Source organism: Alligator mississippiensis, chromosome 3 (genome assembly GCF_030867095.1).
Source record: "Alligator mississippiensis isolate rAllMis1 chromosome 3, rAllMis1, whole genome shotgun sequence".
NCBI lineage: Eukaryota > Metazoa > Chordata > Crocodylia > Alligatoridae > Alligator > Alligator mississippiensis.
Window position 1 is genome coordinate 245,723,010 of NC_081826.1, and position 72,089 is coordinate 245,795,098.

Here is a 72,089-nt window from a genome sequence, read left to right on the forward strand (position 1 = left end):
TTTGGTGAACAAATCTAGGGAACAATCCTGGATACTCTACAGATTTCTAGAGTCAAAGGTGGTCTACCCAATTTCCAGTTCTGGTTAGCCTAGCCATCCAGGATGATTTTGGGAACAGGCTAATGAAGCTGGATGCAGGACTGCTGGTATGCAGTTCTACTGCTTCTGATATATTAGAGCAGAGCTATCTAATTGCTGGCATTTGGGCCTCTTTAGTTGCCTCTCCTGCAGCCTTGGGGGAGGTGGTAGATAGGGTGCTGCTGGCCCTGTCCTTGTGGTGTTAAGTGATACTTTCATGTACCGCACACACCTTTTTACCAAATAAATCTGCTTCTCCAAAGATGCAGTAGGAATCTTCCTGATGTAGTAGGAATGTTTTGGAGGAGAGAAGTCCACCATTCAGAAGCAGTCCAATTTTCCACTGAAAAAATAATTAAGTTCTACTTCAGGGGCTCTTTGAGGACATTGGGATTCAACCCTGAAATGTGGGAGTGTCCTAAAAAATTTAGAATGGCAAGTCAGTATCTCACAAGATGTATTCTTCCTTTAAAATTACTGGAAGTTTGTATGAGACATAAGACCCTTCCATTATTTATGGACCTATGCAATTCCTGTATGCTAAGAGCTAGTTCACATGTAAAAAGCATTTTGGGGAACATCATACCTTCCTCACAAAGTGCTTGGGAGAACAGATCAGCTTTGCAGAATGAGCTGAAGGTCACCAAGTCTGGGAAATAGCCAACCAAAAGAAAAGTATTTCAATGGTCTAGACTTGACAACTCCTTACTCAGAAGTATCCAAGATCAGCCTCTTCATATTTAAAGGTGTGGGGAATAGTATTTATCTAGGTACCTCAGCTGAATGCAATTTGTGGGAATATGCACTCTCTATGGGAGCCAAGATTTTAGGTCTCCTAAGTTTAAAAAAAAACCCTCAAAAACTTAAAAATCTGTCAATAGCTGGAATAAGCTGAAAAAAAAATAGAAATCCTGTTCAAGACTTGAATAACATACACCAGACATTCTTTCCTTGATCCTTTCCAACATTACCTTATTATTTTCAAGCTAGCTGTCGCTTGTACTCCAGTTTCTGATAAGCAGTGATTAACTCGTAATACCATATCAGGTGGATTGGAGCTGTTATCCAGATGCTAAAGATACCATAGCTCAGACCTTCACACTCGCTTTCTAATGGACTCTGCATATTGAACAGCAAAGAATGAAGTCTTGACAAACACAAATGAGTGAGTCCTCAGGGCAGAAGAATGATTGCATAGAATTATCCTTTGTAATGTCTCAGAAAGAAGAGAATAGAGATGGTCAAAGCACTTTCTAACCTGCTTTTGTCTGCCTCAGCATTAAATATCATCAATTTTGGTCAACAGCATTAAAGCCAGCAAACAAATTTACACAGACACCTGAACTTTATTTATTGCCAGTGACTGATCATGATCTAATAAAACCAATGCAGTTATCATATTTCCTTTTTATGTTTATGTCTAAAATACAATTCGGTGGGGTCAAAGAGATGGAACTGGCATAGATGAAGTTCCTTATTGATATTCTTATCCAAGCAATACTAAGGATTTGGCAATAACTGGAGAGTCTGGCTGTACCAAGAAATGGCTTCTTGCAAAAGGGGGTTAACAAACAGTTGACATCACTGGGAGACATGAAGTCTACTGTAGGGCTGTCCAACTTCTCAGCAGGCAGGGGCTGCATGCAGTATGGGATGCAGATCCAGGGGCAACCTCAACTGTAACTGCCCCCTCACCCGTACACACAGCCTGGCTCCTCCCTCTCACCGTGTGCTGCTCAGATCCCCCTTGACATACACATCCCAGCTCTCCATCCTGGGCACGTACACCATAGCAACACAGAGCCCAGCTCTGCAGTCATGTCCACACCCAGCCTCCTCTGGGCCACACACATTGCACAGGCAGCTCACCTGTACCATGCAGCATGAGCAGCCTGGCTTCCTTCTTTTCTGAGCATGCAGCACACACAGTCTAGCATGCATCCCCACCATAAGTGCAGTATGGACAGCCTGGCTCCCTCTTGCTGTGACACCTTACCCCCAGGATCAGAGGCAAGAACAAGAAACTGCAGGAGGGAGGGGGAGCTCAGAGATGCCAACCACCATTGCAAGAGCAATGGGTGGATTGGTGGCTGGGTGGCACCCATGAAGTACATTTTAACACCTCATGAGCCACATGTGACCTGTGGGCTCCTAGTTGGACAGACCTGGTCTACTCCAATAATGGCCTAGCATTTTCTTTCCAATTTTTACCATCCAAGAGGTTCACATAGCTTGCATGCCACAATCTAAAAATCTTGTAGCCCCTCAATAGTCTCATCAACTCAACTAAAACTCAGGCTGGAAAGAATCAGAGGGCAAGGAGAATCTATCCAAAGTACAGAATTGGTGAGGGAAGCAACATGAAAAGCATTCTTCAAATATTTTTATTCAATTGATTTTATATCAGGCTCCAAAAAATTACTGCAGATTTCCACATATTTTGGGGCCTAGTTTTCTTGCAATTTATATAGTATAAAAAGCTTACACACAGGAGGGATTTAACATTCCTTCTTTTTGATCAGCTAAATTTCCAAAATATATGTTTTGCATGACTATTGTGTAAGTGGACATAGCATTCCTGATCCTGATATAGCAGGAATACAATGAGGTACACAAGCAGGATTGAAATAAGACTTTGCTTCTTTGATTTCTAGATCCATTGTAACTATTATAGGTATTTTATAACTTTATTTGACAGCACAGGAACACCCCCCCCCCCCCCCCACATCCCCTCATCCCCAAATAACATAACCCTGAACATTCTGGTAAGAAGAAACCTCCCTCTTCTGACTTCAATTTGGAGAAAGATTTCTGCTTCAGAAAATTTAGCATGTGATAGCTAAGACTGAAAAAGTGAGTAGGAGGCACTGAGGTGCAATATCTTACATGCCTAATGTTGTGCTGTCAAATGTATATTATCAAGTACAACCCTTCAGCCATTTACAAGGAGAGGAAATGCTGCAAAGACAGGCTAATGGCAAACAGGCTGTGTACAATATTAGTCAGAATATGAAATTACTGAAGTAATAATAGTATTACTTACTAGCATGTGAACACAGTAACTTTCTTCAATAAGCCAGAGAATGAATTATGTTCCCTCCTTCTCACAACCACAGTAAATGACAATGTGCGTGAATACCGAAAGCTGCTTTCTTGAAAGTAATTCACGCTCCAAATGCATTCTGTATAGTCAGATCCGACAGGTGAATGTGGATTTGATAGACTATATTTATTATAAGATGTATAATTTTTTTTCAGGTCAGCAGTTTTACCTGCGCCAGTGCAGCTGTCAGGAAAAGCTGCACAATCAGGAAGATTGATTAGTTGTACGACAGAGTAGCACATCTATTGAATTCTCTTCTTTCAGCTTCAGCTGATGTGAGCAAGAAAAGCACTTTAATTTCAGGAATAATCTAGGTTTAATTGAGAATGGTAAACTTGTTGCACAGTTAATTTTTTATTCTTACCTTCACTTTACTTCCTTTTCATATTCTAGTCCCATTACTCTCACATTCTATAATTTATAAGGCTCTTGGATGTCTCTCTCTGACAATGCTACCCATCACTAGTAGTTTAGCAGGAGATGGCAGTGTCATCAGATAGGTCATGATAAAGTTAGGACTGGAAATCCAATGTTTGAAGTCAGACAAGTATGAAGGGGGGCTGGGAGCAGAGGGAAAGGAGTAGTTAAGACTCAATATAAAAATAAAGCAAAGATTCCAATTACAATTGGCTGCTGACAGTGGTATTACTTGCTCCACTCCTTTCCTCAGCTACTATTAATGTGGAAAAGCTAGCAATGATTGGCTCTTTAATTACCTGAACACAGTACTTCTCTACTTCTCCAGATATTTTGCTCTTGCTTTCTAACTGTGTGTTCAACTAGAATATATTTCTTTCTGTTAATGGATGAATAGTTAAACCACTGTAGAGTAGCAATCAAGATCAGGTGTTCCCAGCCGCAAATTCTTAACACTGTATGGTCAGTGGGGTATCCTTCTGGAAAAGCAACAAAGGAATTGCAGGCACTGGTGGATGCCTGGTGGGATGATGAAGATTACTACAATGTCTAAAAGCTCCAGTCATGGTCTATTTCTTCTTTGTGCTTGGCATTGTGATAACTCAATGTAAAAACGTAGGAATATGGTTTCTCTCCCAAATAGTCTGCAATCTAAGACAAGACAAAAACAGCAGATGGAGACAGACAGATAGGGTACTAGAAGTAAACAAGGGGACAATATTGATTAAATAATTAGTGATCTCAACCCAGCAGCTTTGCAAAAGGCAAATGGAGTTGGAAATACGGTAATGAGGTAGTTCTGTAAATTTTTCTGAAAGCTCCTTCCAAGTGAAAAAAATGACTTTGAGGGAAACACTGAGCTGCTTTTTCATGGCATCATGGGCCTCTGAGAGGCAGGAGTCAACATCTCATTAAAGAGTCACAGGTCTATGCTGGCTCAGGGTTGATGGTAGTTTTATGTAGAGCTTAGGTTATGGTTTGTATGGGATGTTTGGAGAGCGATGATCCTGCTTTAGGCAGGACGTTGGATTAGATGACCTCTGGAGGTCCCTTCCAACCCTGCTTCTCTATGATATGATTCTATGTGCAGGCTATGAATAGCTGACTAGGGGCATGCCTCAATGGGAAGATCCAGATAGTGGCAGTAGCCAGGGCAAGTGCGTCTTCCTGGTGCTTGTGAAAAATAAAGAACACTTGTGAATGCCTCTTACCTGCAAGGAAGCTGTCTGTCAGAGTGCTTAAGGAATGAAATTTCATTATGATAATAATTTCCAATAAGTTATATAGATGATTGGTTAAGATGTTTTCTTTTTTTTAAAGATTTTCCCTACCCTCCCATTTCTCACTGAAATTTAATTTAGACAGACATTTTCTGAATAGCTTTACTAAGGCAGGATATTCTCCTACTTCACTCCTACTGTGAGAACCAGTAGTTAGGCATAGTTAAGAAGCAAATGTCCAGAGGATCAGAATCAATTTTAGCTGGTCTGTAAAGTATCAGTGAGTCCATTTTCCTAGATTCATCATTAGAAAGACTGAATGGATGTGGGCCAAACACTGACCAGGCAGACGTGTGTGCACAAGGAAGATCACAAAGAGGCTGATGTACCTGAGAACAGAGCCCTGAAGCAGAAGAAACTCCTTTAGATGCCTATTGCTGTCAGACTTTATGTGGAAAAAATGTATCTGTGACAAATGTCATGGATTCCACAAAGGAGCACTTGAATGGGGCCCCAAATCATACACAGTTTCTTGGAGTATCCCCTGAAGCTAGCTTAAGCACCCTTGGATTCTGAGACCTGGCCTTTTGGACCCTGAATGCCCTGCTTATCTGTGGCCATCCCAGGGGGCTACCTTTTGGCTTAGCTCAGCAGTGACAGATTCTACCTCTTTAAGCAGTCAAAGTGCACCTGAAGTCACAGACAGCAGGCAGAGTCCTTGAGCCCTGAAGCCCAAGTAGCCTCTGTCAAGAAAATGGCCCTGATTGTTCTCTTTCCAGCCTCTTCTTTTGCTGTCTATTTCTCTCCCTCTTGCCTCTGGGTGTCTCTCTTTCCAATGGCTTTGTCGCACAGGACATTTAGCCTTTGTTTTATCTGAGATCATAGTAAGCATTACCATCCCACATTAAAAGTTTGAACAAGTTCTGGGCAGTTTCACAATAATGCTTATTACAATCTTAGCCTGCTCTGGACAGGGCTGGAGCCGGCTGTACCACTTCCTGACACCTGGGACCAGGTGCTGGAGCTCACCTGTCTGCCTGTGAGGATGTGCAACCCCCATGCCCAGAGCCTGTGCATTTCCTTCCATGTTCCCATTGCTGCCCAGCCTGGGACTCCTGCCCTGGCTCACCGTGGTGTATCAGGGTATCAGCTATTGATGGTGGGCAGAGGGAGGCATGGGGAGCTGAGCCCAGAGAGGGGTACCACTCTGGCCCTGGATCTGCAAAGCAAGCCAGATCTTTGTCATTGGCAGTCTTAAATTGACTCTGATGCAGTTCTGGGGCTGGGATAAGTAAACAGCTGAGTATTGATCCCAGCCCTGGCACCACACCAGTCTTGAACGCATGCAAACTTCATGGAGCAGTCAGATGATAGCTGAGCATATGCTATTTAAAATGAAACAGAGATACGCCGCCAACGAAAATTTGTTACTGCTACAATACAATCACACTTAACATGTGTTTTACTGCTTGACATGTGGGCATTTGGGTTTTAAATGCAGTTAATGGGCACGTTCAGATGAACATGGACTTTTGGTTCCCCAGGGACAGGCAGCAGCGCACCTTGCACTACCACTACTTGTCTCTGGGGAATGTCTGAGCCTAGCGTGCTTTGGCGCATGACAAGTTACCCCAGGTGGGGTAGGGGAGGCTGAAGCCAGCACTAGGCTGGCCCCAGGAGCCTCACCTAGGGTCCTGGGGGCCTCCTGGGGCAGCAGCAATGGTGATTCTGCTGCATAGAGCTTGGCTGGCAGCCACAGCGCGGCTCTGGGTGGCCCAGCTCTGCATGTGCTTCTTTGCTTTTTTTTCCCATGGATTTTTTTGATCCCTGGATATCTAGAGGTCAAAAAAATCTGTGGAACAATAAAAAGTGGAGCAGTGTATGCATGGGCAGCGCTCCCTTGCAGCATGAAGAATATCTAAATGTGCGGTATGTGGCACCTAGACAAACCAGGCACTAGGCACACCAGGGAGACTCTTCAGGTGCTGGGGTCAACATAAGCCTGATGTATCAACATAAGTGAATTAGTACATAGTTTCCTGATGGCCTACCACCCATTCACAGAGCTCTGAGGGAGTTCTCCGCACTTCTGGTTTCAAACACAATTAACCTTTTTTTCTCAGTGCACAACTGAGGGAAACTGAGAGAAAATTGAAGCATGCAAGGATATTATAACATGAGCATATTTAAACCAGAAATACTGTGACAAAATTATAGTCCATCACAGAGGGAGGTAAGGTTTGTCTAGAATAAAATCACTGGATCTATGGCATAAAGATCTGCCTGTTTAAAGACAAGGTGAGCAAAACATCCCTAGAAGGTTCATAATTTGATGTTATTCTCTTTGGGGTAATGCAGAGTTGGGGGTGGGGGAACCTTGTTGCAGCTTAAATACATTTGCATTTGATTTAGGATCTAGAAGACAGTCTCACTTTCCAATTTGAAGCTGATGAGGGAAAAGGAGATAGAAAACTTTAAATGAATTTGATGATATCCTCCAGTACCTTCATGTTCTGTTTGGCTGTTTCAGGGCAAACATGAAGGTCATGTTTAATAAAGAACAGCTTTTCTATTGAATGTCAACTTCTTCTTTTAAGGGGGGAAGTTGCTAAACTCAATAAAGTTGATCTTTCCCATCTCCTTTCCCTGACCTTCCTCTTGGACTTCTAAATGGCCATCTATATCAGACAACGCACACAAAACAAATACACACTGTCTATAGACTGGATGGCTTTTGGGACTGGTAACAGACTACAGATCCTGCACAGATCAATAGTATGATTCCAGTGCAAATAAGTAGTAAATTATAACTTTATAGTGAACTATTCTACTTCAAGTGCGTTGATGGAATTAGTACATTTCTTAGTAGTCAACATCACAAAAGAAAGAAAGAAAGAAACACTCTTGCACATAACACTAATTGGTATCCTTATTAGCAGATAAAACAAAATAGAAAAGTCAAGGCTTGGATAAACTTTGAGACTGATTAATCCTTATTCTTCAAAAAGGTCCCTCCAGCTCAGGATTACTCCTCACTGGCTTAACAGCATAGGAGAAAATTCCTTTGTTGCTACCTATGCTATATTTGCAATAAGAAGTGGATAGCAAGTGCCCAATTCTGTCAGCAGAATACCTTCCAGAAGCATGACATTAACCAAATATTAACCTAAATACTCAGTATCATTTTATGAAGGGGAAAAAAAAAATCATTTTTTTTTGCAAACTGTTAAAATCAGATCCATGTACATTTTGATTTTAAAACAAGATTGTTTTCTTTTTTTGGGGGGTGGGGAGGGATGCCTATTTTTTTACCTATTCATTTTTTGCCTATTCATGTGAAACCTATCAATAATAAAGCTTTGAAACGGCTTTGCAGATTGAACTCATTTCTTCTGCTGCTGCTTTTATTAAACAACACACACAAAACTAGCTTGATTTACCAAAAAAAAAGGGAAAAAAAATTATACCTACAAACCAGGAAAAAGCCTTTTCTTATGCCACTGGGCTTGGACAGGCATTCAAGTTTCTCTAGGGAGAGTCCCTGCTCTCTCAGAAGAAACCATGAGCATACCAAAGTTCATAATTTTTTCCACAGAGTAAAAGTAGGCATTCTGGGAGAAAAATAACTCATGAATGACCTGAATGAAGTGGTTCCCTAGATAATGTTTCAGGGGACAGAACTTCTGTACAGGAAGGAGACTCGGAGCCAGTCTCTGCAATCCCAGTAAGCTTTGCTTCTCCTTCTTCTTCCCTTCCCAGAGGGGTGGGGAGGCACAGGGATAATGTGTGTCAGTCTCAGCTAAGCAGGGAGTCAAACATGCCCCCTGAGTGCTTTGGGCTGAAGAAGCCCAACACTGAAGCACTTGGGGGGGAGGGGGTGTTCTGCTCCTCCAGAGCAGTTCTCTTGTTACTTGGATTCCTTGATTGGGTATCACGTCAGCCATTCGTATATAGCCCATTTGCAGATCAACTTTATGTAGAGAGTTATCTCCAAGTATCTAAAAAAAGGTCTTCAAATGGTTTGAAATTAAAACCACTTCATGCTCCTTTTTGAATTTCATTTTACTTGTGACGTCATGGAAACATGCTGCCATAAAAAAAATATTTTTTTCTTAAAGGCCATTCTGAATGAGGAAGTCATGAGGACCGTTAGGACATTCCATTAGTAATTAGTGGATGATACAATGTGCTGTTTACACATCACCAGGAGCAATTTCTTGTATTTTACTGTCACAACAGTTTTTTTTGCCTGAAATGGAGCAGCTGCATCATTGCTGACACTGACAACAAGTTCCCAGTCCAGATTGTTTTTTGTTACATAATTACCAAACAGGCTTAATTATCAAAGACGCAAAAATCTCTGCGCTTCTTGTTTTAGTTGGTATGCTTGAAACTTTCAAGCTTTTCAATCCCAAGCAAATAATACATGAAAGCAACCAGAACTTGTGCACTGAAATGTCTGTGGAGTCATCCACCTGCACTAAAAAACGCTTTGATTTGACCAGCTCTTTCCAAGAATTGAGATTTAACATCATTGGACAAATCTATGCAGCAAGCCACAGCATTGTTAGACAGAAGGCTGCTGGTTTCATTCCTGGATGCTTCCTCATTAAGAACCTGTTCATCTTCATCAGTGATCCACGGATTAGAAATTCTTCACCAATTATGAATGGTTTTATCTTCTTCTTACTCAGGGGGATATCAAGAAAAAGATACATAAAGCTGCATCACTGATGGTGATTGCAGAAAATATATGCTTTTCTTGTGTCTTCATTTAGCATCATGTACCTCCAAATGACTAACCATCTTGTCCTTCAAAGATACCTATTTAGTTTCCAGATAACACTTCAGCTTAATTGGTTTCATTGCTGAGTTTCACTACAGACAGCTCACAGCAACGGTGATACTTCATAACTAACACTTTTTGTGATACTACATTTTAAGTAAACAGTTCATATGCCTCCAGTTCATATGCCTCCAGTTCTCAGTCACTTTCACTTCTAGAGTCTATTTGTCTTAAAGATGATGCACTTTCTTCTGACTCCTTTACTCTAGTTTTTGTGAAGCCATATCTGTAGAATCCTTGTTTTCTTGAAGTCCTGTAAATTAAGAATAGTTACCTGGATGTGAAACGTGTTGGGGGAGCTGGAGTTGATATGTAACTGGCCTTTGCAATATGCATGGGATTAATGGGGGGGTCTGAAACAATACTTAGGACCCACATTCAACCATCTGTACCATGGCCATGTTTCCATTTAAAGCTGCCTTGACACCTACCTTCCATTTCCATACAGTTTCACAGCCAACATTTAGCCCCCCACATGGCCCCTAAAAACCCATTTCTACAAGGTTTATACATAGTCCCACAGCCCATTGCCAGGCCCACAGACCACCATAGATCACCTACTAGCTCAAGACACTTCCTGCCACCTATTTACACAGTTCTCTAGCCTACTAACTCCTCCAACCCTGCATGCATTCTTAAGCCAGTTCTCAACATGGTCTACAGATCGTTTATCCCCTAGTCCCAAACACAACTGCACAGCCAAACCCCTTGCCACTTCCAGGAAGTATCTCATAGCCTACCTCTCATGTTCCCTTTTTCAGGAATGTTGTAGAGGCACCTGAGATAACACTGGGCATGGTAGCTCTGAAGTAGAACCAGCAGCTAGACTAGTTCACTTTGCCTCAGCATGGATCATTAGTTTGCCCACAGTGCTGTATTAAGCAGGTTCTACTGCTTCCCATTTGGGAGGTAGTATGCATACAGAGCAGCACAGCATCTCAACAAGATTTTGCTCAGCACTGTGGGAATGTGTGGGAGTTTGGGGGCAGGGGAGTGGGAGTCAGCTGTTCCTTATCAACCTTCCTCATATCTGCCCTTTTCACCTAGAAATAGCAAGTCCAAGGATTGCTATCTGATAAATACTAGTCTTGGTGTCAGGAGACTTGAGCTTTATTTATACTGTTATCATTGATCTGCTGCCTGATCTTAGGCACACCACTGGTTTCCTTTGTCCTGCCTTGTATATTTAGACTGTAAACTCTTGATGGCAGGTGCCTGTCTTTCATTAAACTATGTACAGTCCAGTGGTTGTCACAATGGAGCCAAGATATCTTTTAGTGCCATTAGAAAAAGCTTATTATTTATATAAAAGTTATCTAAGTCTTCATCTGAGAGCTAATCAAACTCATACCAGTTTTGAAGTTCTTCTGGTTTTTTTCAGAAACGTGTAGCCATTTCAAAGGCAATGTTTCAGTTATATTTTCTAGGGTGTACAGAATATTACTTGGGTAAAGCTCTTCGGAATTGTTCTTATTGAAGTTCTCACTGAAATCTCAGGTCTTGTGTTTGCTTTCAGGTGTTAGAGAGTTCCTAATTTTGAGGACTTTTCTCAGCAAAAATGGGGGGACTGAGAACTTAGCTTAAACATTTTAAAAAGCAAACAAAAACCCCAAGAATTTTCATGTCGTCATAGGACTTCAACATTTGAGCTTAAAAGAAAAGAAAACAAAAATAAGATTGCAACAATTTGCAATGCTACGCTAAATTCCTTGGTTAGGTAGAGAAACTCCAGGGTTGGCAATTCTCCCCTAATACATGTGCTTTAATACTGATAAAGGCTTAACTTCTGGAAGGGGATATTTATTTTTTGACCTTTTATTTCTTGTTGAAAAAAAATGATTCTCAAACTCTCATAAGATTTATAGGTTGTATTCTGTCAGCCTGAAAGCAATTTAACTCCCTGTTCCTGAAAAGCTATTGTTTCAAGTATTCTTTGACAGTATATATGCCATTATATCAGAGGCCATACTGCAAAGTTGTCTTTCTCTGACCTCTGCAGTTATCCATTTGGCCTTATTAATTCTGAGAATTCTAGCAGGATCTTGAGGATGAAGTGAAATCAGTCTGGCTGGCTAGCAAATTAAGATCTGAAAATAAAACACAAAGGAGGAAGAAATGAAGACCTAAGAGCATTAAGATCTATCACACAGGGTGTCCAGATGAGCATACGTGTACTTTGTGGCACCTCAATGGCTTTTGAGGTACAGCAAAACACATGTGGCACACTTAAAAGTTTCTCTGTGCTGCATATTTGCAGTGCAGAGCCAAAATTTAGATACTGGAAAATCCTGGTACCTATAAAAAGATGTCTAAAAGAAAAACTGGGGTGGCTCACATGGGTGCAGCATGAATCGCCTGAAACTGGAGCCTGGCTGGCCTGAGCCATGATCCTACTGTTGGCCAGGCTCCATGTACCTAGATCACCACTGCTGCAATCCTGGAAGGCCCCCAGGACTTGGGTAAAGCTGCTAGGACTAGCACTTGGGCCGCCCCTACCCATCTACTGCTGGGGCAATTTGCCACATGCCAGAGTGCACATACAGGGCCATTCCCTGGGGACAAGTAGCAGCTATTTATCCCTGAGGAAATGCATGTGCACGCTTGTCTGGAGATTTCAAATAGGAATCCATAGGGCTAAAAAAAGCATTGTGACATGCTGTCATTTTTCAATGTTCTTTGAAACATAAGAATTGTTCTATTAATTTTCCATAGTCCAAAAATGAGTGAAAATTAAGAGCTGGTATTTTCCAAGGGGTGCCTTGTATCTACAATGGTTGAGAACCACTGACTTATAATCAATATTGTTTCCTTATAGCCTTAAAATACCACTGAATATTTATTTGGAACAAAACTGTAAAAAATGTCTCAGCTTAATTTCAAGCTTATCATGTGACAGGGTTTCAAAGGTTATTTTTAAAAATGTGTATTTCCATTAAAGCTTTTTCTAACTGGAATAGTACATTTAGAAAACCTAGGGAAAAAGTTTGATAAATATACTTCAGATACTCCAAAGAAGATTCTTTCTGGATGGTCTTTAAAAAAAATCAGATTACCCATTTCCCATTATGTTCATTAATCAGTATGAGTAAATGTTTTTCTCAGTCTGTTCTTAAACAAAGCCCACACTTTATGAGGTCAAAATTCACCCTCTTTCTGGACTAGATTTATTAAGAAAAAAATAACATTAGGTAACTGTGGCTAAGAAAACACTAGCTCACTTTATGACGTTTCTTTAAGAGGTGTACTGCCTCTTAATGGACGTTCCTTTTCACAGATTTATCTGGGAAAATCTGGAACAGTCTGATTCCAAAGCACAAAACACACAACCTCTCAGTCCTACCTATGATTTCAGTTTCTCAGGCAACCCTTGCAAGCAGAGCTAGTTGCAAATTTTTCATTTATTTATTTTTTTTCTGAGGAAAAAATATAGTCGTTGAAAATTCAAATATATCACAGTAAATTTCCATTAATTCCCTCCCTTCCACACCCACAATTTTCCAACAGAAAAGTCTGATTTTTTTTTTTCAGTTGCATAGACCTGAATCAAAATATTTTGGCTTATTGAAATGAATTAAATGATTTGGCGTGGGGTAAATTTTAAAAGAATCTTCATTCATTTGAGCTACTGCAATTTTTCATGGGGATTGCAGTCTGAGTGCTTCATGCCCCTTTTACATCAGAGCCTCCTGGCTGGATTATATCTACAGTGGTGCACTCCATTGCACCCAGGAGAGAGGCAAAGATTTATTAGGGTGCTATCTTTTATTGGACCAATTACATAGTTGGGATAGAGTTAGACAAACTTTTGAATGCAAGACATTATTCATCAGGTGTGAGCAGTAAAAGCCAGCACAGCATAGTAAAAAACAGTTGGAAGAGCAGGGAGAGCAATCCCCACGGGTAGCAGACAAACAATTAGAAGAAAATAAACTGATTACTGAGAGATTAAGGCCTATCAAAAGGGAGAAGGGTCATTTTGTCATATATTGACATGCAATATATGATGTGGGATGTAATATAAGTAGAAAATCCAGCCCATGTAGGAGAATGAGCATCTGAGGCACTTAGCTTTCAATATCCATTATGTACTATAGCCATCTAGATTTTTAAAACCAGAGATTACCATATTTATTTGAATAGATGAGTTCCCCCACAATTAACATGGGGTGGAAAGCCCCTCATCTTACATTTGCATACAAGGAAACCTCACTAAATACATTGTCTAATATTAAAGAGCTGCCCAAAGGATCAGTGCTCAGTAATGGGAACTGTCTATAATGTGATTAAACGTAGCCAACACCAAGCAAAACTATAAAAAAACATGGCCTATATGGGACAAACATACTAATAGGAACCTACAATGATAGGTTAGTGTAAGCCAGCTGAATAAAATATACGGTAGTGTCCAATGAGCTCAGACCTAGCTCAGTACCAGCTCTTTTTCAAGTCATTATGAGCCATTGACTGAATACATTTTGACATCTTCTTTCCCACAGCTGAGCTGAACCTTTCTTTCCCATTCCAAATAAGTCCTTTTTTCAAACTAACCTAAAATGTCTGACAAACATCATCAAACCAGGCCACAAACAGCTTATCCAGAATTCCTCTCTCACTCATTTTCTTAGCCTGTCGCATCTGATTAGTGTAGCCCTGCCCTCCATGAGTTGAAGCTGGACCAGGTTGTCCTGAGTCTTATCTACATAGAAAATTTTGGAAGATCCCAGGACTTGTGACAAGAACACCTCGTTCCAGTCCTGAGTTGATGGCTAATTAGTACATAGATCCTTGATGGTATTTGGAGTACACATATACTGAGCAGTGCTGAGCTGTGGGGTCAGCAAGGCTTGAAATTAATAGCTGTTGTCTCTGCTGGGGTCCAACAACATAAACTGTATGATAAGCCATAAGCCTTTTGACTTTGGACTAATGTCATGCGTAATGGGTGCATCTTTATGATGAGCAGTTAATGCACCTGAGCAAACTCTGGTGCAGTTTGCACTAGTTAGCTGCTCCCAAGCACAGCATCTTCACACGCACCCGGGGCTGCAGCAATTCAAGCCGGGGTGGGCCTAGGAGCATGTGAAGATGCTGAATCCAAGAGCAGCTGACTTAGAGTGTGGAGGCAACAGAGGGGCTAGCTGGGACATCAGGGTGCTACAGTACAGGGCTAGCTGGCAGGCAGCTCCCAAACTGTAGCATGCTGATGCTCCACCCAGTCCTGGTCACAGTCTTCGCGTGTGTTTCAGTGCACGTAAATACTCCACCATAGGATAGAACTTGTCTTGGTAGTTACTTAATTTACTGCACCCTAATATGGGCACATGTGTAAACTGTGATGCTTTACTGTGGAGCTAACTGGCCAACTCCACAGTAAAGTGCACATGCAGATATGCCTAGTTTGTACTATATACAAATAGGTATAGAAGTGCTCCTTAAAAGTGTATTAATGGAGTATCTGTGCTAAAACTTGCAGCAGTTGCAAAAGAGTTAGACTGAATAAATTCTGGATGAACTAAGCCTATAGGTAACTGTAATAATTTCTCTATATGTAACTTACTACAGATGTGTTTATTTCTAGGTCAGTGTTTCAAATTTGCTTCTCACTACTTCTGTGTGCCCAGGAAGAGCAAGTTTGACATAAAGGAAGAGGGGAAGGGGCTGCAGGGGAAAGAAGTTGCAGGGGACAGCTAGAAAGGGGGGTCCTAACCTCCAATATTTATTTTCCTTGGTGTAGCAGTGGGAGGGGGACAAATTTAAGGCAAACCTTCAATAGTTTGATTCTATATCTAGAAAATTATAACAAATTCATTAATTTTACACATATATAATCTGATTATGGGGAGGATCATTTTATAATCAGGGTTATTTTATATGTGAGTAAATACAGTTATTTCAAACCAAGACAAAAGTATATATTTTTTTATTTTGAATAAGTTCAACAAACCACAAGCAATGTATTTCAGGAATGTCAAAACCTCTGTCAAAGCAAAACATTTCAATACCTATGATCCAAAATTTTCCAGATCATGTTGATTTTTGGGTCCATGGAACGGGTTACAGCTGGCCTTAAAAACTTCCCTTACCAGTGTTAAAGTACCACCCAATTGCAATACTGTAAAATTTTACTCAAGCCTCCTATCCTCAGGCATAGTTGTCCTAAACTGTTTCTTAGGTTTTTTCAGTCTACATACATTGCCATCTATCCTATATATATGAGTGACCTGATGAACCACTGACTTCAGTGCCAGGAGAATCTACTTGACATTTTTTAGTAGGATGAGCACCCATTGATGGGAGGAAAGCAGGTTTCAAGAAAATGCTGCTAACTCACAACAACTTAAATAAAGCCAATAATAATGGAGAAATTGAACATCAGAGTTCATTTCTGGTCCTGGTCTTGGACATTATAATTAATTTTGGGGTGGAGAGTGTATTTCCACTATCTTAACCATCTGCTCTTCTATTATTCTGTATTTTTCCATAAACATAAATATATTTTTGGCACTGATGAGCAGTACTGTGTTCTGTTTTGTGCCCCCCACTACAGAAAGGATCTGGACAAATTGGAGAGACTCCAGTGGAAGGCAACAAAAATGGCGCACATGACTTATGAGGAGAGGCTGAGGGAGCTGGCCTGATTTAGTTTGGAGAAGAGAAGACTCAATGGGGATTTAACAGCAACCTTCAATTACCTGAAGAGCGGTTTCAAAGGGGATGGAGCTAGACTGTTCTCACTTGTGGCAAATGACAGAACAAAGAACTATGGTTTCAAGTTGTAGCAAGGGAAGTTTAGGTTAGATATTAGGAAACATGTTTCTCATGAGGAGGGTAGTAAAGCACTGGAATAGGTTACCCAGAGGCATTGTGGAGTCTCCATCCTTGGAATTTTTTAAGACCTGGGTAGACAAAGCTTCAGCTGGGATGATCTAGTTGGGGCTGGTCCTGCTTTGAGCAGGGGTTGGACTAGATGATCTCCTGAGGTAACTTCCAGCTCTAGTTTTCTATGATTCTATCTGCATCACCAGCAAGATTACCTAGCCACTTCTAGCACATGAGTCATGAAACATGAAAACTGGTTCACTTAATTGTATAGCATAACAGCATAGAAACCAATCTGATGAAAACCTGTTCTTATGCATTTCTATAGTTTAGCAATACATTTCTTTTAAGTAGCATATTCAAAATGAGTCAGTCCAGGCACCTGTTTGGAAAGCAAACACAAAAACAGTTACAATGTACCTATTTCATCAGACTTCACTGATTTACAAACTGCCTGTGTGCAAGTGCACACCTGCATTTAAATGGGTATTTTCTTCACATACTCACTGCAGTGACTATTTTTAGAATTAATTAAACCCTCAGAGATCATCCTTTGGTGTAGTTTGCAGAGAGCAATCCACACATGAGTACTATTTAGAGTAAATTTGCAAGAAGTAGGTACAAAAAAAGCTTTAAAAATCACTATCATCCTGTACCATCCTCTTTGAAATATACTCAGAATGACTCTGTACTTCTGGCAGTGTGATTATTTACCCAGAAGCCTATAGTGCCCTGCAGCCCATGATCAATTTGCTGCTGCTGACATAACAAAAATGGGAAAAATAAGATACAGTATGTGAGATGGGTACTGATGACAAATGATGATAGCAAACACAGATTGGTATTGAGATGTTTGGCCCCCTTGAAAAGTAACCTATTATAAAAAAAGGTGCAACTAAAGAAATAAATATATTTTCCCATGGCTTATTTGTGTCCATGGATCATTTCAATAAGTTTATTATCACTGAAATTACCCATAACATGCATTAGAGTTACAAATCATTATATTTACTTCATATTAAGAGTAACCGAAACTGCTTCACTGTATTCAGCCTTATTTTAATTCTTTTCACTAATTGGAGGTCTAAACCTGTTACCTTTACTTATGTGAGCAGCCATTAAAATTAGTGAGACCTTTCACTACATGTAATTTATAAAACATCAACAGTTGCTTAATGAAAATATTATCTAATATCATTATGTCTCCATAACTTACCATCATTTTTAAGGAGAAATCCCCACTGATCTCAATGGGGATGAGATTTCCTTTAATCCATGAATATTTAGTGCGGTAATAAGTAGATATGATTTTCAAAATATAATTCAAGTGAACCAATTACTGTGGCTGCTCTAATAAAAACAGTTAATATAATACAACTCCATGGAGAAAAGTAAAGATGAATATATGCCATATTCCATGTCTGCTTCCTCCAATCAATACCCCCTCTGTTTAGTAAAATTAGAAGGATTCAATTATCTAGAAATAGTATTTAACCTGTAGTTTATATCTTTCAATACCAGCAACACCTAGCACTGTAAAAAGAACCTCTCTGTAGCTCTTTGACAAAGTATTTTTTCATAGACTTTTTCAAGGTCACAGACTAAATTTCCTATCCAAGTACACTGTTTGTCATTCAGCCAAAAGGATTTGCCATCTGTCTCTTCTCCTGCTCTTGTATTTATTTTGAATTGCCCCTTTAAACTTTGGTAAAAGTGGGAAAAACAGTAAGTCAAGCATATTTAAAAGATGAGATCAATCCTTTTCCTTTCTGAAGAAGAGAGATTGATGGGTAAATAACTGACATCTGTTGAGGAAAATTCAACAAACAGTAAAAGTCAAAACTGATAGTTAGCTATATGTACAATAAAAAATGAACTAATGAATAGCAGGCACTTTACTTACTTGATGAGCACCAGTAATTCATCTGATACTGCCAAGAGCTGGCAAAGAATGTGGACTTTGCCTTGGAAAGCTAAGTTACTATATCAATTTTACTTGGTACAGTAGCATAACTGCCAGACCTTCAGCCTCGAATCCAAGAACTTAGCCTGACCAACAAAGCCAATTTCCTTAACCTACCACTCTACAGTACCCTTATCTCCACCCACTCCCTGACACCTGAGTGGTGAGCTTCTGTCACACTTGCCCTATATAAATTTAAGGAGAGGACCAAGAAGTATTTGGGCAACAGAGTTTTTCCTGTGCCTTGGAAAACTCTGCCTGATTCCTGATTGCTTGGTTTCCTGATTTTTGGCTTGCTTGTGGATTCTGGTTTGTTTGATCTTCTGACTTTCTCAGTTGGCTTGCTCATATACTTTGCTCATCTCATAGAATCATAGAATAGAAGGACCAGAAGGGACCTATAAGATCAAGTCTGGTCCCCTGCCATGAATGAATACTTTTATTTCAGCTCAAATGAGCTCAATGAGGTATTTGTCCAGCCTCCTCTTAAAGACCACCAGAGATGGCAACTGCACCACCTCTGCTGCTAGTGTGTTCCAGATCCTAGTTACCCATGCAGAAAAGACATTTTTCCTTACGTCCAGCCAAAACTTTTCCTCAACTACCTTGTGTCCATTGGTCTGCATCTTCCCCAGAGGGGTGGGGGTTCTCTTCTGAAAAGTTGTTCACCTAGGTCCTGGTGTTCTCCCTTGATATATTTGTAGGTGGCTATCAAGTCACCTCTCATATTTCCTCGTTTCCTGACCTGGCTTGTCTCTGGATTCTGCTTGTCCTCTCCAGTGGGTTTGTACTCCTACTTGGTAACCCCTATCTTCAGTTGGCCCCACGCCTGGCCCCTTACATCCTGGCATTAACACTAAGGCAAGGGCGGGGATGAGCCCTATGCCAGAATGGAAGCTAGGGGAGGGGTGTGCTACAATGAATGCTGCTATTCTGGCAGCTACAGAATATACCCATGGCTATACCCAGCTAAAACTATAACTGTCCAGGGCATGAACCCTAATACGTATACTTGTTTCCCCACCCCATTCAGCACTTGGGTACTAAAGGAATATCTTATACCTCTGACTTAAGGTTCTTAGGTACCAAGGTGATGAGGGGCAACAGAAATCAATACAAACATTTTCTGAAGATACTTCTACACAATGTTATGTATCCTATTGTTTTTGCACATTGCACAGAAGCTTCTGCTAGTGAGATACTTGCTACAGGCAGAAATAGTGGGAGCAAGGAGGCTGCCTGTCCTTCAGAAAGCCAGAGAGGGAAGCAGCTTCACCTTCCACTCACTGAAAACTTAGGAAGGGGTTGCTGGCTACTACTGTGGAGAGGGTAAGACCACTACTGTGCCTCTACTTAAGTACAAAATATGTGTGGAAGAAGGGAACTGGTAAGGTAAGGCTAGAGCAGGACAGGCATAGAGGCTGTTTTTGGGAGGAGAACTCCATTCTGTATTAGTGTTGTATTAGTGAACTCAATTCTGTGATTACAGAACTCCATTCTGTATTAGTGTTGTATTAGTGTTGTCCTCTTAGTGAATAAATACTGAGAGAGACAAAACAAGTAACAAAAACCAGGAAGGTCTATGGCTGCCCTCTTCTGAAACCAGTCAGTCACTGTGCAGAGAGAAGGATTGTGGACAGCAAAAGGAGCCTCCTTTTTCCTTCTTATGTGTACAAATAGGAGACAAAATATGTCAAGGCACATTCTCCTCTTATGCTCCAACCCAGGGACGAGACACAATGTACTGTTTGCTAATTAAAGGAAGTGTTTAGAAAAAGGGTGACAAAGGTTATGTCTTGTCTTTGAAAGTGCATACTGCCTCATAGCCAAGAGTGGCATATCTCTGCTGTGCATGCTGCTGAGTTAATCAGAATTCTTCATGGAGCCTCCAGCTATATGCCACTGGGTTCTGCACACTTTACATGAATAACTTGGTTCATATGGGCATGTCCAGACGATTGCACACATGTGGTATGTGGTGTTGCAGGTCCATCTGCAATGTCACACGTTGCACATACAGGTGTTCCTCATGCTGCTGCTTTGCAGCATGGTTTGTTTGTTTGTTTACCCAGGAAGATCCCAGGGTCAAAAAAATCCACACCAAAAAAAAGTGGGGTGGTGCATGTGGTGGCAGTGCACACCACTCACAAGTGGAGCCTAGACCGCCGGAGTTGCCAGCCAGGCTTCCTGCTGCAGGAATACCATGGCTGCAGCTTTCAGAGGCTTCCAGGACCCCATGTAAGGCTTCTGGGGCCAGCACAGTTGCTGGTCACAGACTCCCCTACTCCTCCCTCCCTCCCCACACCCCGAGTCCATAAAGGTGCAACCATTAACTTTAGTTAAAAGGTTGTTTAGAAATGAGTCAGCTACTGCATGAAGATAGGGGTTCCCCGACACCGACTTGCAGACACAGGAGGGTCTGCTGGCTTCCCTGTGCCCCCCTCCCCCCACCACTTGCTGCCTAAGCAGGGATCCCTTCCTCCCCTCTCCCCCATTACAGACCATGTGGTATGCTATCTAGCGCTGTGTAACGCTCTGTCAGAGTGCAGACACAGCAAGGTCTGCCTGGCTTTCCCCTGCTCTATCCTGCCTTGCTGCTCAAGCAGGAAATCCCCCCTCCCCCACTCCTTCCCATCTCCCACAGCATGGACCCCAGCGCCAGGGACCCTAGGCATGTGGTATGCTAGCTAATGCTGAGAGGTGCCTGTGTGCATCTCTCTCCAATTTCACTAGGACAGGCAGCCAGACAGAACAGGGCCTTTGGAGCTAATCAACAGCCCAGTAAGCTGTTTAAGAAATTTGCAGTAATGGGAGAGGCTATTGTTTTGCTAATTGGGTGATAAAGACTCTTATCAGGGTGATTAAGACTCTTATCAGTGCCCTGGCCAGCTTGCTCTCCTGTCAGTCTGCTGCAGACAATCTGATGAACCAGGGAGGGAGATTGAAAAGCTCTGTATCTTCAACAGATGCATCCACTGCATACATCACCTTGCCTCAGAGTGCTAGCAAGGGCCTGGGGCTGACAACTCTCTCACCCCTTGAGGAGCCAGCAGGGAAAAATCTGGGATGGTGCAGGCAGAACTCCCTAATGAGAAAGTCCTGCTGGGGCCTGGCTATGACCCATCAGCTCAACTCTGTGCAAGAGTAGGGAGGGCTGCTCTAGCACCCCCCCAGCTTGTAGTCTGAGCCACTGCAGGCAAGTGCCTGAATTTCCTCAGTCCAGAGGAATTGTCTGTATGGTTGGAAACTGGTTCAGACTAGCCAGGTTAGACTAACCTGCAAAGGTTGAATCGATTCAGGTTCAGGCTTTTGAATATATGTCTCTAACCTGGAGCTTCTGGCACCTCCCTCCCTCTCCTTCCTCCCGACCGCATCATAATGTATGCTGTTGGGTTCTGCATCCACTGCAGCTTTTGGGCTGGCATCAAAGGACGCCCCATATAGAGTACATTGAAGTAGTCTAGCCTGGATATTATGAAGGTAAAGATCCAAATCTGAAAGAAACGGTCACAATCTTCTCACCAGATGGAATTGATGTACTCTTAGGCACTGCTGCCAGCTGAAGATCCAGGTGTGGCAGAGGAACCAGGACCATATGAACCTGAGTGATCCTGAGTGAACCTGAGTGATCGGGGAAGCTGAATCTTACCAATGATAAGTATCCAAATCCTCCCATGGTAAATAGTTTGCCCACTACCATCACCTTTGGTGTGTCTGGGGTCAACTTCAGTTAGTTCACTTGTATCAGTCCCTAGCTCCAGCTAGACACTAGGAAAGGACCAAAACTGCAAGTCCAGGTCAGATGAGAAACACAGGGCTGGGTATCATCAGCATACTGATGACACCTTACTCTAAATCTCTAAACAGTTAGACCAGCAGCCTCAAGTACATGTTGAATAAGAGTGGAGAACCCCACAGAGAAGGTCCTCAGCAGAAGATGAACACTTGTCTACTGGTACCCTCTGGGACCTACCTGCTGGGACAGAGTAGAACCAATTTATAACCCAAGTTATTTGAGTTTTCACATTCTTCCATGTAGTTAGGGCATAGCATGTTCAGTAGGCTGCACAGGTACTTATCTACTACATACACTTATGCTCAGGTATGCCTATATGATCATTAGCCCTGTGTATGTTCAATAACTTACTTGTTCTCAGTGCATGGGTAATAGAATTGCAAATTGTGTAAGCACCAAAAATCCCACTTATGCAGCTGACTAAGAGCCATTTAGGTGCATAAAGGATAATAGAATTTGGACCTTGGTGTACATGATACTTCAGGATTTAATTGAATTGGTGATTGCTGATTACTCTTGCTGCTGCCTTCACTTCAATTTTACTTTTGCTATATATTTAATCAATGAAGTCTAACTGTTATTGAAAGCATTCTAGATATCAAAGGGAAAATTATTTACCTTATTTAAATATGTCTCAGGTTTCTTTTCTGAGACACTGTGAGAGTTCAGGCTTGTATCCATTCTGATATTGTTGAAGCACTGTGAAATTATTGGACTGAATATAGCTATTTATAGTAAGTTTCTTTCCAAAGTAGCTCTTTGATTTAATGCATGCTGCTGGAATAATAGCAAATATTAAAATTAACACAAAGTCAAACTTTCCGGAGTTTTACCTTTCTTAAAAACCAAGACCTATCATGCTGACACAAGCATTTAATGATCCTTGTAATGACATGATAAAGATAAAAATACGTTTGCAAGTTGAAGTACTGCCGTGCAACTAAAAACTTAAAAGCTTAGTAACATGATAGTCAGAATACTATGGAAGGAAAACTGAAAACTGAGAAAATGCTTTCCTAAAAGTGTAGTGGGCATGGTTACTAGTTGGATGACATTCGTTATTTTATCTAGAACAACATTTATCCTGAAGAGATTTGTCCTTCATTACATGTAATTGAACTTATACTTCATGTCATTTTAAGCCTATCCAATTAACTCCTTCTCTTTTTTCATTATCTTTCCAATTTTTCATCTTTTTTCTGAAATAAAAGTATTCATTTGTACCCACAATGGGGAGTCTATTAATTTTATTTTTCCTACTCATATATGCTGATTCCCATTTTGGGTTCAGAGATAGAATAACAGTGTGATAACAGGTTTCTGCTTCCCTGTTAGTTGGCTTATAGGAAGGTATAATTTGAGAGAGAAGTGGTAAGAATTAAAGCACTGTTTTTTTAATACTTGAAGGTGTCTACTTATAGCTCTGAGGAAGGTTGCTGTGTAGGGGTTCTGGCTGTATAAAACTTATTGGATTTATTTTTTTCAGACAGTGGTACCAACTCATTCCTTCAGATAGTGTGCCTCCTCCCTTAATGCCACATCCTAATGTTACAAATATAGAGCATATGGGACATACTTATGAAGAGGAAAAAAAAAGACAAAACAGGAAAAAATAATGGTCACACTGCATAGTTCCTACTTATTGATTTCTTTGATTGTAGTGCTGTAATACTAAATAGCAAGGAACCAAACATACTCTATTTTTTCTTCAAAAGGGCTTTAAACTAGGTTTGAAGGGGCCAGGTGATAAAAGCTCACAAGTAAGGAAAAAGGGGACTAACTAAAGATTTGGAATCTATTGAGAAGACAAATGACAATCTTAAATAGGTGAGAGTCAAGGATGTCTTTTTGAGGGAAGGTCTCATATATTTTTTACTGGATAAACTACACAGTTAGGGGAAATTTTAGACAAGCTTTCAAGCACAAAGTATACTTCTTCAGGACACTAGCATCATAAGTTCTTTAGCAGGGCCATGTGTCATGCTGCTAAACATTTGAAAGCTATATACACAAAAGCCATGAGTATGAAGAAGAAGGAATCAACAGGAAGAAGTAGAAGCCAAGGCTGCCATGGAACTCCAACTGGCTACAAGTATCAAGGACAATAAAAAGTCCTTTTTTAGATATGTGGGGAGCCAGAGGAAAAGCAAGGGCAACATTGGACCCCTGCTAAACCAAAAGGGAGAACCGATGACCAATGCCCAGGAAAAAGCCAACTTGCTAAATGGGTACTTTGCGTCAGTCTTTCACAAGTCCCATGGGACACCCCTGCCCATTATGGGACAGGGACATCTAAGGGAGGGTGGTTCCTTGGCCTCCATCAATGCTGAACTTGTGAAGAAACAGCTTGAGAGGCTGGACACCTTCAAGTCAGCTGGCCCTGACAGTTTACACCCCAGAGTACTCAAGGAGCTGGCTAGCATCATAGCTCAGCTCCTGGCATGTATCTTCAAGAGCTCCTGGCGCTCTGCTGAAGTGCCCGATGATTGGAAGAAGGCCAATGTGGTGCCTATCTTCAACAAAGGGAGGAAAGTGGATCCGGCAAACTACAGGCCCAACAGCCTGATCTCTATTCTGGGGAAGGTCTTAGAAAAAATCATCAAGAGGCCATTCTTAATGGCCTGGCCAATGGCAACACCCTGAGGGACAGCCAGCATGGGTTTGTTGCGGGTAGGTCATGCTTGACCAATCCCATTTCCTTTTAAGACCAGGTGACCTATCACCTGGACAAGGGGGAAGAGGTTGATGTCATATATCTCAACTTTAAAAAAGCCTTCGAGCTGGTATCCCATGATCAGCTTTTGGCAAAACTGGCCAACTGCAGCCTCAGATCCACCACGATCCACTAGCTGGGGAACTGGCTCCGTGGTCAGACCCAGAGGATGGCGGTTGATGGAAGTCAATCATCATGGTGCCCTGTGACCAGTGGGGTCCCTCAAGGTTCTGTCCTTGGACCTATTTTGTTCAACCTCTTCATTAACGATGCGGATATTGGAGTCAGAAGCAGACTGGCCAAGTTCACCTATGATACCAAACTTTGAGGTAAAGCATCCACACCTGAGGACAGGGGTGTAATCCAGGCTGACCTTGACAGGCTCAGTAAATGGGTGGATGAGAACCTGATGGTGTTTAACACTGAAAAATGCAAGGTTCTTCACCTTGGGAGGAAAAACTTGCAGCATGTCTATAGGCTCGGCAGTGCTACGCTGGCTAGCACTATGGACGAGAGGGACTTGGGGGTCAGGATTGACCACAAGATGAACATGAGCCTGCAATGTGATGCTGCAGCCAGTAAAGTGAGCAAAACGCTGGCTTGCATCCATAGACGCTTCTCAAGTAAATCCCAGGACATGATTCTTCCATTGTATTCGGCTTTGGTGAGGCCACAGCTGGAGTACTGCATCCAGTTTTGGGCTCCACAATTCAAAAAGGATGTGGAGAAGCTTGAGAGAGTCCAGTGGAGAGCCACGCACATGATCAGAGGTCAGGAAAACCGACCTTATGACGAGAGGCTGAGAGCCATGGGACTTTTCAGCCTGGAAAAGCGCAGGCTCAGGGGTGAACTGATGGTCACCTATATGTTTATAAAGGGTGTTCACCAGGACCTGGGGGAACATTTGTTCACCAGAGCACCCCAAGGGATTAGAAGGTCGAAAGGTTATAACGTCCTGCAAGACCGTTTCAGGCTGGATATAAGGAAGAACCTCTTTACTGTCCAAGCCCCCAAGGTCTGGAATGGCCTGCCACCAGAGATGGTTCAGGCACCTACTTTGAACATCTTCAAGAGAAACCTGGATTTTTTCTTGCTGGGATCCTATGATACCAGCTGACTTCCTGCGCCTGGGGCAGGGGGCTGGACTCGATGATCTTCCGAGGTCCCTTCCAGCCCTAATGTCTATGAAATCTATGAAATCTTAGTACACAAACAAAAGTATGACATTTTATATCAGTGACTTGGGGAGATATTGTTGGTATAGCTTGCTTAAGAAAGACAGGCAGGGAAAAAAGGTGTTGCATTGTTCACCAAGAACACTTTATTTGAAGTTCAGGGAGGAGTGACAAGCAGGTTTATTGAATGTCTGTGAGTGAAGATAAAGGGGAAAAGAGCAGGGAAGATGCCACAGCAAGGATCAACTATTGACCAAGTAATCAGGACAAGAATGAGGCCTTTTTTTTGAGCCTCAATCAGAAGTATCCAAAACACAGGACATGGTTTGCAGAATGAGGAACCTTAACTACCCAGATACTATTAAAAACAACACAATAGAGACAGACAGTCTTTCAAGCTCTTGGAATGTGCTGGGGGAAACCTTTTTGTTGTTATTTCAGAAGGTGAAGAAAGCTACCAGGGGAGCTGCTGCTACTTTGTATTTGGCTGTGACCTTTTGGGAGGAATTGATTGAGAATCAAAAGGTGGAAGACTACTTGTGTGAAAATGATCATGAAATGATAACATTCACTATTCTAAGGAAGAATTCTGACAGCAGCAGGATAAGGACAATAGACTGGGGAGAAGCAGAATTCAATAAACTAAGGGAACTGGTAAGTAGAATCTCTTGAGAAGATAATGCAAGGAATAAAGGAACTGAGGATAGCTGGCAGTTGCTGCAAGACAGAATATTAAATGCACAATGGCCATCTTGATGTGAAGGAAAGATAGGAGGCATAGTAAGAGACCATTATGGCTGCATCAGGATCCATTCAGTGACCTACAAATAAAAAATAAAGTGGTGGGTGGGAGGGGAGGAATGTAACTGTGTCATATATTTAAAGATGAGTATAAAGGAGTACCACAAGTATGAAGAGATGAAACCAGAATGGCTTAGGGGCAAAGTGAGTTTCAATTGTCAAAGAATCTACTCAGCAAGTGGTGTTTTGTAAATTTATTAGAAGCAAGAGAAAACAAAGCAAGGTATAGGTTCATTGTTAAATGGAAAAAAAAAGAGTAAATACTGGTTGATACACAAAAGGCATTCAGCATCTTTGCTCCATTCCTGACTTCAGAGGATGTGTCATTTGAGCTGAGAGTGGAGCACTATTAACTGCATGAAGTGGTTAGAAACTTATCTTCTCCTTTAGGAACAGCTGGTATTTTTCCTTTCCACACGGTTCCATGCTGTTATGGTTCCCTATAGCCAGCTTTAATTCTGGACATCTTCATATGTATCTTGTCAGTGAAGTTCTAGGCCCCCACATACTTTGCAGCTGGATCATTTCCTTTTACAACTCACCTCACTTCTTGAAGGACTCCACCAGAAGATACTTCTCATACCAGATGATTCCTCCTTCTTGGCTTTCTTTGGAAGAGACAAGCTGGTTACACTTTTGGCAAGTCAAAGCCATTACTTGAGTAGAAGCATTCAGGGTCGGGATTGCAGTTTGGATATAGCCCCCAAACTGCTTCTACACAAGATGCTGACTGCACAGTAGCTGTGACTACTGCACAGTAGGGCTAGGGGCAGATATGCAAAAAGCCTAAGCCTGAATTAATTCAACCTTTGCAGGTTAGTCTAACCTGGCTAGGCTGAACCGGTTTCCAACCATGCAGACAATCCCTCTGGACTGAGGAAATTCAGGCATATGCCTGCAGTGGCGAAGGCAGGAAGCCAGGGGATGCTAGCAGTCCTCCCTTCCCTTGCAGAGCTGAGCGGAGTGGGGTGTAGCCTGGTCCCAGAAGGTGGCTTTGATTAGGGAGGGGTATAAATCCCCAGCCTGTCTTCAGTCCCAAGCTTTTCCTGGCTCCCTGCTCAAGGAGCGGGAGCGTTGCCAGCCCCCAGCTAGTACTGAAGCAAAGTGGGTGTGTGCAGTAGGGCTGGGCAATGCTTCGGTCCCTGATTCTATTTGATGGAGATTTGGCCCAATTCAGTGGCTGAATCTCTAAATCCAAATTGATCAGAGGATCCTTTAATCTCTATGAATCTAATCGGAACCATCCGAATTGATTCGGAAAGATTTGATGATTCAGACAGACACGGCCAAACTGAATCGGGGACAGTGATCCAAATCAATGAATTGGATCAGTGTTCCTAATTCGGGCTGAATCTGAATCCAAATTGAATCGGGCCTGTTTCGCACACCCCTAGGGTGCAGTGCATGTATCTGTTGATGATACAGAGATTTTCAATCTCCCTCCCTGCTTCTGTATACTGTCTGCAGCAAACTGACAGGCAAGCAAACCAGAGGTGGGGGAGGGGCTGATAAGTGTCACCCCTATTTCAGTGTTTATCGCCCCATTAAGAAAACAGAGGGACATTACCTGTTGATTCTGCCTATTGATTCAGCGTGGACCCAACATGTGCTCTACTCGCTAATCCCCAGATACCTTTTCTGCAAGGCGGAGGGGAGGGGGGAATTCTTGCTTTCAGGGAGTGGTGAGGAGGGAAGCAAGCAGTTCTTAAACAGCTTTTCCAAGGAAGGACATTAAGCAACCTGTTTAATAGCTCCAAAAAGCCTATCTACCTCTGTCTTCTCCCACAGCATGGATCTTAGCCAGAGTGCGGTCTGCTAGCTAATGCTGAGGTGTCTATGAGGGATGGGGGAATGCCTGCTTAGCACAGAGTTGGGAGGGGAGGGGCGGGACCAGAAGCCAGGTAGATGCCTGCAGACTGCTGAGCTCCAGCGAGGGAGCAGAGGGGAGAAGCTAGCCCTGCTGTGGAGCAGAGAGCCCTGCCAGCCCAGAGAGCATGCTCGGATGCTCGGGGACTCTGGTTTATCTTAAACCAGCAAGGGATCTGGAACACACATTACATAAACCGGTTTGAGCCAAATCAGTTAACTCTGATACTAAATTCAACCAGGTTTATCACAAACCAGTTTCAGCCATTTTCATACTGAGTTATGTGCACTGAACATCTGTTCTGTTACAGGTTTAAACTAGTTTCTGATCACTTAAACTGGTTTATGTGTAATGTCTGTTCCTAGCCTAGAAGTACTTGTTTATACAAGTTCTAAATGACTGTGCTGTAATGACTGCACAGCCAGCATCTCATGTAGATGTGGCCCCAGAGTATAGACAGAAGAGACAGCATTAGAGTTCAGGATATGCCACTTTTATCCATCTGTGATTCTTTCATCTGGGATATCTGTAATGGCAACAAAGCCTACCCTTAGTCTCCCAGTTCCTTTAGTCTCCCCAGCTATGTGTTTGTAAAACTATTCATACCCTATGTGCTTCTATAATATCTTGATTTCAAATTGAAACAGTTTATTGATAAAATTATAATTTCCCAACTACATGTTCTCTCTTAATGACTGCATGTATACTAAGCTCATCAGTATAGAACCTGAATATGCTATACTGGGTCTCTCCAACATGTAAGTGGCTGTTGACTACATCAGGCCCATGCTACAATGTTGTATTATTGGACGCATGTATCCTACATGCATTTGCTGATTATTTTCAGGATTTTTTCTTTCACTTGAAACAATTTCCTGTAATCATTTTCAGTTATCTTGAAGATAAAGCATGTGTTTTATTCATCTCTAGAAGGTCAAAAAGAGAACATACTAAATAACATATACAAGGTTTGGAATTAGTTACTTTGTTTATAATTTAGCATGGCTAAAAAGAATCCATATAAAGTGAGCAGTGGTTTATCTAGTCCAAATGTATCTGTTCCTCTATTCAGTGCCAGACTCCTTTATGACTCAATGATCCATTGCTCTTAAGGATGAAATTTTAGAGCTTTTTACGTGTCAGGAACAAATGACTGATGTTGACATTTATCTGATGCTGCAAATTTATTTCATTCTTGACCTAGGAACTTCTCCTACTGTGGTCAGAAGAACTTCAACAGCAAGAATGCTTAAAATGTCCTATTTTAGAGATGCTTGTGTAAACTATGCTGTTATATCAAGACATTTACCCTCTTACATACCTGCAGGTTGCAGTTAACAAATATAATGATACTTAGTTTCTAGGTTGACAATACAGGGTAGGTTTCCAGAACAGAGTTTAAGAAACTTGGTTAATTTCTATCACTGGTTACAAGCAACTAAATGCAATTCTCTGTATGCTGCAAGCAAAATGCTCCCCTAAACCATACAGCCATATTCTTATTACAAATTTCTGAAACACCAGACTTTGGTGGGTTCTTTTATAAGTAGCACTCAAGAAGTTACATACATGTGATATTATTTGGAGGAACTGAAGAAAAGAAACCCACTAATCTTTAGTGATCTACAGTACATCATTTGAAAGAGAATAGTTAAGAAGACAACTGTCACAACCCTATAGGTCAGGTGTATTAAAGATGAACCTTTTCAGATGGGATGTAAGGGGAAAGTAACATGGATGAAATATATAATAGAGTCTTTTAAACCATTTTAAAAATGATTCAGGATACATATTTAAAATTATGATATACTGTGCCCATATAGATAGATGTAGATGAAGCATATACAGAATATAACCACTATGTTTAAAGAATATTATTCAGAATTCAAAGGCACATACTTCAAACCCACTTTGAAGATATAAGCATTAAATTTCCTTAGGATCCTTCTTGTGTAATTACAAAGCTTTTTAGAAAGCCAATCTGAAAAACAAACAAACAGTATTTACTCAGTTCTAAGATGAGGTTCCTGCCATTTAACATAAGGAAAAATCCCCCTTATCTTAGAATCATGGGCGGGGGTACCAGGCTGCTGCTGTGGCTTGGGTCTCTAGCCCCATAACTACAGGTTCTGCCTACTCCCCCCCACCTCTATACCCAACCATCTCCCTCTGCAGCCTCTTCTTCCCAACTTTCTCCCCTTCATTCAATCTCTATTACTCTGCCTGCCCCTTTACCTACTTCTTAACCCTTTCTCCATGCTTTCAGGCTCTGTTCAAGCTGCATTCTGGGGCACTGAGAATGGCCCCAGCCTGCCCCCATAGCAGTGGTGTGCAGCCCACATGGCTGTTACAGGGGCTGGGCTGGGACCATGCTCTGTGCCCTGTGCCCCAGGCTAGGATGCAGATAGAGCCTGCTGGTGTGGAAAAAAGGTAAGGTTTGGGGAGCAGAGGCTGTGGGAAGAGTAGGGAGCAGAGGTGGAGGAAGGGAAGTAGGGAGCAGAGGTAGAGGATATGGGAGGGACAAAGCTGCAGAGGGGGCAGAGGTGGCAAGGGGCAGGTATAATCATGGGGCAAGTTGTTTGACCTCACTGTACCAGCTGCCAACCCACTTCCTGCCCCACCCTGCATTGGTGTGGGGGATGAATTTAAGACAAGCCCCCAATAATTAGATTATAAACATGGAAAATTGTAACCCATTTATACATTTTCCATGTATAGAATCTAATTATTGGGGGTCATCTTAAATTCAGGGTCCTCTTAAAGTAAACATGGTAATAATAAAATAGAAAAAAACCAACATTTTTTTATGTGGCAGCGCACTGACACTCCCTTGAATCATTAATGAACTTGGAACCAAATGCATCACACCGAAGTCTTCAACCTCTTATGGAGTAATTAATATAATTCTCTGTGTGAAATGGCAAAATGGGTGCCCCTCATGCACATACTAAACAAAGTATCTCACAAAGATTCACTGACAGTGGAGTAATGCCATGATTTGAGCAATTTGTGGTTTCATCTCATTTCAGTTAATAAGGAGAGGGCTTATAGGGCACAGACTCATGTTCCCACATATACCGCATTTGGCTTTTGCTCCAAGCTATCAACTTATCCTTGTTTACCACCGTGGTTCCTTGTGCCAATCTCACCCCCTTTTTCTGCACATTTGTAATCTCAACTCATCAGGCTTCTCATACTTGTTTAAGTTCTAGCTTCTTCCCAGGTTCCAGTACCATTTTCCTTCTTCCCACCACTCCTTCCAGGATCCCGTACCACTCTCTGAAGTCCTAAAGCTTTTTCCAGTTCTGATTATTTTTTCCTACACAATTAATCCACTCAGTTTTCTCTTCTACACTGCCAGAGCCCAACAGCTCTTTGGTCTTATGTGTTCTTGGGCCCATAAATGGCATAGCCCCAAACAGCCTAGAGTTGCAATGTGACCCATGGGCTAGAGGATGTTGCGCACACAATACATTTTCAGGGAATTTCTCTAAGAAAATCTATCAAGTCCCTCCTGAATATGTGTAAACTGTGGTTTATTAACATATTATAACTTTATAACTCTGGACAAATATGGGTAAATATTTACAGGGACAGTTGAGACACAGAATGGACACCAAGGCTAGCCCTAGCCAAATTTCATGTCCAAAGTCTGGGAGTGCTATGACTTCTCAAACAAATGGTTGACAGAGCTTTTTAGCATGGGTAAAGTAACAGAATATTTTTTAGCCTTTTTTCTCAGAAATTGGTGACACGTGTAGCTGAAATTTTCCCCAAAATATCATGCTGAGGCAGAGACTTAGTATGGAAAATTTCTGCTTAAATTTATAGAAGCTAAAAAAAAGTAACAACGGCAATAACATTTTAACGTGAAGTTTTGAGGCCAAAGTTTCTACACAACAACAACAACAACAAAATTGAAAAATTCTGAGACTCAGAGGGAAAGGATTGTTTTTAAATGAGAGAGTAAAATAAATAAAAAAATCAGCCACCTTTCCCCCTCCTTCCCACTGCCCCCCCCCCCAAAAAAACCAAAACAACCCTTCCCCCCACCCAGATAGTACAGCTGCTAGCAAACTGACATATCATTGAGATCAAAGGAACCATGAAGGCCCTTGGGAATGCTCTGCAGACCACCAAGAATTGACACACACACATCTAAGAGCCACAGACATTCTTTACTAAATGCTTTTCCATCACACTATTTCTGTGTGTCAGACCAAAAAGTGGTATGAGTTTAAGGACACTGGAGATGAAAATACAACTTAACAACTTGTTTTGAGAGAGCTTTTTTGTCACTTTTGTAAGCAAACTTTTACACAGTCGTGGGTAATGATGAAGACAGAAGTGAGAGGAAAGGTCATTTGGTGATTGAGTCAGACATCAGTTAAAAGCATATTCTTTCAATGCCCACAACCTTAATGTAACTTTGGGCATTGTAAAGTTCACACAGTGTGAACCAGAACATCTATATCTGCTTTATGCAGAAATATGATGAAGCCGTACATCATTTTGCAGAAGATACACATCAGCTGGTAGCCCTATTTTGAAAGACTAATTTATTTTTATGCCATAAACGAGATAAAATTGATTACTGGATAAGATTTTTTTCACCTTTCTGTCAATAGATTGCAGTTTATTATGTTAATTTGTGAAGGTAAATTTAGCTCGTGTAATTACAATGCAAGTATTTTAGTCCTAAATTATTAAACTTCACACCTCCTATCTACTCATCAATGTTAAGAGGTTAATAGCACCGTTCTGTTCTATACCATGCCAGATTTCCCTTAATGCAATGATGCATAGCTTTCATTAAAGCCTGAATGTAGAAGAAATTTTGGAAAATTAGCATCTAAACATGGGTGAAAATAACTCAAAATAGAAGGGCAGCAGAATACAGTGGTGGTGATTATTTCTGTCAAATTCAGCTTTGTATAAAACATCATATGTTAGCTTTGGAACAGCTGTGTTTTGATCATGTAGCAGCTTTTCTTCGCCACAAATTTTTATACATAAAAAAGAATACTAATTCATTTTACAATATTTCCTAGGGGATTTACTCAAGTATTGCTTGTGATTCTTTTCCATATTTATATATTTAAAAAATATTGAAGAGGATAAGCTTTTGTTTCACTTTGCAAAGGAAAACTACTCAGTGTTTTACATTTTAACTCTGGGGAATGGTTCTCTGGTTGTTCCTAGTGATGGCACTGAAATAAAAGGCCTGCATACTCCATTTACTCCTTCTGCAGCCTTTGAGCCTTAATATTCTAATTTGTCACTGTTTTTGTTTGTGTTACTAATTATTAGATGCAACTATTCTTATTTATAAGAAATAAATGCTACTTAGCTAAGGTGAAATTTGTCTTGTACTTCATACTAATACAAGCTTTAGGCATCACATCAATCCCACATAAAACCTCAAAATAGGATTTAAACGGAATATAAATGAACCATGGGCCTTGGATTGGTTTTCTTTAGTGATGAATTTCACTTCTGGATAGTAGAGTTGGGCCAGTACCTCAGTACCCAGATGTGAACATCTTTAAAATGTGATTATTTGGCCCCAGGTTGTGCCTTAATCCTGTATGAGGGATGAGCTGTATAACTTAAATCTAGAAGCAAATTTAATTTAATTAATAGCAAAATGTAGGACAGTACAGAATGAGACCTATATCTCTCAGAGTTTAAGCCTCCAGATTTTTTTTTCCTATTTGATCCTTAAAATCCTCCATGAGAACCCCAGACTGCATTTTCTGGACCATCACGACTGCAACATGATGTCAATTTGGGCATAACTCCAGTTACAGTTGGAGTCTTGTTGCAGTCTTGATGGTTCAGAAAATGTATGAGGGGCAAGGATTTTTAATAACATTTTTATTAGGTTAAAGTTAGGGGACGGGGAGAGTCATGACAGGTGTCTGCTATTGGACACTGAACCAGGATGACAAGGTAGATAGGGGCTTCTTTAAACAACTTATAAAAGATTCCATATTGCAGTCTGGGGTTCTCATGGAGGATTTTAATTACTGGGACTTCTGCTGAGAGGTGCACAAGCAATCTAGAAAATTCTTGGAGTGTGTTGGGGGAAAATATTTTGATACAGATGGAAGAGAGGCCAACTGGGCAGGGCGTTCTTCTTGACTTGCTGTTCACAAACAGCAAGGAATTGGTTAAGAATGGGAAAGCAGAAGGTAACTTGGGTGACAGTGACCACAAAATGATAGATTCCCTAAGGGAAGGAAGGAAGGAGAACAACTGGCTGTACTTTAAGGATGCTATATCAAGGGCACAGGATCAAGCTATCCTGATGTTGTGGAAAAATGGGAAGTGCAATGAGACCAGCATGGTCAGATACCAATCTCTTAAATGAACTGAAACTCAAGAAAGATTCCTACAAAAAGTGGAAACGTGGTCATATTTCTAGGGAAGAGTAGAAGCGTACTCATATGTGTTCTTAGAGAAAATGACAAAGGCCAAATCATGATTTGAAAAGCAGTTGGCAAGGGACATAAAAGGAAATAAATAAGGATTCTGTAAGTATGTCAAAAGTAAGAGGAAGACAAGAAAAAATGTTTGGACCCTTACAGAACGCAGAAGACAACCTATTTACAGATGATGCCATGAAGGCTGAAGTATTTTACTTCAGTCTTCATAAATAGGGTCAGCTACCGGATGATGAATGCAGCTTGCAACAAAGATGGAGAAGGTAGCAAACAGCCTGGAGTGGTGGAATAATAGGTTAGAAATTAGTTAGAGAAGCTAGATGCTTTCAAGTCAGAAGGCCCAGATGGGATGCATTGTAGTGTACTGAAGGAATTGGCTGAGGTAATTTCAGAACCATTGATGATCCTCTTGGAGAACTCATGGAAATTGGGTAAGAACTGATGATTAGAAAAGGGAATATATAGTGCTTATCTTTAAGAAATGAAGGAAAGAAGATCTGGTGAATTACAGACTAGTCAGTCAGATGTCAATACCTAGGAAGATAATGGAGCAGGTCTTCAAGGATCTATTGTGAAGCACCTAGAGAAAAATAAGGTGATCAGGAACACCTAGTGAGGATTCACCAAGAGGAAGGCATGCCAGGCCAACCTAATTTCCTTCTATGATAAGGTGATAGGCTCTGTACATATGGAGGGAGCAATGGATGTGATGTACCTCGATTTCAGCACGGCTTTTGATGCTGTGTCCATGCCATTCTCATTAACAAGATAAGGAAATATAGAATAGACATAATTACAGTAAGGTGAATATATAACTGGTAGGATCATCGTGTTCAACGAGTAGTTACCAGTGGCTCAATGTTTAGTTGGCAGGAGATATGAAGTGGGGCTCCCCAGGGGTCCGTCCTGTGTCTGGTATTGTTTAATATCTTCGTTAATAATTTTGATGATGTCATTGAGGTTATGCTTAGCCAATGTATAGATGATACCACTTTGGGTGGAGCTAAAGATACTCCAGAGGGCAGGTCTAGGGTCCAGAATGACTTGGATAGACTGGAAAAATTATCAACAATCAACAAAATGAGATTCTACGATTAGAAGGAAAATCTGTTCAGGAGATGGAATAATTGCATGTAAAAACCTAGACTAAGGTGCTGTACTGCAGAGAAGGACCTGGGGATCCAAGTAGACCATAAACTAAATATGAGCCAACAGTGTGGTTTTGCTGCCAAAAAATCCAACAGCATACTGGGCTGTATTAACAGGGATGTCACTTGAAAATCAAGTGAAGTGATTCTTTCACTCTTATCTGGAGAAGAGAACACTGATGGAGGATTTGATAACTCTTTTCAGATATCCTAAAGGTGATTAAAGATTGGAGATAGACTATTCTCTGTGGTCATAAAGTACAAGGTTAGTAACAATGGCTTCAAACTGAAGCAGAGGAAATTGAAATTGGAGGCTAGGAGGAGCATTTGCTGGTGGTCAAACACTGGAACAGGTTACCTAGAGAATTTGTAGACTCCCTGTCCCTGGAAATTTTCAAGAGCAGGTTAGACAGGAACTTGGATGGGATGCTTTAGTCTGAGATGATCCTGCCCTGAGCAGGGGCTGGATTATATAACCTCATGAGGTCCCTCCCAATCCTACTTTCCTATGAACCTATAATCCTTTTGGAAAGCTTGTCCAACAGCTCTCCCAACTGTACAGTTAGTGGATCTTGGTGGAGAAATCAAGATGCTGTGCATTTTCAGTAGAGGAAATAGAGTGTAAACAGAAGCAATGAAAGCTTCTTTTCACTGTTTCACCAACAAAGCCTAACCCCAGACATAATACCTACGCTTCTGTAAAACCCACTATAACAAGTTTCCCTGATATAGGGCACACATTTTAAAAACATGTTTTTATTTTTCTGGTAGTAGTAGTCCTAAAACTGCAAATAAATCATCCAGTCCAACAACTATGGCTTAGGGCTCTTCACTTATTTTTTTCATATAGATCACAGGTTCTCCAAATTCTTATGCAATGCGAATAAGTGGAAGATAGTTCTTTCTCTTTGATTTCTTTTTTATCTCTGCTAGACTGGTTAAGAGAGGTAAATTTTTTTAAAAACAGACGATGTATCAGTTCGTTGGTAGTACAGGTAATGCAAAATGTGCTTTTACATTGTGTTCCATCATTTCGTGCAGGGCTGTCCAACTTCTAAGTGGCCTGGATTGCCCGCCCAACCTTAATGAACAGTGCACAGGCACCTTGGCTTCACCCTTAGCTCCCTGGCCTTGGGTTCCTCTGGCACAACAAGCTGTACCACTCTGCCCTGGGACCAGGATAGGAAGTGGAAGCTGGAGGAGGGACAGGGAGCTCAGGGACTGACTTCCAGAGTGATGGGTGAAGTAGCTGGGTGGGAATCTGGGAACTACAAATAAAATCCTCACGGGCTGTATGCAGCCATGGGGTTCCAGTTACAGAACCTTGATTTAATGTCTACCAAAACTTTAATCTTGGGCCCTGCTTACATCTTGCTTTACAGCCCTTTTGTTTCACTTGGAAGAGGTGAAGGAGACAATCTGTTCTTTTCAAATTTCTCTGAGACTAGGCTCATAACAATAAAAGAATGAAAGCAAGAAAAAAGTTTAAAACATCCATATTTAGAAAGGCCACTTGAAGTCATACTTGTCTTCCTATCAATTTTGAAAACACACATAACTGGGATATTATTATAGTCAATAGCTCAGTTTCTCTCTCTAACAAGGGCCCTTTACCCCTGTTACTTGAGCAGAATGAATGCTGTGCTACAAGGGCAGGCTGTAGGATGCATCTTGCAGAGAGGCAGGCTGCAGGTGCAGGCCACAAAGGGGCAGGCTCCAAAGTAATCATTCTTCTAAGTGGTACCCCTGTTACTTGGTAAAGAGGCAGGACAGCTAAATGTCTGAGAAAAAGGGCATGCTGTAAGCTGCAAAGCTCCAGGCTGTTAATGAGAGAATAAGGAAGCCTTGGTAGAGACAGAAGCAGCAGAGTTAGGTGGCTGCAGAAAAGTGCAGAGGGCAGCCTGCAGGGAGACAGGTTACACAGCAGTAAGCCTGCAGATAACTTGATGGAAAACCCCTGGGCCCTGTCAGGGACGGAAGGGAGGTGACTGGAAGTGGGAGGAGCCAAAGGTCTGTATAAGCCAAGGCTCCAAGACTAGAAGTTCAATCTGGCCCAGATCCCCAGAAGAGAAGGAGCTCTGCAGTAGGAGTCTCAGGCCCCTGACACACATTATACTTAAGCCATGAATAAGTGGTTAATCATGTTTTAAGTGGTGAATGGGCCACACTCTCATCCAATTAATGGCATGATAAAACCAAGAATATGTGACAAGGTTATTACACAAAATGTACAGAGTGAGGCAGTAATAACTTTGTCACTGGTTCCTATTGTACCTTTAACTGAACTTTTGGCCAGTGCTCCCAGCATATTCCCATGTGCTCTGGAATTAAAGAGTGCTGGTCAGACAATCAGGGCACCCAAATTGGAAAGGACAATGAACTCCACTAGCTGGGAGCCCTGGTCAGCTGATGGAGCTCCTAGTCATGGGAGCATAGGATGCCCCCCACCCCCCCATAACTGAGAGCTCTAATCATTGATGGCACTCCCAGCCACAGGAGCACAGTTTTCCAGTGGAAGGGGGGCCTGGAACCATGATCCTGAGCTCCCCCTGCACCAGCAATATGGCTTGATGGGATCTGATGCTTGATCCCACAATTGTGCCTCTTGCCATTCATGTGTGGCGTAGCAGGAAGCAAAATTGTGGGTATCGCACATCAAGTCCTATTGCACCTTCTTTTTAATGCCTGTCAGTGGCCTCACAGAGATATTTAATTTCAGTTTGCATTTGACCTGTGAAGCTTGGCAGTGCCTGAAACGGAGAAAAGAGGCCATGATGCATATCAGTGAGGCACCCTGCATCTTGAGGTTTGGGTTCATGCGATCCAGTATATCAAAGTATTCCTGAGGCAACAGGGTAGGGCTAGGGTCCTGATGCAGAGAAAGCTTGGGAGCAGGGTTTGAAATACAAGAGGGCTCAGGGGACTGAGACCCCCCATAAGCTCCCGCATAAGAGATGAGACCCCCATAAGAGACAAGAACCCCTGGCCTGCTCCATACCTTTCAAAGCAGCTCAGGTGGTGGCAGTGGCTCCTTCTGGATTTCTTGCTGCAACCACTGCCACAGCCCCCCTTCTTTCCTTCCTTCCTCCCTCCCTCCCTCTCCCCCCTGTACCCAAGAGTTAGAGTGTAATTTGAACCCTGCTTGGAAGAGCGAGGTGGCTGAGGCCAGTTCAAAAAAGTGTGTCAGGACATGGTTTAAAGCCCCTGATCTAAAGGCTCAAGGACTGAGCACCAGCTCAACCCTCTACAAGGCCACAGCTGATGGACAAAGGTTGAGTGGTGGAGAAAGGAACCCCACTGAGAGAGGGCCTTTTACCCCTGATTGGCCTAGGGCTCCCAGCTGTTGATTGGATCCTCATGCCAATAAGGCTTCCTGTTTCCTGTGGAAGTTATCTGAATAACAAGGCTCCTGTTGCCTTTAAACTGCCTTATTGTCTCCTTGTTTCTATCTCCTGATTCCAAATCTTCTCATCCATTGCTGACCCTGCCTGGACTTCAACTTCATAACTCAAGTCTGTTTTGGAACTCACTCTCTAAGGTACCTGACCTAGCTTGCTCCCTGACCTTGCCCTGCCAGTCATTCCAGCCTTGATTTGGACTCTGATCCTTTGGCTTTGTCCCAGCTATCCCTTGAACCTCTGTCTATTGTCTCACATTAGCCACTAGGCTGGCCTCCTATGCCCTCATGTGTGACAGTGTAACAGGTTGCAAAAGGCAGAGATTGGGCTAGACAAAAGCAGCTTGATGATGAGCTGATAAATGATATAAATTCAGGCTCTGAACATGTGAGATACTGACTACATGATATTTATATATTCAGGGACTAAATCTTTGCTTGCAATATTTTTCATAAATCTGAAATATTAGATTCCAGAGAAATGAAACAATAACATTTACTTATTTAGTAATGTTTTTATTTTCTTTGACTATAAGCTCTTTGGTTCAGTTCTTTTTGTTCTGTGTTTCTATTTTTACCCAGCATATTGGTGTCCTAGTCCCAGGTATTACCACACTACACATAATAAAAATAATATTCAGTGGCGCATCTACACATTCATTAATATAACGTACTTACTGTGCGTTAAGTTTAGTATTCGGTTAACCAAGTACTAAATCAATGTGCAGTAACTCATGGTATAGTGCAGTAGCACTGGCATATGGGTTTTTAGTGACCCTTACTGAGCAGTAGCCCAATCCTACTGTACAGTATTATATTAGCACAGTTTTTGCTCAGAATGCTACTGCAGTGTTATTAGGCCACTGCACAGTTAGTGTCCCGTGTAGATGCGCCCAGTATTACCTAACAGTTAATATCCACTCAAAGCTAGCTACCTACAAATTTGTTAGTAGATTATATACAGGTTGATCATAAAAGTAGCAACTTCACTTGTTATGAGACACATTAATTACATTCAGGTGAAAAAGGAACAACGGCCATAAACTGATGGAGAGCAGATATAGGTTAGACATCAGGAAGAACTTTACTGTAAGGGTTGCCAGAATCTGAAATGGGCTTCCAAGGGAGGTGGTACTCTCCCCTACTTCGGGAGTCTTTAAGAGGAGGATAGATATGCACCTGACTGGGGTCATTTAATCCTAGCACTCTTTACTACCTATGGCACGGGGTTGAACTTGATGATCTACTGAGGTCCCTTCCAACCCAGAAATGTATTAATCTGAATCTCTGAGCTTTGTTCTTTCCTAAGACCTACTGCTTGTTACAGCTTGTTATGGTAAATTTAAGTACAGGTAAGGTTGAGAAATAGTCTTAACTTACTTTATGTGATTATGTCCAAAAGGTGAAGCTTGGGTTTGAAATTGTATTTGTCATTTTGATGTGTGTCTGCTGTAAAGATGGAGTTATAGAAGAAGAAAATATATTTCTTAAGGTTGTGACAGTTCATTCAAGGGGTTGGAATCACAGTGTGAGCACATTGGAGGGTTAGGAAAAATGAGAACTGCCCAGGATCAGAGGAAAAAAAGCCAAAGATTATTTCTAGCAAAGACTACTATTATTGTATGGAAGAGCTCCCATGTGGCAAATGTCTGCAATAGCATCACTTAAGAAGCTCAATTCTATTCTTGGGGGAAAAAATGTACCAATAAGGATGAGAACTAAAAAAAACAAGATGCTTTTATTTTTTTCTTGTTAACATATGAACAATTCTATAAAGCAGACAACCTGTTTATGTGGGTGGGCAGTGGCAAGAATTAAGGGATCAAAATAAACCATTCTAAATCAGAAAGTGACATCAAAGTTAATTAAAAATATGGAAATAGAAAGCCATATCAAAAATGCAATAAATTGTGAACCAACTGATGATGGATTTGTTAGTGGAAAAATATGCTCTATTAAAGACTGAGAACTGGACCGAAGATATTGAACTTTTGCAAACATTCTCTTGAGGCATTACTTATAAAATATATGGCTTCAAAAATATATTTCACTTCATAAATTCACATGACCTTTTAGAGATGAGTGAAAGTGTGGCGAATCCAAATTGGCTGCTAAGGCCATTAGTTTAGAATGTTGCATATAACCACCTTTTTGTCAAGGAAAGATAACCAGAACAACAGTTTGGGTAGCAACCAAGAATTTCTGGTGTATATTTACTTTCTGCCCCTAAAGTAATGTACTAACCTATAACTTTCTCTTGTCTAATGACAAGATTTGTTGTAATTATCCAGATTAGTAATTTATTACCTGTTAGAAATATTATATGTTCCTAAGCCAGTTGCTAATTTGCCATTGTTAGAAATATTGCCACCACTGGCATATGGTGTTTGGACCACGCTACTTAAAAGATTTTGATTTTTTTAAATTATTGTTTACTATAATCATAATTTACTTAAAGTCAGTACAGCTATGGGAACTACACATACTTTCCAAGTCATAATGACCATAAGATTTATACTTTGGGAAGAGAGCTCAGGATATTTAAAGCTCTGATTTTTTTAAAACCATCCTGTTAAACAGTAATTACACAGTATCTGCTTCTAAAATCTATTAAAGCTTCTGCTAACTGCAAAGGAAATGTTGTTAGTATTAGGAGTACAAACACTTTTAGAACCCAACCTTTATCTCCCAACATGTCCTCTAATTATGTCACTCTTCCAATGATGGAAATGAATCTCAGTAACCTGTGTGACTGTTTCACTATCATCTTTGCATTGTTCCATGAAACTTGCAAGTAGAACACTAACATCCTGATTCACCAACCTTCCCTCTCCATTTCTTCATTCAAATCCTTCTTTCAAACTTATTTTTTTCATGTAACAAGCCTGGTTGTCCTCTTTTTTTTCTTACCCAGTGTAAATGAGGAACAGTTCCAATGAAGTTGGAAGTCAATGAATAACTTATTTTGAAGAACACTCAAATCATTGGGAGCATCATCATTCTGTTCACTAGGTTTAGGACTGAGGCCCAAGTGAGAACAGAATCAGTCTCTAAACTACATGTTTTCCAGTATGCCTCATCTTCTAGTTGTCTGCTATTTATGTAGTAATATCTTTGAATTGGGGACACATTTGTGTGTTTTGCATTAGAGAGCATGTTGCTGATCTTCAGTAAATAATAATAAATAAAAACAACAATTTGGCCTACTACAAACAGTGTGTATACAGAGATAACAGCATGGTATAGTGTTTAGTTTTCAAAACATAAATTTATAACCACTGCACAGAATTATAGTTTATCTGCCATAATTTCTCTTTAGATCCATGACAAGACAACTTTTATTTTCAAATACTATAATATTTAGCTTTTTATTTCCTACAATAATTTCATCACTTCACTTCAAAAGTACATCTATTCCTTGTAGATTTTAAGACAAATGTGTTTGTTGGCTTTCAAGCTGTTAAAATTGGCTACCCTGGTAGATTAATATTCATTTGATGTTAGAACTCCATTCCATCTATCTGCTCCTAAGTACACACAGACTAATGCATCTGCTTTTATGTAAATAAATGAGCTTTCTGCCTGCAGAACGTGATGGGAGTTGTAGAACTTTCCTAATTTTCTATAGTTTTTTTTATTCCTATAACAAAATTACAGATTCCAGGATACACAGACTTTGGAAATAAACCCTGATGTCCTCCCTCCATCTTAAACTAGTTACTCTCAGCTACAGCTAATCCAGAGACTTACCTCTCTCATACAGGCTTTCCTGAAGTCACTTCTGTCACTTTGAGGTTCTCTGTTGGGGCAACCCATGAAGATCCTCTGGAGGTTCCAGTTTGGTACAGGACTAAGCAGCCTTCTTATTGACTGAGGTAAATTAAGTCCATAATATTTGTGCTCTATATGCTTCCCTAAGTATCAGTTAAGTTCAGGTACAAATCAGAGAGTTAGCAGCAATATTAATAGCTATGTATGACTTAATTATTTAAGTGACCACCCTCTTTTCTGTGTAGTATAGTAACAGCTAAGGTCCATGGGGGCATCTTTGCTGTCAGTGCCTGATGCTCAATTTTCATTAAAACTGGCAAAGTAAACAGAACCTGCCTCTGAACCTCTTCACCCCTGATTATTAATTGGAGTCTACATTTAGCAAGTTTGCTACAATGCTTTTTTGTTCACTCAAGCTGTCTTCTGAAAGCATCTTCTCTTCTCTTCTCTTCTCTTCCCCTTGTTTTTTATTGACTGGTTTGATGTCTTGGATCAGAGAATGTTCCTTGCCTGCAAAGGACCATATTGCTTTTCAAAGTTTGGACATGGTATGTTGTTAATCGTGTTAGTATTGCTTGGGGGTATTTCTACACAGTCCTTGAGAATAAAGAGAAAAATGCCATTCATGTTAGAATAAATAAATGTATATGTTTGCATGAAAGACAACGTTGTATGTAAGGCAAGTTTTGTTGCTGGGATTTCACTGCATAAAACTTGAGCTTGGCAGGCAACTGGAGAATTCTTTTTCCCTTCTTTCTGTCACTCTTTTACCTTTTCTTAATCTCTTCTGTCCCTGCCTCTCTTGTCCCACTCCCCTTAACATGCCTTTTTCTACTCTTTGCAGCTTGGTTCATAACTGTGTCTCAAGGTTTCCATTTTTTTTTTTTTATTCTGTTTTTGTTCTCTCAAGGCTAGGGCTCTTTTTCCTTCTGCCATTTTTCTATGCTTCCTAGTCCCTTCCATTTCATCATTCAGTCATAGAAAAGGAAGAAGTGGAGAGAAGGGACCATTATTCAGACTTTCCCCCATAGATATGGTAATAGGAGCAGTATATTTAATGTAACATTCATTTTAAACATTTTAGCTCCTTTGGGAATATGAATGTTCTGCATGTAGATCCAAATTGTTACAACAAACAGCCTTATAAGCAGTGTGAATTGTACGAGGTAATACTTCTTGTTCTTTTCTTGAGGCCCAATATTTTTAATTCAAATGCTGTTGTGGCTTTGTTCTATAATAATAACCTTTAAAATTAATGCATTCCAAATGTATATTTCAAAGTTACATCTTCTTGCTCTATTAATCTTTCAAATAGAATAGAGATATTCTGACACTGTTTATTTTGCCTGGTTTATTTTGCCCTGGATCTGAAAATGATATTACTTAGCTGATATTTATTCACAAATATGCCTCCACAAGGAAGGTTCTCTAAATAGTGCTTTCCTTAGGAAAATATTTTAAGAATATAGAATTTGATATGGTATAAACAGACTTCAGTAGTGCTACCACCTAGATCTTTCCTATAACATTTCTCTTTTCTTTCTATTCATTCTTATGGACCTTTCATTTTTTTTCTCTTACTGCTAATTACTCAAGGCATTTTTGCAAACCAAACTTGCTTTCTGCTACTGGTAACAACATTAACCATTAAAGTAAAAGGATAAAATTACCACTGAAGCAGATTTTGCCTCCAATTAAGAACTCAATCCCAGCTACACAGGCAGAATGCAAAATAACTATACTGACTTTACTAAGCGGACAGTGGATTTACATTAATATAATTGATCAGAATTTGGTCAGCATTCAGGACAATATAAATTCATCAGTCTGAATACTTGCATCAATAAGTTCTATCTAAATGAATCAAACAAACAGCCATGACATGCAGGATGATTAGTCATTAAAAACAGACACTGGATACCTAGGAAATATAAAAGCAATGGTGATGATAATCAGAAATAAAATCAAGAAAAAAGCTAATTATGTTTTAATATGGTAAAATATTCGATTTATCTAACTTTGATAAAAGTAGAGTATGACTCTTTGTTTTAGCATTCTGGTAAAATGGCAGAAAACTGAAATCTGATTGTAATTGTATTTACTGTAGTACTATTGTTAAAGCAAAATAAAACTCTACTTCTAAGGGGAAATAACATTTTAGTCTGATCCTAGGTAGCAATACCATTTGTAATCCTACCTAGGTGAAAAATAACATTAGTTTAACATAGTTGCAAGTTGCAGCTAAATGAAAAGCTCTTCCATGCTTTACCCCAATGAAAACAAAAAGTCACTTAATTATATAGGGTCAGATTCTTTCTAGTTCTTCTTTGTACAATTGCATAGGAAAGGGAGCATTCAAGGATGGTCTATCATTATGTCCTCTAATAGAAGTAATGAGGGCGGAGGAGGAAGCAGGACCACATCTCAGCTACACAAATCTGATTCACAGTCAATCTTGAAGTAGGATCTTTAAAGCAGAATGTGCCCTGTGAAGGAATGTAATTTATAATTGTAAGCATTCATCCTGTGAGAACAGGAAGTAATTCTCCAAAGGCAGCCATTTAGAATAGATAACACAGTCATTAGTTTTTATTAGTGATCAGGGAGAGTGAAACATAAAGGAATTGCAAGAGATTGATTTAAAAAAAAAACACCAGCAAGCGGTTGGAAGAGTCCATAACAGCCTAAAAAAAGAACAGGCAGGTCCTGAAGAATGAGATGGGGCAAAGAAAAAAAGGCCACACCCAAAGTGCAGAGCGTACAGGGTGCCTATACGTGAGCAGGGAGGCTGTTCCGATGCACTGTAATTCCAGCAATTATTCAAGTCTGTTGGAGTGTGGCAATTACTGTGTTTCAGCAGCCTCCCGCATCTTGTGTATCAGCTTCTCCATGCTTCAAAATGGTGGTGGGGCACTTTATCGAAAGCTCGTTCAATGAGTTTTAGATAAGGCGCCCCCACCACCATTTTGAAGTGTGGGGATGTTGATACATGAGATGCTCTGGGTGCTTTAATTAGAGCGGATCTTGGAACCTTTCTAATAAAAGCGCCTCCATCCCCTCCTTCTGGAGCACATGTATAAATGTCCATAAAAACGAAAAGCAATTGGTGAAATCCCTCCGGTGAAATATACTTCTGTCTCAATGTCTTACCATACTTTTAGGACAAGATCCAGAAAAGCACCTTATTTGTCTTCAGCAGGTTGTAGGTAGATGTTAGGTGCCTGCATCCAGAACTGTGATCCTGTTTAGCTGCTGCTTAACTCTGGAAACACCTGAATTCTTCAGATGTCTTGGCTTTTAACATAATGGGCAGATTTAGCTACCTTGCAGAAGCACTCTAGCCACAGTAATGGAGAATCCACACTGCCTCATCTACCCTGCCTATCTCATGTTGATCCCATAGGCATTCTTAGAACATGCCTGAAATATCAGGTTCTGAAAAGCAATGAAAGACAACTTTCTTTTAAAGTGTGGCCTGAAGAGATGTTGCTGGTGGTCTCCATTTTACACAAAAGATTACTAAGATAAATTATTTTATATGTTCCGTTCCATCAAATGATTCTCTAATGTAATCTACATGAAGTAAACCTAGTACCTGGGATGAAAAGTAAAGTCTGTTCACTGATCTACCGCAAAAGAGTGTTTCAGACTGAATCTTGAGGGTACTGCGTCACACTCTCTTTAGAAATAAGTTACTTTCAGAGAAGTTTAGGATTTCAGGTATACCGTGTTCAGTGTTTCCTTCTCGTTGACTCTAGAGAATCTAGATTCAACATGCGCCACTCTGGGATCCCATTTTAGATGGGATATTTTAGGAGCCTGCCTAGGATGTTTTAGGAGCCTAGGTACTTACATTAAGATTCTGAATTCCAGTCCAGGTACCTAGAACTTGAGTATCTAACTTGAAGCATCCAAATACATTTTTTAGATTTGACCCTTAGACAATTTGTGTTTACAACTATTTTAAATATTCCAAAACCATTTCAAGTCTAAAACAGCCTCTCATCATTACTTTGTGATATTACTGTTATGCTCGGTGTCTAAAACTTTATTTTTCAAGTTGCCTAGGAGACTAAGAACAAGGTTTTTTTTATTTTGTTTATTTATTTTATTTTATTTTATTGTCACATTGATACTCAGCCTCTGAAAATAAGAGGCTTCACAAGCAACCAGGCAGAGGTAAGAAGCATTTTGGATTCCCAAAAGCAGTTTGCATGAGCTGTGTTAGATAAACAGAAATATCTCCAAAAGGAACTTCTAAGCTAGGGACAGAAATTACACATAAACTGGTTTAAGTGATCAGAAACTGGTTTAAACCTGTAACAGAACAGAAGCTCAATGCACATAAACCAGTTTCAAAATGACTGAAACTGGTTTAAGATAAACCTAGTTAAATGTAGTATCAGATGTAACTGATTTGGGTCAAGCCAGTTCATGAAACCTCTGTCTCAGACCCCTTCCTGGTTCAATCAGAATCCCCCAGCATGCTTTCCAGTGCTGGGCTGGGCTGTCTGCTCCAGGGAGGAGAGTTAGCCCTTCCCCTCTGCTCCCTAGCTGGAGCAGTGAGAACTGTTTGACAAAGGTTGGGGGGGGGGGGAGGGGAGGAAACAAACCTGGCTGGGGATGCAGCCCAGTCTGCAGGGAGGAGGAGGGAGGGGACGACTGCCCCCTCCCCCCAGGCAAACCCCATCTAGGGGCTGGGGCTGGGGTTAAACACCCTTTCTCCTGCTCAGACTTACTGCTGACTGCAACTGTGCACTACAAATCCCAGAGGCACCCAGAAGTGTTGGCTATAAAGGACCAACTCACAGGATCATCATAAAATTCCAGTTTATTAGACGGATGCAAAAGTCAGATCATAAATCTTGGGACTGATACCCTCAAACACACACACATTCATGCGCGCACACACACACAGTAGCTAGCTATGAACACTAAACACCAATGTCAAGATGTACCTATCCCCAAGCGCTGGAGTCCACTGTTAATGGCCAGTCAAGGCTTCTTTCAGTGTGATGTTGCTTCAGAAAGGGGTCACCAGCTGGTCCTTCTGGCTGGGCAGGCAGGGTGCTGGTCAGGTCAGAGAGGGCATCATTGGGGGTCATTCTTTGCTGCCTTTTATCCCTCTCTGGCAGACTTTGGTGACTCCTCAATTTTTTGGGCTTACCCAATCCAGGGGTCATTGACCTCATGGGACGTCCCCCTTGGCGGTTGCTGGATGGCAGCTGTCAATCCCAGGGGTCATGTCCACAGGTATGTGCAGTCTTGGGAGTCCGTTGATAAAGTTTGATTAATTCACTGCTGTGATTAGTTCAAACCAGGGCTTCTGTACCTTTAACAGTAAAGTTTCAGGGAGTTCCTGGCTCTGTATTGATCCTTTCCTCTCCTTAGTCTGTGGTTTGTAGGTGTTAATTGTTACTCGTTAGCTTGTTCCTGTCTAGCTACCCTGTTATGCAATCAACCAAGATTCATTCAGGGACCTGCTCCATACAGAGAAGCTGCGGTTTGATTCCTGCCCTTACTAACATTGTTACATGGTACAACTTACTTTTAAACTTAAAGTACATTTGTTGCAAAGTGAAAAAGCATAGAATATAAAACATAAAAGGGTGAAATGCCATGGCACATACAACAAATAGACTAAATGCAATGGGGGAAAGAGGGACATACTGATGCAGAATACTATTTTATACCCATAAAAGCATCTACAAACTATATTTTTATTACAAGTACCTTATATTCTATAATAATAATAATAAAAGGAGAGGGAGGAAGGAAGAAAAGGTAGAAAAGAGAATACATCCCCAAAAGGGGGCAAATACTGCAAAAGGGGCTTTTTGCCATATGGAGGGGCTTCACATTGGAGGAGGAGGGCACACAAAAAAACATTTCTTGCTACAGAAGCAGGAAGTGGAAGTAATGAGCAACCCTGTAAAGTCCCACTGCTGTAATTATGGACTGCAAATCCCAGGGACCTTGGGGCAGCAGGAAGAGGAAGTAAACACAGCCAGAGACTATGCTGCAGTGCTCCCTGGCTTCTGGCCTGAGCCGCTGCAGACATTTGGGTACATTTCCTGAATCAAAGGTAAATGTCTGTTCACTTCTGTTTCAGTTTAATCTGTGCAATTCAGACTAATCTGCAAAGACTGAATCAATTCAGCCTCAGGCTTTTTGCCTGTCTGTACTTAGCCCTACTGTTATACAGATGGTCGTGTTATACAGATCTTCAAAGTAGGCATAATAGCAATATGTCTGTTAAAGATTGCAGCCTGTTCAGTTAGGCCTTGAGTTATCATTCTGTGTATGTACTGGTTTAGAGAGCCTTAAATTCTATGCTTGGCCACAAATACAATACTTTTCTTCTATTTTGCTAAGCATTGTAGCACTGCTAGATCTCTTCTCTTCCTGTACTATTGAATATCTCTATCTGGCTGGCTAAGGGTCTGAACCAGCAAAGTTTTCTCCTAAGCACCCTCAAATCTGGGTACTTAATAGGAGTTAAGACCTAATGGAATGAGGTCTTTCAATGTATACTTTTATTTCAGATTTGGTTTGGGTGATAGAAACACAAGTCTGGCCATTGGGTTGACCTCATTCTGGTGAGAGCAGCTGTACTGCATACTCAAGTTGCTGCATACAACCTGGTGCTGCACTAATCTGTATGAAGCATTAAGATGTCTGGAGGCATATTATATACTTCTTAGTCCTGTATTAAGATGACACTATCTACAAATTCTTTACCAGTGAAAGGTTTTGTCTGCCTTTCTTTGGCACTTGTATAGTAGTGTTATTAGTTCACCTTCTCAATAAGTAAATCACTTCCTGCTTGGCATACTCTAATGGTGTATGCCAAGCAAGGTAAGGATCCCTGGATGCTTGGAGGAGTTTAGGCAGTATGCTCTCAGTTAGCACTCTCAAGTCTCTTCAGCTGTTTTCATGGATCCCACCACAGCATACATTATGGGTGATGTCTTCCAATAAACAGAAGGAGTCTCCTCCATCCAATACTCAGGGAAAAAGATACAAGCATACATTGGGAAATATATTTGCTTTGTGAACAGATAGGAGAAATCAGGCCATTAACATAGAAGTAAGGCAACTGAACACCTGGGACCAAGTCTAAACTCCATTGATGGATCTACTTCAGACATCACAGTTGGCATGCAGAAGAGAAAAAGCAGGTAGCTCACAAATAAGCTGGGAAGTCAAAACACCAGGCAACAGTGATTTCCAATGGTACTGTCTCCCTTTTAAAACATGTAACATGGATCAAATAGGAAAAAAAAATCTTGGGGCTTAAACTCTGAGAGATACAGGTTTTTACTGTCCTACATTTTGCTATCCCCTTTAGTAAGTATGCCTGGTCATAGAACAGGTGCCAAATGATCTCACTCCAGTTTGGTGTTTTCCATCTGTTTTCTATAGGTGAAAATTAATTAGTCTGACTCAACTATTAGAGCCATTTTCTTTTAGATAATACACTAACTATAGCCAGAGTTAGTTAAAAATATTCACTGTCTAAAAAGTTTTCCTTGGCCTCTAGGAGGATGCATAATATTTTGTCTTAAAAATACCCAAGCTGAATTTTCCCTCTAATTTTCTCTTGTTTTGTTTGAGATGTCGATATTTACATCATCACCTTTTTCCATTTTTTTTTTTTTTTTTAATCTGTTGCTCGTTTCTACAACTCATTATTTTACTTTGTATGTATTGTTTGTGTAAAGGAACCTGAAGTAAATCAAGGAAAAAGGAAAGAAGTAACTTGATGATAATTTTTTCTCTATCAGATTTTAGGTTTGTTAAGTCTGTTTCAGGGAGAGCAAACCTAAAACTAGATGGATATTTGAAGATGCATTTCCCCTCACAAGCTCTAGCAAAGAGATTGCAGCTGAGAAAAATCAGTTGTTCTATCTACTGTGCCCACTTGAAGAAATAGTCCTTTCTTTCATAGTCCCAACCGATTTAAATTGTGTTTTGTAAACAGACCAATAACCTAAGTCTTGAGCATTAGGGAAAATGAAGAAAGTTTTCCCAGATGAATTTTGCATGGTATAGTCCATTTTGAGGATTAATCAGGTACCTTATTCCAGGCAGCAATGCCATTTATATGGATGGTTATATTCCACAAGTGGTAAGCTCCAGAAATGAAGGTAGTTTAAATTGGTAAGAGTCTTCTAGATGACTAACTATGATCTGATTCAACATCTAGGAATGATTAGGTCATCTTCAGCTTCACTCAGTTCTCCTTCAGTGATCTGAAGGATCTGCATTTTGCTTATTTTGGGTCTTTCCATCAGCACGAAGCAACATTTCAGTGTATTGTAAGTGTGGAAGCAACACTTCAGTGTATGGAAAAAACACCCGGGGCAATGGAATTGGTTGATGCAATAGATGCTGTGTCAATCTCATCCTCACAGCCAATTCATGAGTCATGGATGGAAAGAAAGGGGATGTGGCCTGGGTAATTTTGGCTGCAGTGACAGGAAGGGAATGTTATGCAGCTAGTTTTAATTAAGAGCAGCTAATGTAAATTTTACCAGGGTACCTATGTAGCATGCCGCTGGCCCAAACCTTAAGGAGAGAAACAACTAAGTGCCTAGCCTTTTATCCTCCTTTTTCTACCACCCCTCTCCCTCCCTCCCCCTTTCTTTTCCTTCCCACCTCCCCTCATTCTATGCTCTTTTTTTTTTTTTTTTTTTTGCCTTAAGCAATGCTAAGGCTCAGGGCTTTTGTCATTTTGCAGTGTTGTTTGTGATGCAGCGAGTGAAAAAGTAAAGAATGTGAAATGTTCCCTTCTGCTGCTGTATTGTGATATTTCAAAAAGAAGCAGTAAAGAACCAAACGACATGGCGGGTATGATTTCTGAAGGTATCAAATGCATTCTTCACAACTATGCTCTCCCTCTTTGCCTGATGTCTGTTTACTGTGTACACAGTGCTACTATAAATTATGAGATCAATGATTCCAGCTTCTACATGGCTCTGAGAAATGAAGCAGAACATATTGTTCCTCTGAATGGGTCTACACATGCTTTACAATGATGCCGCCTTCACATTTGACAAATTATGTTGTGGAAGTCCTGGTTTTGATAACTTATAGCCATTGTTCAGTGCCTGCTGAGAATGGTGCTGTAGTGAAAGATTTCTTTGGTTTGGCTAGAAAAGAGGGAATGGGGCATCTGTCTGTCAGAAGCTTCAGAAAGCTGACCAGCCTAAACCATTCATATCGGAGCTGATACCCTCACATCAATTTAAAGGAACTTTATTCAGGATCATCTTTAAAATAACTATTTTTTTTTTGTCATCATATTTTTTTTTCTTTATTTCACTAACACTTTATGTAAGGCATGAAAAATATGTACAGCTGAGATATGCACAGCACAGTTCCTTCATGCTCAGTTATAGGGAGGCTACTCTTTAGCTCATTTATGGCAGTGCTGCAGCCTCCACACCAGGGGAGTATTATATTGCAGTGGTAAGATACATGGCATATAGAGTTCAGGTTGAAGCAGCAGATGGAAAAGCCAGCAGATAGAGAACTCTGGTAATGTTTAAGGCCTTTTCTGATGTCCCTCCACCAGTTTGCAGACGGGATATTGTTATTGTTTGTCATCTTCATGTCTTTCTCTCCTTGACTGTTTATTTCTCTAGTGATTTCTGGCGCTCATATTCTTGCTTCCCCTGCCTCCTCCCCCCATAATAGTTCTTCTTTGTTTGTGGGGGTATTTTTGATGGGTTTTATTGCTGGTTTTTACATTGTTATCGTGTCTGCTTAGCCTTATTTTATCAAAATATTTTTCATTTAAACTCTGTTGATCCTTCTCTTGTCTAAAATGTCCTTTTATTTTCTGTGTTTTTTGATTAATTTTTTTTTGACTGGCTAGTGATTTTTTTCATGTTTACATAGAACTCTTCTATTCTGTTTAAGCTTTTGTCTTATGATTTCTCTGGGATTATATTTTTAGCCCTGTTTTCTCAGTTTCTTCCAATTTGCTCGTTTTCTCTACTCAGACTTGCACCTTTTTTCCTCCCTGCTATTCTCATTACAATTACTGTTTTCCTTTTCTATTGGTCTTTGAGTTCTGTTTTCTTCAGTTTTTTATATTCTGACTTCATTTATGGTCTCTTTTTGGTCTGCATCTTATTATTTAAAGGGGAAAATAGATTTCAATCTTTCTTTCTTTTATATGATGCTGGTTTCATAGATTCATAGATGTTAGGGTCGGAAGGGACCTCGATAGATCATTGAGTCCGACCCCCTGCATAAGCAGGAAAGAGTGCTGGGTCTAGACGACCCCAGCTAGATACTCATCTAACCTCCTCTTGAAGACCCAACCTCCTCTTGAAGACCCATTGGAATGAAAAGTAAAATGTCTACATGGACTCAGTCCTACACCTTTCCCTTGAATACCCAGCTTCATTTGGAAGCCAGATCACATGTTTCTATGAACAAGTAAGCAGTAACAACAGTAGCAGTGCAAATTCCCTAAACTTCTTCCTGCCAAATAGATTTAATTCCTATTTAGCTAGGGTGACCATACAGCCCATTTTGCCTGAGACAGTCCTGGATTTTGTAGGCCTGTCCTGGCTGATTGAACAAGTCTCAGAGCGCAGTCCAGTGGGCATGGTGTGCCAGGCAGGTGGGTGGGCAGACACTGTTGCTGCTCCTGCTGTGCAGGAGCAAGGCAGGCAGACTAGAGCAGGTGCCACCTTGCCTGCATGTGCTTGGCTCAGCTCATCCTGAGCCGTGGCTGAAGGTGGGCGCTGTGCTGTGCTGGGCAGTGCTCCAGTCTCCACAGGAACAGCAGCAGTGGTGCCTGCCTGCCCACCTGCCTGGCATACCATGCTGTTCTGTCTCCCGCCAGACTGTGCCCCACACGCCTGCCTGGCTGCTTCTGCCTGCAGCAGTGCAGTTGACTGGGGGGGGGCAATGTCCTGGATTTCCTTAAAAATAATATAGTCACCCTACATTTAGATGAAGGCCTTATTGCATGACTTAAGTAGTACATAAGGGCCAAAAGTAAACTCATGGCCTATTTAAAGCTACTGTTATTTATATATATATATATATTGGCCTTATTCAAAAAGGGTCACTAATGAGTATGACAAAGCAAGGAGTACTTCTGTAGCAATGCATCTCTATTGAAAGTGTAGTACAGCAATGGTTTTGATGGTGGATATTGTGATATTGTGAAACTCATAAATGAGTTTTCAAAGAGCATATATGAAAATCCAGATCTTCCAGAAACTTAAAAAAAAAAATCTTGATTGGTTTTAAATGAACTGTTCTCTATCAGGATGAATATTCTAGAAGATAAACTGATTTGTACCCCAGAGAAGAATTTATTGCAAATTTCTGACAAGCAATGGTGACTATGAAACAGATCATAATTTTTAACTGATTTTTTTTTTTTTAATTTTGCTGATGAATGAAGGTTGAGGGACTGGTTTTATTGGAAAGGTTCTTCAAGCAACTGTTTTTATAGGGTTTTTTAATATCAAACTCTTGTTACACTGTTGAAACAATATCATCTCAGGATCTTTTCAATTTGTAAAAGCCATATCATCTTTAAAGTTGCATCAACTTATAGTCTAGCTTTTTGATATTTTGGTATAAATTTTATGAAAAGGGAACTGTCAAACTCTCTCATTTACTGTGGTGTAAGAAACACTGAACATTTAAAAAATGGCTGAAGAGCGGCCAAATTTTGAATACAATTGAAACAAATTGCATGCCCTCAAGGTAGGTCTGGCACCTGATTTGTCTAAAGATGGGGAATCGGTCACTTATGGGTAGAGTAAGTAAAGACTGAAAACCAAAAGAATTAAGGGTTGAGAAGTCTTGCTTTTGAAAATAACAAGTCACCTGAGAAAAGACTGACTTGCTGGAATCTCCCATATCTGGCCAATTTAGCTGGGGGAAGTCAAGACATCAACAGTCTTTGAGAACATCTCCCTTATCCAATGAAAATCTGGCTCTTTTATTGGAACATCACTGCCTGGCTTTTTCAGTGCAATTACACCTCCTCCTTTATGAGGGCCCACAAGACTTAGATACGGTACGTGCAGATGGTAGATTTAGATAAATATAACTAGGGCTAGGTTGATCTAAATGCCCATCTGTGCAGATATTGGGTGGTAGGGGTGGGGGTTAAACTGAGCCAAAAATGGCAGACCCAATCTAAGTTAGTTCACATGAGTTCAACTACTCAGGTGAACTAACTTAGATTGGGCATGGGTCAGCCCAACTCAGAGAATGTCTATACATGTTCAGAATGCAGCCCTAGGTATGAAAATGCCTAGCTGCTCACCCCAGCCCCAGGACTGCACTATTCCTACTGTTTCCCATGCTGAACAAGTTATTTTTTATCCCTTCAGCCTCCCTACCTCACCTTACATCCAGGTGGACAACCCTTTCCCATAGACCTGATAGCCCCCTGTTCTTGGACCCCACTGCCCCCATGGACCTACTATCTCCCCACAGTCCCTCCCCCCTCCCCTCATGCTGAGTTACTTGCATTGCATTCCCAGCATGGCTCCCAGAATTGGCAAAGTCTTGTACACTCAAGCTGCTTGATTGTAGATCAGGAGTGAATGTAAGACGTGGTAATAGACCAGGTGTGACATACATTTTGTATGCACCCATAGAGAATTTTCAAAGAACCTATTATCTTTATTTTTTAAATCACTTTTGTATATTTCATTATGTGAGAGATGTCTTAGTATCATATATGCTTTGACTGTAGAGTATGAAGTTGCTTGTGTGGATCCATGTGCATATAAGCACCAGTAAAATTGTGTATGAAATTAAAGAAAGGTTGCAAGTTTAACAACTTAAAATACTCATAAAAATACTTCTTAAGGAGTATGCTTTGTGTCCATTTTTAAAACTCCTGACACTAGGGACATTTAGGTTAGATATATGGAAAAACTTTCTCATGAGGAAGGTAATAAAGCACTGGAACTGGTTACCCAGAGCAGTTATGGAATCTCTATCCTTGGAGATTTTTAAGACCCAGCTAGACAAAGCTTTGGCTGGGATGATCTAGTTGGCGATGGTCCAGCTTTAAGGTTAAATGACTAAAGGACCTCCTGAGGTCCCTTCCAACCCTAATTTTTTTATAATTCTATCACCTGCAATTTAAGGTAAGCAAGGAATATAAAATTTCTGCTAATAAAAATTATTTTGTTAAAATCTGCATTCTCATATCTCAATCAAGGCACATAATCAAATGGCTACCTTCTCTCTAAGAATCCTATTTAGTATTTACTGATTATTTACATAATTAATCTGGCAATTGAATTAATTTGATGACTTGGTCTCAACACTGGGCTGGAATTAACTTGGTAGTTTGACCTTGATTTTGTGTGGGCCGGGAGTGGTCCGAGGCTTTCGGGGGCACGCGGCGGGCTGTGGCCAGCAGCCCTGGCACGTGGGCTGGGGAATTCGGCACAGCGGACTAGAATTAGGCATGGACGCGTAGCGGTTGATTAAAGATTATTTTACTTACACCGTAGATAGTTGCGGTGCAGGCAGGGAAAAGCTTTGCTTAAGTTGCAGTTACAAAACTCGCTCGAACAAGACCCGTAGAAAACTCGAGCCTCTTAAACCCGGAAAGAGCTCTGGATACCACGATGAGAGTCCAAAAGGTGACTCTCCACGAAAGCGCGCAGGGAAGGGTACGTCGAGGGATCAGGCGGCGACGGGGAGAGGCTAGAGGTTGATCAGGCCCCTGTATCCTCTTTAAGGCACACGCTGGGTTTGTTAAACTCTACAGCGCTTAGAGTTCTTCACGAGATGTGAAGTCCTCCTCCTCCACGAGATGGTTGTGGAGTCCTCCTCCTCCAACTTGGGTGGAAAGTGCTCAAGCCTCTTATACAGCTAGCAAGCCAATCGCTAGCCGCCACATGGGAATAATTTAGAAACAGCCAATAGTGGGGAACAAATTTGCATGTGAGTGGCGGGAACTCCTTTGCACCGGGGCTTTCTCTATGCAACTGAGAATTGCACCGTGCAAAGAAAGCTCCCTGTGGTGGGAAATAATTCTGCAGTGCTGAAGCACACACAAAATCATACCCTTGGGTCATGACATCCCCCCTTGCTGAAGGCACAGCTGAATTATACCAAATGCTCGTCACTCGGGTCGCCAGTAGCTCTTATAACGGGTCGTTGAACTAAACGGGTAAACACAAAATCAGCTAACATAAAAAGTTTGTCCTCTAGGTATCGAATCAAATAATAGCCGGCACAAATACATACACACATAATCAGATTCATAAGAAAAAAGTGCATGATCAGGGCTTTGGTGGGCGTCATGGCGAAGTCGCGCATCAAGCCCTCACTTATATCGATGATATCGTCCTTCTCGGGGCTTCTCTCTGCCACGCTCTCTGAATTCCGGATCTGTGAAAAGAATTCTCTTAAAACACTTATTTCACTAATATTTACAAAATTCACATGGAACCACACTATAATTTCTAAAACATATAATACAGGTGTTTGCTACTCCGGACAACCGTCTCTTGCACACTCAACTGGATGAAATCATCGAGGAGCCGTCGTCTAGCTCTTCCAGATAATGAAAACCTAATTCATAGGCTGGTTGCCATTGGCCTGCATCCCCTAAAATCCGAAGTTGCCGCTTTTTGAGTCCAGAACGCTGTAGGAGAAATCCAAACATGTATCGCTCCTCTGGTGTTCTCTGTGGCAATGATGGAAGATCGGATTCGCCATGTCTTGCACCTTGAGCCTCAGTCGGGTGTCGACGTTCCTGATCACTAGATATTCTTGGCTCCTATCAGAATACGCAGTCGTGACAACTGACGCAGAAGATTACTCACGGGTTGGTTCACCATTGGGTTAAGCAGAATCTGAAGGACAGTGATGTTCTTTTGTCCATAAACCTCAAGACAACTATCTATGCTGTGAATGGTCACTGGAACGGTTCCAGATTTTCGTAGATGATGGTGAGGCCATGGTCTTATTCGCTGGAGTGATGTCAGTCCCAGCGCACACGCTCTGGGGTTCCAAGCACAGTACAAGACTCCGATAATCACTAGCATGAGTTGTTCTGCGCCGGTATGTTCTGGCCGTCCGTCATGCCATGCGTGGGCCTTTTGACCGAACAGTCCTGTAACAAGCGCTGGCAGTGGAATAGGCCAGTGAACGTTAAATGCCACCATGTCGATGTCAGTGACTTGTCCTCTACTCCACGAAGCTTGTCTGACCAAGAAGCTTGCTTCTTCCTGGTTCAGCAGGTCGGACCCAAGTTCTACGACCAAATGTCCCAACCATACAGCTAGAGTTTCTTCAGGTTGGATTCTTGATTCTCTGCACAACTCCTGCAGTTCAGTTCTGGTGCGAGCGTAATAGGTAGTGGCAACTTGGCTGGTTGTTGCTGCAGGCTGATCTGTTACTTCAGGAATCGCTGCTGCTGTTATTGCTTCAGGCAGGAGGGGCGGACGCACTCCTCCGCTCGATTGTCCCTTCTGTCGGCAAGGAGGTGTGGTCACCGGAAGCGACGCTGCGTCGATGGGCGGGGTCACCGGCCGAACTCTCACGGGTTCCTCCAAAGCTCCACCCTTCTCTTCCGGTTGTTCCACGCGGTCTCCCTCTTGCTCAGCACCATCTTGGCGTGGCGTCTCAAGATTTTCTTTCGCAGCCGCTTCTTTGACCGCTTGAATGGCCATACGCAGGTGGGCTCTCAAACTTAAATTTTTCTGCATTAGATCGGTTACAGTGCGAAAAGTTGCAGTTAGCACTCCCCCCTTGTCATATTTCGGGGCCACCCTCTCATCTGCGGCACGTGCCTCCATCTCCAGGTCTTCGCAGAGCTCGGATGGAAGCTTGTGACCCCTCAATCTAGACGCTAGCATAAAGGGGGCGAACCGGTCGATCGGCACCAGTTCTTCACTCTCCCGAGCACATCTTAGGCAAGAGGCACACTCCTGGGCGAGGGTCGGGTTTACTGAGCCTGCTGGGTTGACTCTGGCGAGGGACACAGTGTTGAGGGGCCTAAACAGGACCCGTTCATTATTCATTATACACCCGAATGCTGTGGGGTGAAGATACACCTCCCTGTCTCTCGGGGCTCCGTCTTCGGAAGCTCCCCCTTCTCCCTTCAGCGAAAGGTGTCCGCTGATAAACCTCTCACCCGTTCTGCCCACCTGGTGGTAAGCGATATGCACCTCCAGTTCCATGAAGTTCTCTACTTGGTGTTTTCCACTGCGCCAAGGGCAGTTCTTAACTAATTCTAGCTCCATCGTGTTTTCCCCGGATCCCATCCTCGTCGCCATGTGCGGGCCGGGAGTGGTCCAAGGCTTTCAGGGGTGCGCGGCGGGCTGTGGCCAGCAGCCCTGGCACGTGGGTCGGGGAATGAGGCACGGCAGACTAGAATTAGGCATGGACACGTAGCGGTTGATTAAAGATTATTTTACTTACAACGTCGATGGTCGCGGTGCAGGCAGGGAAAAGCTTTGCTTAAGTTGCAGTTACAAAACTCGCTCGAAGAAGACCCATAGAAAACTCAAGCCTCTTAAACCCAGAAAGAGCTCTGGATACCACGATGAGAGTCCAAAAGGTGACTCTCCACAAAAGCGCACAGGGAAGGGTACGTCGAGGGATCAGGCAGCAACAGGGAGAGGCTAGAGGTTGATCAGGCCCCTGTATCCTCTTTAAGGCACACGCTGGGTTTGTTAAGCTCCACAGCGCTTAGAGTTCTTCACGAGATGTGAAGTCCTCCTCCTCCACGAGATGGTTGTGGAGTCCTCCTCCTCCAACTTGGGCGGAAAGTGCTCAAGCCTCTTATACGGCTAGCAAGCCAATTGCTAGTTGCCACGTGAGAATAATTTAGAAACAGCCAATAGTGGGGAACAAATTTGCATGCGAGTGGCGGGAACTCCTTTGCACCGGGGCTTTCTCTATGCAACTGAGGACTGCACCGTGCAAAGAAAGCTCCCTGTGGCGGGAAATAATTCTGCAGTGCCGAAGCGCACACAAAATCATACCCTTGGGTCATGACAGATTTGGCATTCACTTGATAGCTGTATTACTTTATTTTTCTGTTTAGTATTATTTAGAGTAGCCTAGCTTGGGTCATATTTTCTTGGTTGGTTGCTTTAATGAATTTTATTAAAGCTTATAAAACTGAAAGTCATATCTCTTTTAAATAAGCAGTGTGAATCTAGAATCTCAGAGGATGTGGGCAGTTCTCTCCTGGTCAACCTAAAAGCCGAATTAGCCTCTGCATCTCAAACAGCTCACTAAACTGGACAGACTTCTGATTAATTTCATATACGTTATCAAACTGCTGTTAGATATTAACAATTTTCAGTAACTATAAACCTGGGTCATATTTAAACAGATGACTACAGTGAAAAACCACAAAATCTATTTGGACCATCAATTTCTGTTGAATTCTAGTCTGTTGAAGCCAGTATTGATTCACCCTTTATCTTTCCTATATATCTCTCTCATCTTATAGTTCAGCCTGAGAAAAACACACTGTTAGTTTTCATAGATTCATACACTAAGGCAGAGGTGTCAAACTTACTGGTGCTATCCATCTAGATCTGAATCTGGTGGCATTGGTGGGGGCAGGTGGCAGTGGCAGTAGGGGTGAGTTGGGGTGGGGAGAGGAGGCGTTAATGCAGCTAACACTTATTCGCCTCTTGCTAACGTGTGCCCATTAGGGATTCATCGTGAGGAATTCTGTGGCTGGCCTTGCCCCTCCTCCCTACCCCCTGAATTTGTGACCCCTCTGGCAGCCCTATGGGCTGGGTCAGGTTGGGCCACACCTTATGTTTGACACCCCTGTAGTAAGATAAAAATTCATTTTTCTGAAAGTACAACTTAATGTTATGAATTAATCTACTATAATTGAACAACTGAGAGGAACTCTGTAAGGATATGTTTGTTCTTCACTGCTGAAGGGAGTCTAAACCTAAATTAGGTAAAGGAAAGTTCTACCTATATTAGTCCTACTTGTAGCAATAGGGATTTGGCTTCTCTATGCAATAGTTGCAGAATGGTTCTGCGTCCATTTGTATAAGTCTTGAGCATTAAGTTGTATAGCTGGGAAAGCTGCTTATGGACATCTTTATATGTTTGTTAATTTACCTTTGCTTTATCTACTTATTGACTACCATGCTGACAAGGATGCTTGAGTTCATACAGATATTTGGGGAATTCTCTCCATGCATATTTGCTTGTGAACAAGGGTATTAAAAATGCCTATATATGCTATTGGTGAGTCATATCACTTGTGCTGTCTTATGTTTCTCAAGTTTCAGTCATCCAGTCAATGAAGAGAAACAATGTTTTGTGACTTTCATGACCAGTTGCATACTGTCATGGGCAATGAATGCCCAGTAGCTAGAAGCAGCTGAAATGCATTGAAACACATGTTACATGTATTTAGGTTTTGATGTTGTATTCATCAGGATAACAAGCTTCTTTGGGGCAGAGACTGTTCACTTTTTTATATATATATATATATATATATATATATATATATATAAAAATAAAGATCCTTATGACATTGTTACACAATCATGGTCAGTACTATAGCTCTACTATAATGTTATTAATCATATATGATTTCAGAGCACAATTGTAGCAGTACATAACTTGATCAAGATAGGCTTGCATAGTGTTTATTGCTAATAACAAATGAATTATTAAAAATAGAGTTCCCACTCCTGAAGACATTTTTGAATAATAGGCAACCATCATTCCTTTGGATCATGTGCATGTAAGAGGTCTCGTCAGATTTATGAATATATCTTGACTTCAGGGCAGAATTCCAAGTATCTTGACAACTCAAAGGACAGAATTCTGTTTCCCTTGCTGCATCTAAATGGCAGCTTTCTAGCTACCTAACTGGCCTTTCTGGCACTTGCCCACAGTTTGTCATTCCATTAATTGTGCATGGTAGACACATAAGAATATTCATGCTCAATAGACTACACACTGTTTGGGCAAGTACCTGGCTGCACCTGGCTAGTGTATGCACTAGTCACAAAATTGTAGCTGAACAAACATCTCTGACTAGAGAATGTTATAAGAGGAAGGCCCTCCTATGTATTACCTCCAATAGCTGGGCGCTCACTGAAGAAGCAGGAGATTTGTGTTCTAGGCCCCTTCATCCAGAAAGGGTTTGAATCTTTATCTCTCAGACTTTCCAGTATAGTGCTCAGGCATTTCATCCCTCCTTGTGGAACTTGTTCCATTGGCTGCCAAGAGAATGAGATACGTTAGGATAAAGAGACCAAACCGCAGATTGCATGGCTCAGCAAAGTCAATACTGTTCATGAAGAATAGGGGACTGGTTTCTAGCCTGGATCCCTCTTTTCCAGTAGAGCAGAAACTTGCTTGTCTTCATGTGGTGACTACTAAATACCAGGTGTCATGGCTCATCTTCACAAGAAGCATTGCAGAAGGAACTGGATAATCCCTAACCTGTGGCTTAGAGGTTTGGTATTGAGTGGGGAAGTCAGAGATACCCAAACCCTGTCTTGTGCTTCCAGGGCTAAAGCATGGAGGGCCCCTCTTCCATTTTTTTCCAGGGCTTAAAATCAGTGCAAGTGTGTACCCACACAACCAGTGTGGAGCTGACTGAACATAAGTAGTATATATGCAAATACTTATGTATCCAGGCTGCATGGATAACAGAATTGCAAATTTTGCATAAGTGCCAAAAATGTCACTTACATAGCTGGTTAAGTGCTATTAGGCTCACAAAGGGTAATAGAATTCTGCCCATAATGTATAAAGTTCAGTGTGTGGATAATTGTTTTTCAGAATTAAGGCCAAAACCTTCTAGAAGATAATTCATAAGGAGGGAAAAGGCTAAATTGACTTTATAAAAATGCACTCTTGCACTTAATGGTAGGAATTGCTTTAGACAGAGGGCTACAGACTGACCGTGAACTACCCTTGGTGTTAAAAGGGGAAAGCTCTGTTGATTGATAGCTGCACAGAACAGTCATTGGGAGACTTTTTTTTCTGTCACTCTAATTCAGCACCTGGCAGAAGGGGGTTCTGGCAGTGGAGACGATACTAATTTAAAAGCATTGGTCTATATTCTGCCCTGAGTTACACCCATGGTGTCCCTTAGAGGTTAGAATCTGATCAACTGACTCTTGGAAATGAAAAGTCATGGAGCAAATTAAAAATCAAAAGAACCATGATCTTATCTAACCTGAATTTCTCTGCTGTCCATCTTATCTTGTTAGCCTATTTTCTTTGTTTCCTCATTTGCTGCTTTTCTGTGAACATCTTGGTGTTTTGCATTTTTCCTTGTTTGTCCTTTTCCACCTTATCTGCCTTATAGGATTTTGATTTAATTTCATTTTAAGTTGATTTTTAGCAAGACAGTAAGTAGGTTAACATTGTTGAGGGAGGTGGGGGGATGGGAAAATATTTTGTGGATAATGAAATGGTTACTTCAAAATTTAGAAAAGTCCCTTGTCTCTGACTGGGCTTTAGTTGGATGCAAATCAGTGTTGACTATCTTCAAAAGCAAATCAAGTGACAGAGCATTAGACTTGTTCTAATTGCCTCATGTAGCCACATCATCACCTTTACTTTGCCAAAGGCAGAATAATCAGCTACGCTGGATCATTTGGGAGCACATTTGGGTTCTTTAGGGCTTTTAAGACTGACCCAGTGCAAGAATACTGGCTGTGTTTGCAGATTGCCTTTGGGACAGCGCTGTCATATTAAAGGCACAAGAGAAGGAGGATAATGTAAAAGGGTGTTGCATGAATATTTGCTCTCTATAAACGTACACTCCCAGTGTTAGAGACTGGATAGTTTCACTAGCTTAAAAACAAAGCAGATTAAGTGCAGAGAAAAGCTGTTACCTAGTATTCCCCCATTTGAAGAGGTGCACTCCAAATCAAGGTGTAGCAGCATGATACACACACCTGGGGGACTTGTGGGGCACATTTCTGCAAATGGAGGAAGTCAGGCAGGCACTCTCGGGGCTTCTTAGGCACGCAGGATTGGGCCCCTGGAATAGTCATTTTTGAAGTACACAGCAGGAGGAGGTATAATGGGGTGGACATGTGGTTTCAGCACAGACCTAAACTTGCAATTCCATAGAGCAGAAAGGGAAGGAATGTTGTCCGGGATGGTGAATGCAGGAGAAGACATTAAACTCTTTTTGTTTGAACCTGGGTCCATTTCAGAATATGCATGGCTTGAGTTGGTCTGTACAGCTTAGCACACGGGCAGGCAAAATATGGCCTTCAGGCCAGATTTGGCCCACCAAGCACTTTAATCTGCCCTGTAGGGACCCCCCAACAAATTGTGCCATGCCCATCAATAAATTATGCCCTGCCCAGCCCTTCCGCTCAGAGGGTGGGAACAAGGCATCCACATGCACACACAGCCCAAAATGTACCCTGTTGCCTCGCTCCCACCCTCATGGGTGGAAGGGTCCAGTAGGCCAGTGAGTATCTTCTGAGTGAGGTGGCTGCTGCTGCTGCTGCAGCAGCCCCTGGAGACCTGCTCCACTTTCCCGATCTCCTGATGGCTCCAGGCAACAGGTAGGGAAGTAGCAGGGGCAGGGCTGCAGCTGGGTAGGAGTGCAGAGCATAGGGTGGGGCTGGTGATAGCATGGAGCCTATGCTCAGGGGGCAGTGGCAGCAAGGAGCTGGGGTGGGCAGTGTGTGGCTGTGAGGGAGGGTGGGAGTTTAGAGATTCCCCCACAGTCCCACCACACTCCCCTTATTGTCTATGGTGTGCAGCTCCAGAAGGTGGTGGCAGCAGCGGCAGCAGGGGGGTGCAGGTGCCTGGCAGGGCGCACCTCCAGCCAATGCTGCACATTGCAGCAAAGGGCACAACCTGCTCCAGCCTTCTGTATCTCTGGCACTCCCCACTGCACACAGACAGCCCCAGGTGCCTTCCCTGCTGGGGCTGTGCAGCACCAGAGAGAAGCCTCAGGCACTAGAGCCAGTTGCCTTTCTCACCGTCCCTCCCCCGAAGGTGCCTGGGGTTTCCTTCCCCTGCAATACAGGCCCAGCAGGGAAGGCATCCTGCTCCAGTGCCTGAGGCTTCTCTGCTGTGCTGTGCAGGTCCAGCAGGCAAGGCAGCTAGCTCCGGCACGTGGGGCTTCCCTCCCATGCTGTGAAAATGCAGGAGCTATGCGTGATTGGCGGGGAGCACCAGCAATACAGACAACTGGCGGAGGTTGTGCCCCTCCCTGCAATGTGCAGCACTGGCTGGATCTGTGCCCCACTGGGTGCCTGTGCCCTGAGTGCCTCACCTGCTGCTGCTGTGCCACAAGGGGAGTGCAGGGGGCTCCCCACACCCCCCACCCTCCCTTACTCCCACGCCTTGCCCCACAACCCCCCATATATACACAACCCCCAACATACCCTATGCCCCCCACACACAGCCACACCCCCCTACATCCTACCACACACCCCACATACCACACCCCATGCACCCACACCCCACAAGATACAAAGCTAAGAATTTATTTTTAAGTTATTATGCAATCACCTATCTATAGACCACACGAACACAAATCATGACAAAAATATTCTGTAATAAAATTTAAATGTTATAGTAGATATTTGACTTTTAGTGCATGATTTGCTTTTTTTTCTGGTTCTAAGATGGCAACCCCCCTTCCAATAGGAGTATTTCCAGGGGGCAAGGGGAAGGGCTTCCAATAGCAAATATCAGCAGTTGGGGTTGGGACTTCTGGTACAAGATGGTGACCAGGGGATGGGGCAACTGTCAAGGGGCAGGATTACCCATGCATCCCTTGACAGCTCATCAAAGAACTAATTAAGTGGTACCCCACCTGAAATAATTGCCTATCCTTGGCTTAGCAGGATGTCCTGGGAGTCCCTAATCTGGCTTATCACCTGGGTTGCTGTGATGGTCTGAGAGGGTTATATGTCTAGTATTAGACTACAGCCTCATCCCTCTCTTAGGCAGCATCACATCCACTGCATTTTTAGATATGCCTTTGTCATTCACCCCAAAGATGGAGGACAGTTTCTTGTAGTGAGAGCACATGACCCTGCGTGCAACTGACACTACTGCTGTCCCTCCTGAACTGCTGCCTCAGTATCTTGCACTTGGACTTTATCTCATCCCAGAAGTTGAGGAAATCTACTACCTCCTCCCTGGCCCAGGTGCTCCTACTTGTTCATGATGTTGCATTTGGATTAAGGGGCCATGGTGCAGGGAAAATGGATGAATGTGTTGTGGTATGAAGGTGTGAACTTGTCATGATGGGTGGTGGATGGATCCAGTGACTTCCCTGATGTCTGGATAGTTAAATGGATGGAGGTCCCCAGTGTCTGGTGGTTGAGGTTGGTTCAGTGGATGCAGACTCTGATACTTATCTCAGGTGCGTGGCAAGAACAAAATAGCTGGCAAGTTGCTATGGATGGCAATTAATAGGTAGGGGTGAGAGCAGTAGAGTTCTGTGATAGTGGCCAAAATGGTTGCACAGAGTTCAAGAAAAGCAGGGATTGGGGCCAAAGTGGTACATTATAGGTTGCCTAGAGGAGCAACTTTATCCCATGAACATATCCCATGATCATATCATGGAAGAACTGTCAGGCATCCTCCTAACAAAGTACCTCTCATCCTGCAAACCTTTTTGACGATTTGTTCTACAATAAGCAACAAGGACATTGGAACACTTGTGTTTTGTCCTGGTAGAAAACATTTTCTCCCTTGACAAGGACAATGGCTGTTCCTAGCCATAGGGCATTAATTATGGTGCCACAGCAGTCTGGGGCAGTAGAGGCACTTCTATGGGGGAAAAAAAGTATTTAAAAAAATCTGGCTCTGAATCAAACAGATTATAACCATAAAGGGGACCAAAGCCTGGAGCATTTTTATGAGAAATTAATAATGGCTAGTTGTCCTTAGGCAATCAGCTTTCCCAGCCAGCAAATAATCCTACTAAATACCACAGGCTGCAGTTGTTGTTGTTTAATTGAAATATGTCACTTACAGCAGTAAAGCTACAGAAACTGTAAATATTTTTCTTTGCCAAGCATTTATATTCAGAATAATGTTTTAACTCAAACAGAAAAGTACAAGGAGCAGCAGCAGAAACTGAGCACCTGATATTTTAGGTTAAGGTAATGAGATTTTTGTCACTTCAAGCAGATCCATCTAGAGCATGTGGTATCTCCCTTTAAAATGAAATTACATTTAATAATGTCAATATGTGTAAGGCATGCTCAGAGTACACTTATCCCATCAGCCTCCACAGGGGACTTTGTCATTGCTTTTCCTAGTTCTGGATCTAAGTGGTCTTAGGTAGCACAAGGCTGTTAAAGACTGGGGCAATTTTTTGTACATGCAGAAGTGTAATGTAACGTAAGGTGGTAGGCAATGTTTGTGTTAAGAGAGACAAGTAGTGGTTGCAGATGACTCCAGGAAAGGCCACCACTGAATATTTTTGCTCTTACAGTTTTGGACTCAGGCACTTAATGGCAAACTAAGGATCTAAGAACCTAGAATGGGACTTTGAAAGTCAGCCTCAAGTTCCAGCTCTACAGGTTTCAGCCTCGCTGCTTTCTGGCAATGTACTCTGAAGTGCTTACTTCTCCTCTATGCCCTTGTCTCAGGTCTTGGAAACACAAGGATCCCAGATCTGCAGTTGTAAATCCTTGAAGCACTGGGTTTTTTCCAGTCCCAGCGAAGTCCATCTGTTGGGGCTTCCTTGGATCTGCAGACTGGAAACCCTGAGGTCTCCAGCAGCCCATAATGAAACCTTACAGTGTTTTATGGAAATCCTATGTTTGATTTTTTTTTTTCTTTTTCTCCCCAAAGGTTTGTCAACCCAGGGTACTTGGGCAAAACAAACTATTCAACAAGTTGGCATTTTTCAAAGAAATTCTGTATCAGTGAAAAAACATTCTGATCAAGTTAAATGTTTTGCTTCTTTCTGCTGTAACTGACAGAAAGGTTTAAAGTGATGCCCTAAGGCTTTTGAGAGACAAATGATTGTCCAATAGGAATTAGATACTGTCACTATTTAAATCCTTTTCTTTACTAAGATGAGACAAAATATAATAGTAGGGTGGATTTTCCTTTCTTTGGAAGCATATCATTCATTATTTACAGAATGGTACTTTCTGATTTCTGCTCCTCCTTCATTTAAATGTACTACAGCATCATTCATCATTTTGACAGAAGAACTTCTACTTAATTGTACTATTGTGCATTTTACCTACAATATCCTTCTGACAAAAAATAATAATTGTTTTAGGTCTATGCTGCCATTTCAAGATAGTCCAAAACCAAGTAGTTTCCATTAGCTATCACAAGAGACCAGAAAGATCTAATTGTTTTTCTTTCTTTACACCACTGATTTCCTATTGAATGGCAATTTCTTTGCAATCATTTTTTCACTTTTGAGATTTATTTTTACAGTTTTTGAGCGTTAATGACCTCAGCAATAACTAAATTTGATACCTCTATGATCTCAAAGACAAGAAAACTAAACATAGTTCAGAACTCATTAAAAGAGGATGAAAAAAGGACAAAGTCATAGTATGAACCGAGCCAAATTTATGTAACTCCATAGATTTTTGGAGATAACTGCTTACCTTTTAGATCTGCACATTGTAATAATTTATTAGTTAATGCCTGAATGTTCTCTATTTCCTAACACTTGACAGAGATTTTTCTCATAGTAAAAGTCTGGTATTCCTAGCAGCTCCCAGGCCATTAAATTGTTTTCCAAACCCTCTATTTGAAAATGTTAGTCACTATGCATAGATTACACAATATGAACTCTTGATTTCACTTTTGCAGATGACAGAGGAATGCACTGATATTTAGTAAAATCACATAGAAGATCTTCAGTTTGTTCACACTACAGTGAATATTTGCAGTTGTCACATCACCCACCACCACATTGTAGTTGAAACCAACAGATTGCCACAGCTACCTTTGCTCTGCCAACTTTCATCCTAAACACACCATTAGATCCATTGTCTACATCAAAACTCTACGTTATAACCATCTGAAGGATCTGGAGATGGGATTCCTACAATTATAATATAATCCCCAAACTGTAGCCACTCAAATCAAAAAAGCCAGACTCAGACCTTGCTCCAACATCCTAGAATCTGTTGATTTTAGGAGTCTCTTGATATGAGGACAACAATCTTTCAGTAGATAGGAAGTCACTGAGTCCAGAGATGACTTAAAAGGCCAATCTGAGATCTGCATTTTTGACTGCAGACATGGCATAGTGTTCCAGAAGGAAGATGTGGATCCTGGTGATGCTGGGCCATAGCTCTTTCCATTTGTCTCTTTTTCAACTATTCACCTCCATAGTGAGGTGAGTTTGCTCAAAATGGTTGCCTTATTGCTCAAAATGCCTTGTTGTATTTCACCGCTCCATTAGGGACAATTCAATGCTTGAGTCTTCTAGATACTGATGTTAATATCACATTTCTTCAAATTGCCTTCAAGGTGTCCTTGCATCTCTTCTTTTGCTCACCTCTAGTGTGGTAAACATTGGTGATCTGGGAGTATGTTTTGGGAGTTGGATGTCAGGAATCCTTATGACATGTCCTGTCCAACAGAGCTGGTTCCATATAAACATGGCTTCAATGCTGGTGGTGTTTGCTTGAGCCAGAATGTTGTCTGGCATTTGTTCTTCTGTCCATCCAATTAATATGGAGGATTTTCTGAAGACATTGCTGATGGCAATATTCCAAGACTTTCAGATATTTCTAATACCTTTGCCAAGTTTCACAAGCCATTCAACAAGGTAGGGATGACAACAGCTTCGTAGAAGAGAAGTTTGGCTTGGGTTCTAATATCATGATCATCAAATAAATGATTTGTGAGATGTCCAAAGGCAGCACTGGAAGATTTTATTTGGAGTTGAAAATCATCCTCTATGTTTACTTTTTGGAAAATGTGGCTACCTGTATAGGAGCAATGTTTGATGTTCTTTAAGAACTACTTTCTAATTGTAATATGTGGAGGAGTAACTGGTTTGTTTGGGTTGGGCTGGTTTGGCTGAGTGGGGAAGAACTTTTCCCCAGCCAGCCAGCATTGGGGTATGGGTCTGGCTAAGCAGGGATAGTAGGGTTATTCCCCACCCAGCCCACTTTTGCCACTCAGCCAGATCCATGCCCTGAGTCTAGCTGAGTAGGGAAAGTGAGGAGATCATGTTGCCCCTTGCCCTGGACCATTCAGGGTGGGACAAGGGATGATGTGTATTTCACCCAAGGAAGCAGATCACCTGTGCTGTGATGCTGTGGCACAGCTGATCTGTTTAATTCGGCAATGTCTATTTCTAGCCTATAAGACAGAGGGCATATCTTCATGTACCAGTTTAAGGTACATTAGTCATTTTTTAAGGTGCATTAAGAGTGTGGGTCTACAAGTGTGCACCCTTAATGCTCCTTAAAAAATGGTGATTTTTAGGCTAATTGTGCCTTAATTTGATACCTGCATAAAGCACGTATCAAATTAGGTATGATTAGTTAAGTTTCCTTAACCCATTTGTAGACACCTTAAAGCTCCTTAACGCTGTCTATATCAACTGAATTGGCCAGAGCCAAGCCCAGGCTGCCACCAGGCACTGTGAAGATGAAGAAGTGGCGGGTGCTGTTCCCCAAGGTGCAGACCCTGGAGCTGGAGTGGTGGTTCTAGCAGCAGAAGTACCTGTTGGTGTGCTGACTGACTTGGGACTAAGTCAGCAGAGGGGGAAGAAGGTGCAAGGGCTCCTGTCAAGCACAATGGAAAGCCTGTCTCGTGAGTCCCTGCAGGGGAAGGAGGCTGAGCAGTGTGGGCAGGGCCTTTGCTAGAAACACCCCTGTTCCTCTCCCTTGGGGTGGGTTTGCTGGCTGGGCAATGCAGCCCTGCTGAGGATTCAGTCACCCTTAGAAGCTCACACTGGGACTCCTGCCTGGGACAGCAGGTGGGCTGGGACTGCGTCTGTCCACAGTACTTGGCACGGCTTTCTCTGTCCCACCCACCTCCATCCTGGGCAAGCACCCGGCCTTCCTGCCAGACACTGCCTGTGGGAGAGGTGGTATGAGCTCCTGGGGGCTCTGTATGGCTCAGCCCAGGCTGGCTGGGTGCAACATGGCAGGGGCTAGGCTCTCTCTTTGGCTTGCCTGATCCATGGCTGAGCCCCCACCCCCGTTGCACCCAGCCTGCCTGGGCTGATCCACATAGAGTCCCCAGGAGCTCATGCCACCTCTCCCATGGGCAGTGTCTGGCAGGGAGGCTGAACGCTTGCCCAGGATGGAGGTGGGTAGAGCAGGGAAAGCAGTGCTGGGCATTGAAGGGGAGACAGTCCCAGCCTGTCTGTTGTCCAGGGCAGGCACCCCAGCATGTGCTTCTAAGGGCTCCTGAGTCCTGGGTGGGCAGTGAGGCATCCTACCTCTGCAGGGTTGCATTGCCCGGCAAGCAAACCCACCCCCAGGGAGAGGCACAATGCAAAGGCATTGTCCAGCAAGCTGCATGAAGGCGCCATAAGGCATGCACGTGTAGACACATGAGCCGCAACGAGCCTT